This window comes from Macrotis lagotis, chromosome 5 (genome assembly GCF_037893015.1).
Source record: "Macrotis lagotis isolate mMagLag1 chromosome 5, bilby.v1.9.chrom.fasta, whole genome shotgun sequence".
Taxonomy (NCBI): Eukaryota; Metazoa; Chordata; class Mammalia; order Peramelemorphia; family Peramelidae; genus Macrotis; species Macrotis lagotis.
In genome coordinates this window covers 64050396-64113595 of record NC_133662.1, presented here as the reverse complement: position 1 = coordinate 64113595, position 63200 = coordinate 64050396, and the positions used below count along the sequence as shown (strand labels likewise).

General features: G+C 33.8%; 1 long non-coding RNA gene and 1 pseudogene across 1 annotated transcript; both read left to right on the top strand.

Annotated features, from left to right (window-relative positions):
• The first annotated feature begins 2639 nt into the window (after positions 1-2639).
• LOC141489720 (uncharacterized) lies at positions 2640-48674 on the top strand. The gene is made up of 5 exons (XR_012468970.1): positions 2640-2684; positions 6967-7050; positions 41875-41921; positions 45844-45919; positions 48507-48674. It is a non-coding gene; the product is annotated as an uncharacterized LOC141489720 (long non-coding RNA).
• An 8454-nt stretch (positions 48675-57128) lies between these two features.
• Positions 57129-57747, top strand: LOC141489719 (chromobox protein homolog 3 pseudogene; annotated as a pseudogene).
• Positions 57748-63200: the final 5453 nt, after the last annotated feature.

The following is a 63200-nucleotide window of genomic DNA, read 5'->3' as shown; positions in this document are numbered from 1 at the left end:
TAGTCCATGTGGTAAATACTTTAAACTTATGCATCTTACATTTCCTTTGAGCTGCTTCCCTGCCTTGCTCACAGAGCACATCACACACATTGAAAAAAGCACCCCATGGGTGAAACAAGGATGCCCATCATCACCACTACTATTCAATATCGTATTAGAAATGTTAGCTTCAGCAATAAGAGAAGAAAAAGAAATTGAAGGAATTAGAATTGGGAAGGAAGAGACAAAACTCTCACTCTTTGCAGATGACATGATGGTCATCTAGAGAATCCCAAGAAATCATCCAAAAAACTACTGGAAACAATTAGCAATTTAGCAAATTTGCAGTATATAAAATAAATCCTTATAAATCCTCAAGTTTTCTAAATACGACTAGCAAAATACAGCAGGAAGAGCTAGAAAGAGAAATCCCATCCAAAGAACCCTCAGACAATATAAAATACCTGGGAGTCTACCCACCAAGGCAGACTCAGAAACTTTTTGAAAACAATTACAAAACACGTCTGACACAAATAAAATCAGATTTAAATAACCTGGCAAACATCAACTGCTCATGGATAGGTCAAGATAATATAATAAAAATGATAATTCTACCAAAACTAAACTACTTGTTTAGTGCCATACCAATCAAAATTCCAAAAAATTACTTTAATGAGTTAGAAAAAGTTGTAAGTAAATTCATATGGAGAAATAAAAAGTCAAGAATTTCCAGGGATTCAATGAAAAAAAGTACAAAAGAAGGTGACTTATCCTTACCAGATCCAAAATTATATTATAAAGCATCAGTCATCAAAACTGTCTGGTATTGACTAATAAATAGAATGGTAGATCAGTGGAATAGATTAGGTGCAATAGCAGGAAATGATTACAGTAATCTGCTATTTGATAAACCCAAAGAGTCCAGCTATTGGGATTAAAAACTCTCTCTTTAATAAAAACTGTTGGGAAAACAGGAATTCAGTATAGACGAAACTTGGATTAGACCAAACCTCACACTCTATACCAAGATAAGATCAAAACAGGTACAGGATTTAGACATAAAAAACACTATTCTAAGCAAACTTGAAGATCAAAGAGTAGTTTACCTGTCAGATCTATGGAAAGGGAAATAGTTTATGACCAAGGAAGAGATGGAGAACATCATTAAAAACAAACTAGATGATTTTGATTACATTAAATTAAAAAGCTTCTGCACAGACAAAACCACTGTAACCAAGATCAAAAGAAATGTAGTAAACTGGGAAACAATCGTTACAACTAGTATTTCTGACAAAGGACTCATTTCTAAAATATACAGAGAACTGAGTCAAATTTTCAAAAAAAAGGCCATTCCCTAATTGACAAATGGTCAAAGGATATGCAAAGGCAATTTATAGATGAGGAAATCAAAGCAATCCATAGTCATATGAAAAATTGCTCTAAATCATTACTTATTACAGATGTGCAAATTAAATCATCTCTGAAGTACCCCCTCACACCTCTCAGACTGGCTAATATGACCAAGAAGAACAATGATAAATGTTGGAAGGGATGTGGGAAATCTGGGACATTAATACATTGTTGGTGGAGATGTGAACTCATCCAACCTTTCTGGAGAACAATTTGGAATTATGCCCAAAAGGCAACAAAAATGTGCATACCCTTTGATTCAGCAATACCACTACTGAGTCTGTACCCAGAAGAGATGATGTAAAAGGGTAAAAACATCACTTGTACAAAAATATTCATAGCAGCCCTGTTTGTGGTGGCAAAGAAATGGAAATCAAGTAAATATCCTTCATTTGGGGAATGGCTTAGCAAACTGCCATATATGCATGTCATGGAACACTATTGTTCTATTCTAAACCAGGAGGGATGGGAATTCAGGGAAGCCTGGAGGGATTAGCATGAACCGATGCTGAGTGAGATGGGAAGAACCAGAAAAAAAAATGTATACCCTAACAACAACATGGGAGTGATGATCAATCTTAATGGACTTGCTAATTCCATCAGTGCAAATATCAGGGAAAATTTTGGACTGTCTGTGATGGAGAATGCAATCTGTATCCAGAGAAAGAATGATAAAGTTTGAACAAAGACCAAGGACTATTACCTTTAATTTAGGAAAAAAATCTGATATCTTATTGTCTGATCTTGCTATCTCTTTTACTTTAGGTTTTTTCCTTAGGGATTTGATTTCTCTCTCATCACATTCAATTTGGATCAATGTATACCATGGAAACAATGTAAAGACTGGCAAATTGCCTTCTGGGGGGGGTCAGGGAGGGAAGTATGATTGGGGAAAAATTGTAAAACAAAATAAATAAAATCTTCAAAGTCAAAAAAAGAGCACCCCATGTTGGGAAGTCCTGTGCCAATGTCTGTTTTGGCTTTCTAGTGTGACATAAAACAATGGGACTGAATAGTTTGGTTCCAGATTCAAAATGAAATAGATGAAAATTAGAAGCAATGAATGAAAATGAGGCACAGGATGGATGCTTTGGGGTTGGGACAGTGGTTAGGAATTGGTAGAGGATGTTCATCAGATCATGGATTAAGAGTCAGAAGGAACCTAACAGGTCAGTCTTTTAGTCAAGGTCACTTATCTAGACCAACCTTCATGTTTTATAATTGATATTTTATTTTATTTTTCTGCTTACAGGTTATGGAAGTTTGTCAGTATTCATCCACTTGCCTGTTTGTAGGTAAAACACTTTTTTCACCATATTCTCTTCACAACCCCTTCCCATCAGCAACAAATAGCTGGTAAAAGTTGTACATATACTTCTGTGTTGAACATATTTATATATTAATCATTTTGTGTATGAGAAATAGGGATAGGAAGGAAAAACATAAGAGAAGTTTTTAAAAAATGAACATAGTATTTATTCAGATTCTGTATTTTCTTTCTTTTTTTGTTTTTCTTTTCCCTCTGGGAAAAATGTGGATGGCATTGTCCATCTCCCATGGTTGTCCTAGATCTCTGAACTGCAGAGACGAACTGCTTCCTTCAAAGATGATCAACTCACAAAGTTGTTGTTAATCTCTTGGCTCTGTTCCCTTTGCTCAGCATCAATTCATACAATTCTTTCCATGTTTTTCTAAAGTCCATAGTTTCTTATAGAACAACAGTACTCCATAACATTCATATGCTATAGACTGTTCAATCATTGCCCAGTTAATGGGCATCCCCTCAATTTTCAATTCTTCGCCACTACAAAAAGAGCTGCTATGAATATTTTGGAACATGTGGGATTTTTCTCATTTTTATGAGTTCTTTAGTATTGGTATTGTTGGTTCAAAGGGTATTATCAGTTTTTTTTGCTTTTTGGGTAAGTTCCATATTGCTTTCCATAACTCCACCAATAGTGCATTAATGTCCCAATCTTCCCACAGTCTCTCCAGCTTTGATCATTTTCCCTTTTTTCCATCTTAGCCAATCTAATAAGTGTGAGGTAGTACCTCATAGTTGTTTTAATTTATATTCCTCTAATCAATAATCATTTGGAGATTTTTCACATGACTATATATAGCTTTAATTTCTTCAATTGAAAATTGTCTGTTAATATCCTTTGATCATTTATCAATTGGGGAATGACTTGGAAGCTTATAAATTTGATTTAATTCTCTATATATTTTAGAAATGAGACTTTTATCAGAACCACTAGCTGTGAAAATTATTTTCTAGCTTTCCATGTTCCTTCTAATCTTGGGTGCCTTAGTTTTATTAGTGCAAAACCTTTTTAATTTAATATAATCAAAATCATCTATTTTGTAATTTATAAGGTATTCTATTTCTTGTATCATCATAAATGTCTCCTCTTTCCAAAGATCTGACAGATGAAGTATTTCTTGATCTGTTAATTGGTCTATGCTATCATGCTTTTTGTCTAAATCCCATATACATAGGTATGAGACATACTACTTTTTCCAGCAGTTTTTATAAAATAGCGTGTGTTCTGATCCCAGAAGCTAATGCCTTTGAGTGTGTCAAACAGTAGATTACTATATTCATTTACTGCCACTTCTTTAGTAACTAGTCTAATCCAGTGGTCCTATTCTATTTTTTTAACCAGTATCAGGCAGTTAAATTATAGTATAGTTGAAGATCTGGTACAGCTAGGCTACCTTTGAATTTTTTTTCATCAATTCCCATACTCTTCTTGATATTTTGTTGCTCCAGATGAATTTTGTTACTTTTTTAGAGTTTTGTAAAATAGTTTTTTTGATAATTTAATTAGTATGGCCCTGAGTAAGTAATTTAATTTGGGTAGAATAGTTATTTTTTTGTATATTAGTTCAACCTAACTGTGAACAATTGACACTTTCCAAATTGTTTAGAAGTGACATTATTTGTGTGAAAAATATTTTATAATTGTATGTATACCATCTCTGGGTTGGACGTGGAAGGTAGATTCCCAAGTTGTCCACAGATATTTTAAATGGAATTTCTCTTTCTATTTCTTGCCCTTGGACTTTGCTGTTCATCTGTAGAAATGCTGAAGATTTTTGTGGGTTATTTTATATCTTGCTACTTTGCTGAAATTGCTAATTGTTTCAACTAGTTTTTAGTTGATTTTCGAGGATTCTCTAAGTATAGCATCATTACATCAGCAAAGAATTTTGCCTCCTCATTGCCAATTCTAATTCCTTCAATTTCTTTTTCTTCTTTTTTTTTGTTAAAGCTAGCATTTCTAGTATTATATTGAATGGTAGTGTTAATAATAATGGGTATCTTTGTTTCAGCCCTGATCTTATTGAAAATGCTTCTGGGGGGCAGCTAGGTGGCAAAGTGGTTACAGCACTGACTCTGGAGTCAGGAGGACCTGAGTTCAAATCTAGCATCAGATATTTAATAATTACCTTAATGTGACCTTAGGCAAGTCACTTAACTCTAATTTTTATTTCATCATGATCTCAAAAAAAGCATGAATTTATTATTTCTGCCTTTCTGCATTTGATTGTAAGGTTTTTATGTTCTAGTACATGGTCAATTTTGGTATAAGTGCCATTTACTGCAGAGAAAAAGGTATATCTTTTCTATCTATATTCAGTTTCCCTAAAGATCTATCATATCAAAGTTTTCTAAGAATTTATTTACCTTTTTACCATTATTCTAAAATAAAATTAAATTAAAAAAATAAAAAACTTCCTTGGTGGTTAGATTTATCTAATTCTGAGAGAGGATAGTTGAGGTCCCCTACTATTATTGTTTTGATGTCTATGTGTCCTTGTAGTTTATTCAGCTTCTCCTCTAAGAATTTAGATATTATACCATTTGGTGTGTATACATACATACATATATATATTATATATATATATATATATTTAATAATGATAAAGTTTCATTGTTTATAGTTCCTTATCCCTTTTAATGTGAACTACTTTTGATTCTGTTTTGTTTGAGATGAAGATTACTACATTGGATTCTTTAACTTCTGCTGAAGCACAATATATCTTGCTCTAGCCTTTTGCTTTTACCCTGTGTATATCTCTCTGCATCAAATGTGTTTCTTGTAAACAACATATTGTAGAATTCTGGTTTTTAATCTATTCTGCTATCTGCTTCGATTTTAATGGGATAGTCATCCCATTCACATTTACAGTTAAGATTATTAATTATGTATTTCTGTCCATGCCAATTTTCCATTTATACTTTTTTCTTTCTTTCATCTTATCCCTCCTCACCAATGTTTTTCTCCCCCTTTTGCCTTTAACTAACTTTTCTTTTAAAATTTAACTATACTTTTACTTTTGACATTCCTTTTATCAGTCCCTTATTCCCCTTTCTTTTTCTCCCCCCCCACCCACCCCTGCTTCCCTGTAGGGGTGGGTAGATTCTTAAACCCAGTTGAGAATTATCTGTTGGGCCAAATTCATTGAGAGTAGGATTTACTCAGGGTTCACACCCTCCCATCTTTCCCATCTTTGTGTCACTTCACCTGGTGTTATTTATCCACTGCTGCCTAGGTTCTCCTAAATAGCCCTTCTTTTTGTGATTGTATTCTTTTAACCTTGTCTTGTACCTATAATTTCTTTGTCAACACTCTGCTTTTCTGTCCCATTAGAAATACACTTCTCAAGAGTCATAAATAACATCAAATTATAATCAAATTACTTTCAATGGACACACAATTTTTATGAACCAAAGCATCATGCAAAGCCAATTCATTTCATGAACCATTTGTACCTTCCCAAAGCATGCTTCCTCCAATTATAGCTAAAGCATCAAACAAAACAAAATCACTTCATGATCTTTTCATGCCCAGTCCCTCTAATTATACTTTCTCTCTTCTATATAGTTCAGGTCAAGTCTTCTTCACTTTCAAAAACGACTAAAATGACATCACATGTTTGAGACAAATAACAGTGTGTCTAACTGTGGCTGATTAGACCAATATAAGCACAGAATGCTTTAATACAGGTTGGGTGCAAATACTCCATGAGAATACCTGACTTGTTTACTCTAAACTCTTGTATCTCATAGTTCCTTTGAGCTGCTTCAAGTCTGCCTTCCTCATAGGGAGCAGCATCATATCTGATGAGGGAATGCCATAATGGGTGGTCCTGTGCAGTCTCTCCCATGTTGTACAATCAGCTCTAAAGTTCTTAAGAGAGATCTTCAGGGTATCATTTCTTCTGACTCCCTTGATAGCACTTACCCAGTGTGAGTTCTCCAAAAATTGTCTTTCTGGAAAGTATAAGTCTGGCATTGTACAACACGAGCAGTCCATTGTATTCATACTCTGTTTTAATGTTTGACAGTTTAGTTTGAGAACGGACCTCAGTGTCTGTTATCTTCTCCTGCCAGATTATCTTCAGAATCTTCCTAAGACAATTTAATGTAAGCGATTCAGTTTCCTGACATGGCACTGGTAGACTGTTCAGGCTTCACAGTCATACAGCAATGGGGTCAGCACAATGACTCTGAAGACCTTCAGTTTGAAAGTTAATATAATATCTCTTTTCTTCCACATTGTTTTTCAGTCTCCCGAATACCAAACAAGCTCTGGCAATGTGTGTGTTAACATCATTATCGATGCTTACCTCCCTGGAGAGGACACTGACAAGGTAAGTGAAGTTAGCCACAGTATTCAAAACTACTCCATTTGCTATAATCAATGGTTCCACATATGGTGGAGCTGGCTGATGGAGCAGCTGTGTTTTCTTGGTGTTAGTTATTAGGCCAAAATTATCACAAGCAATAGAGAATCAATCCATACTTTGTTGCATCTCAGCTTCAGAGGCTGCATTGAGTACACAATCATCTGCAAACAGAAGATCATGTGCCAACACTCCCTCCACTTTGGTCTTGGCTTATAGCCTAGTCAAGTTGAAGAGTTTACCCTCAGTGTGGTAGCCGACCTTGATGCCATGTTCATCCTAAATTGACATTTGGTAACATGACTAAAAGGCATAGGAGCAAGTATACATACTTGTTTCATTCCATTAATGACTGGGAAATCACAAGAGTATTGTCCACTATCCATAACCCAGGCAACCATGTTGTCCTGAAATTAAAATGAACTTTGCTGGGCAACCACATTTTGACATAAATTTTCATAAACCCTCATTACAGACAGTATCAAAACTCTTGGTCAGATCTATAAACATTGTATCTAGACCTCTGTTCTGCTCCTATCATTTTTCCTGGAGTTGTCGGGGGGGGGGGGGGGGGACATGGAGGCAAACACCATGTAGACTGTTCCTCAACCTTTTCTGAAGCCATACTGGCTCTCAGGGTGGTGACTATCTTTCAAATGAAGGATCAGTCTATTAAGAAGAATTCTGGCAAGAATCTTACCAGCAATTACTAAAAGAGAAACACATCTGTGATTGTCATAGGACAATTTCTTTTCTATACCTATGTAGAGATGGACAATGGAGTCATTCTTGATTTCTTGAGGGAATAACCTCTTCATACCATATAACCCTGAAAATTTCAGTCAGCTTTTGGATGAGCAATGGATACCCCCACCTTGCAGATCTCAGCTGGAATAGAATTAACACCAGGTGCTTTGCCACATGAAAAGAGTCTAATGGCACTCAAAACCTTTACTTCAGTTAAAACCTCATCTGGGGACAGATTGACTTCAACTGCAAATGGGCAATTACTTCTTCATTGATTGATGATGAACTGTTAGGAACACTATGGAAGTGTTCCACCCCTTCTATCCAGGAGAACTAGCCCTACAAACCACTCCAATCAGTATTGGATACACTCTCCCTCTGTTCTTAAAGCTTTCCAAACCTAACATTTCTACCCTCCACAACCCAAGTATCAGGTACACTCTCTCTCCCTCTGTCCCCTTAGTACTCCAACTATAGTACTGTAACCCACCTTAACTTAAATATTGGGCACATTCTCTCCTTTTGTTCCTGTAGTACTCTAACTTTAATACTATAACCCTTGTTAACTAAAGTGTGGAATAAAGCAAGATAACTTCCTGATCTATTTATGTACAGCCCTTCTAAGTACACTACCACCCTTTGATTCTATTGTACTACAATACTCTTTAACTAAAATTACTACTAAAGTAAGGTCATTTCATGAATTAATGATGTATAGACCTTCTAAGGATTCCCACTCCCTCTGTTTCAATAGGACATATCAACTTCATAATCAACATCTGATTCATGTCTCATTTACACCCATATCCCCTAAATACAATCCCTTCAACTATATTCAACTCTTTTGACTATTCTAATAGAAAAACAATTATCAAGAATTACAACTGTTATCTTCCCCTGTAGGAATGTATACAGTTTAATGTTCTTGACTAGTATTTTTCCATCCTTTCTCTTTACCTTTTTATGCATCTCTTGAGCCTTGAAGTTGAAGATCAAATTTTTTTTTGTCCAATTCTGGTCTTTTTATAAGAAAATTTTGCATGTCTTTTTTAATTGAAAATCCATCTTTTCCCTTGGCAGAATATGCTAAATTTTGCAGGGTAGTTAATTCTTGGTTGTAATCCAATTCCCTTCAAAATATCATACTCCAGACCCTCTGATCCTTTAATGTTGAAGCTAAGTCCTATGTGTTTCTGACTGTGCTTTCTTTGTATTCAAATAGCTTCTTTTTGATTGCTTGTATTATCTTCTCCTTTAATTGAGAATTCTGGAATTTAGCTATGATATTCCTTGGAGTTTTAATTCTGGGGTCTCTTTCTGGAGGTGTTCTTTGTATTCTTTCAGGGACTATTTTCTCTTCTTGATCTAGAATGTTAGGGCAATTTTCCATCTATGCTGATAGATATTTTCCAGGTTCTTTTTTTGATCTAGCTTTTCATGTAGAACAATAATTCATAAATTATCTCTCCTGGATCTATATTCCAGATCATCAGTTTTTCTTAAATGGTATTTTACATTTTCTTCATCTTTTAATTTTGTTTTTTTTTAAACTTTTTTTTTTAATTTAAGGCAATGGTGTTAAATGACTTGATCAAAATCACATAGCTAGGTCAGTATCTGAGGCCGGATTTGAACTCAGGTCCTCCTGAATCCAGGACTGGTGCTCTATCCATGACAACATTTTGCTGTCTTACCTTAGGATTTTGTTTGATGGAGTCTTGGTGTCTCATAGAGTCATTACTTTCTATTTATCTAATTCTAATTTTTAGGGTTCATTCTTCTTCAATAACTTTTCTTTCCTTTCCAGTTGGTTAATTTTATTTTTAGATAGTTATATTCTTTTTTCCAGTTGGTCATTTTTACTTTTATAATAGTTGATTTTTCAATTTTTCATAATGCTCCTGCACAGCTCTCATTTCTATTTTCCATTTTTCTTCTTCCTCTCTTCATTGGTTTTTAAAATCTTTTTAAAATTCTTCTTATGGGATTTTGGATTTGAATCTAAATCATAAATTTCTTTGAGACTTCTCATATAGGGAATTTGTCACAGTTTTATTTTTCTGAGATGGCATTTTTATCTTTTCTATCTGAATAGTAGTTTTCTGTGCTTGGCTTTCTTTTTGGTTTGGGGGGTTTTGTGGTTGTTGTTGTTCATTTTGATCTCCTCCTGGAGTATAGATAGAATAGTCCCAAACTTTTTATGCTGGGTCCAGGATCTGATCCCTGGTTTATCACTTGCCAAATTGTTACCTCTGCAGCCTAGACATTGCCTATGCAGATATTTGTTTCCTCCTTTATGCCCAGGTTTTGCCTATTCAATGGTTTGTTCCCTATCCAGTCATGTCTGTTGTTCCAGCATTCCCAGGACTCAGATGTTGTCTAAGTTTGGGACCTCACTTATGGCTGTCTAGCTGAGGGGACTGAGTTGTTATCTAGCTGCCAGGAACTGAGCTGCTATCTAGCTGCAGGGGCCTGGCCTGAACTGTGGCTTGAAGTCTCCTACTGACTCCTAGCTGAACTATATTTCCTTTTTCTCCTCAAAAAAGGCAAACTTTCACTGAAGATTCTATACAACGTTCTGAGTTGATAATTTGTTTTCCTTTTTTTTCTTTTGTGAAATCTGTAGCTTTAATGTCTGTGTGAAGGCTTCATTAAAGTTCTGTAAGGGAAAAACTTTGAGAGCATGCCAGCTTCACACCACCATCTTGGCTCTGTCCTAGAGGTCCTCCTTCTTATCTTAAAGGTGAGGAAACAGGGCTATTCAAGTGGCTTTCCTAAGGTAGTGACAGCGCCAGGATTTTAACCTGTATATTGTGACTAACTTCAGTACCCCTTTTCCCATACCACCCTAATTCTACTAACACAGAATCACAGATTAAGAATTTATAAGTCATTTAGTCCAACACCAGCTTTTAAAAGATGAGAAAACCAAAGCCAAAGGAGAGTAAATGGCTTATCCAAAGTCATGGAGGCAGTAAATAGCAGATATAGGATTTGAACCAGCATTTTTTCAACAGAATTATAAATCCCATTGTGCTTTATGAAAACTTAAGACACTAAAATCCAAATTAATCAAATGAATAGCTTTAGTAATTATTTTTCCACCATTATAAGAGGATCGCCCTACAAAAAGTTTCATTAAAATTATTTTAAATCATCAGACAGTCTAATAAGTGAAAATAATGTTCAATTTGAAAACAAAAAATGATTTCTATCTTTAGAATCTGCTGCTATGTAAATTTAAGTACAGTTACATTTTTGAAATGAGTATAAGAAATGTAAATACTCTACTTTGTTAATGACTAATAGCTAGCAGAACAATAGCTTAGTTAAGTCCTCCCTTTAGGAAAGGGTGATCAGACATTCAGAACAACAGGGTATCAAGAGAAATGATGATTAAAACCAATGATTTGGGGTGATCCAGAATTAACCTTTTTCTAAAATTGTGATTTTTAAAAGGTTAAATTCTTGATGGACATTACCTATGAGACTGGACTAACTTTCTTGTTCAAACCCCACCCAAGAGGAGAAGCAATTGTGCTCTTCTCAAGTTTGAATGAGGATAAATTTTTTGAATAGATTGCCCAAAGCTGGATGTAACTTAAAAGTAAATGAAATAATCAAAGTTCATTTCAAAAGGCTTAGTACTTCATTTTAATGTTCATTCTTTCATCAATGATTTGTCAATAATTGTTGATTGCCACCTTTGGGAATACCACTCTTCCAAAGGTCATAGAAACCATGAGCCTACCACTATAATTTTCTTTGGTCTAAAAGAGAGATTGTCAAATGACTGCCTTTTTATTATTAATTATGTCTTTTAATTTAATTTATGTCTTTTAAACTTTTTAAATGTTACAGTATCAGGAGTTTAAGCTAAGTCCCTCAAGATCGAGGGGTGACTATATAAATCATTCATAAGTCAATGGTCTGATCTGCTTACTGAACAATGAGAACCAATTGAATCACCTCATATTCTCTGATTCTATCTTCTAAGATTAAATAAATATCAAAAATGGGCATGAATAGGATATGGTTAAATAAGAAGATGATTATACTTCATCAAGTCCCAGAATCTGTATTTTTTAAAAGTTGGTTTCATCTTTTTCCACATTATATTTTCTTCCAAAGCAACTTTTTTCCTATAATAAAACTGAAAACAATAGCAGATAGGAATTTATTTGATAAAGTTTAGGGAAATTCTTACACGCTAAATGTAAAAGTCTTGGACTCTATAGTGCTGGCAAAAGAAAGTGGAAACTGTTGGGAAATTTCATTTGCTAAGTTTCCATCCTAAATCGCTGTGGCAGGAGAGATAATTAAAACCATTTGTTCTTTGTTGAAAATGACTCAATATACAATATTATCTTTTAGTAAAATATTTTGAAATAAAGAATTAGTGAAATAAAGGATACATTCTTCTTAAAATAATTCAAAAAGCATAAAAACATTTTAATAATTTCCTGAAGTCTTAGTTCACCCACCTGGATACCTTTTCAACAAGAAGTGATAAGTAAAACAGTAGTTTAGGTACCAAAAGAAAATGTCTAACAAAACCAAGGACATGTTTTATCTCCAAGTGAGTGAATTAGCTTAATTTTACTCCTCACCCAAAGAGCACACCCCTAGTTAGTTAACTATCTCAAAAATCTTAGGCAATTTGGTCTTGAGTTTAGAGATTAGCAATGATGGAGTACTACAAATCTATCTTTGCTACTAGAGAAGAAGAACAAGAACTATCCTTAGATAAATATCTTCACTTATAGAAAACTAATTAGTTTATGTACTAATGGCCTTGTTTCAAAGCTTCCTTTACCTGCCTGATGACATCATTCATAGATACAAAACATCCATATATATAAATGAAACACTGACTAAATGCACTGGAAGAATGTTTAATCTGTTCCTTTTATCTTTATACTATGGTTTAAAACTGAGAATCTAACTTCCATATGTACCCTTCATTCCAAATTGATAACATCTTTCAAAAATGATGCATGGCATATCATGATTTTCTCTAAGGAAACAAGAACAATGTGTATGTTAATTAGAGATATCCTGAATCCAAAATAATTTTAAAGTTACATACCATTTGTCTATTAAGAGCATTGATTTAGAGCTGGAAAAGACATTAAAGGTTATTTAGTGGGGCGGCTAGGTGACGAAGTAGATAGAGTACTAGCCTTGGAGTCAGGAGTACCTGAGTACAAATCCGGCCTCAGACACTTAATAATTACCTAGCTGTGTGGCCTTGGGCAAGCCACTTAACCCCATTTGCCTTGCAAAAAAAAACAACTAAAAAAAAGGTTATTTAGTTCAACTTCATCATTTTATAGATGATTTTATTTTATAGATCAATTAACACCAGAAGAACCAAGTATATCAATTGGCACAAACATTTTATTACAATTTTACTTTAAAACCAAAATTTTCACCCTAATTCATCTTCCTACGACATAAGAACTGAAACTAAGAAGAGTTAAATTATATCTTTAAATCATGGAGAGATTTGTTGATATCTTTGACTTGGAGGCTAAGAATTTCTTGCTGTTTTCAAAAGAATTGATGATGAAGTATTCTGTCTCCTAAAAAAAGATGTGATGAATTCAGTATACAACATAAAATATTTAATTATTCTGAACAGGTTCAGTGGTGAAATGTATTTTGCCTAACTACGTATTATTTTATTTTTCTCTAATTGGGTAACTAAAAGAGGGAAGAAATAGGTTTTTGTTAGTTTTTTTAATTTAGAAAATAATTCATAAGTATTTGTAAATTTTGCATCCTTGACTCAAAAGACTTTATGTTCAAACTCCAAAAAAAGCAATGGTTGTATAGATAATGACCTCTGCACAGAGATGGACTCTGAAATATAGAAACAAGGAATCTTTAAAATGCAGGCTTCATTCTATGAAAACAACTAGTTGCATTTAATACTAGCCTCTGACCACTTGAGCCCTACAAGGTAGGGATCTTAGAAGCATGGGGAAATTCTTAACAAATGTCAGCTTACATTCAGAACTGAGATTTCCTGTCTAAAAAGGAGAAGCATCTTTCTTTGTACTACTGTTCTCTTCATTAAACACTCACACTAGCTGTTAGCACTGGCACTAATATGAATAATCGGTTAGCAAAATACACTATTAATTGTAAGTCTCCATAAATCCTATCAATTGACCTGTTCATACCTTGCCATCAGACCAAGGATTACATGACTATGCTCCCAAAATTTCATCCGAATAAATCTGGCTTCAGACATACATCTTATTCATCAGGCATGTTTTTCCATTTCTCTGATGTGATTGCTAGTTTAACAGAAAACACTCATTCAGAAAGCATTTGTTGCTTGATGCAGAAAATAGACAGAAGAGGCCAATTATCTCCCTTGATTCCTATAAACCATAAAATCCCCAAATACAACTTAAATCAAGAAAATGTGGTAAATGCTAGGGATATGAGAGCAAAAATTAAACTGCTTCTATTTTCAAGTTCCTAAAGTTCTTCTAACAGGATACACTTATACTAGCAAGTAAATTCAAGATCATTTGAGTAAGGAAAGAACATTAACAATTGAGAATATTCAACTAAGAATTTTTCAGCTGCATGAAGAGAATAGCACACTATCAGGAAATAATGGTTCCTAATGAAGGGAGAAATCTCTTCCGAGACAGAACTAAAGACACAGAACTTACAAGTTACATTGGGTTGTTTTTTTTTTTTTGGTGTTATTATTATTTGTTGTTTGCTTGTTTGTTTGGTTCTTAAGACTCTCAAAGCAGGAACAGGTAGAGGAAACAAAGGCAGACCTTATGTTTGTGCCATACTTCACTTCCTCTGTCAGTTCCAGGCACATTCTACCATACTTGATCCATACAGGAAGAAGCAAAAAGACCATTTTCATTATTAAATGAGAATATATTTTGTAAAGAAATACGTACAGTGTCTAGAACATAGTAGACACTTAATGTTTATTCCTTTCCTTAAATACTAACAAAGAAAAGGAATTCTTGTTTCAAATGAGGCCTGAGGCATGAAGATGGGATAAGAAGGATAGTTTTATTTTTAAAAAAGATATTGTGATGCCAAGTATAATTGATTTTGAGATGCATAAAAACCTTTAGTTATTTGCTTTTTTATTTTCCCCCAACTTTTAATAACTTCTCTTACACATATTCTTATCTGATTGCTAAAGTACTGATTCCCAACATGTTTTGGAGGTAGTATCCTATTATTTGATTTTGTAACATTATTTCATATGTCCCCTTCATTCCCCAAATTGATTCCAACTTTCAGAAATGATGTATGGCTTATTATGATTTTCTCTAAGGAAACAAGGACAACCTGTGTGCTAATTGGAAATATCCTGAATCCAACATAATTTTAAAGTTATGTATCTTCTGTCTTTTAAAAGCATATATATATAGAATTAGAAAAGTCATTAAAGGTTATGTTCATCTTCATTTTATAGACAAGGAAACTGATCAATTAGCAACAGAAGAACCAAGTATATCAACTGACACAAGCATTTTATTATAATTTTACTTTGAAATTAAAATTTTCACCCCAACTAAACATACTATGACATAAGGATTGAAAAATTAATGCAATTTGGTACTTTGAATATCAGTTCTCTTCCAGTTAAATAACTTGCCCAAGGTCATACAGGTGAAAGTGGCAAAGTTAGCATTTGAACCAGATCCTTGAACTCCAAATACCTGCTTTCTCTTTAATGAAGTTCATCAGGCCCATTTGCTCCATAGAACTTTCAGGTGAGAAACAAGTCCAATTTAGGTTTCCAACTGTGCTTCTGTATCAGTCAATGAACAAGATAAAATTATCATCCTGAATCCAGACATTGTTGTATTGTTCAACAATGTCCCCTACTGGTTAGTGCAGGTAGCATCACCATGAGGGAGAGTCCTTTTTGTTTGAATGGACAAGATTCTGAGAAATTTCTTTTGTTTGAATGACAGAAGTAGTGAAATAATACATCATCATTGACAGTTACCATTTCAAGTATAGCCCAGGTGAAAAAAAGAAAGGACTCCATATCACCACCCCTGATAAAGTAGATTAAGAGGATGTTAGAAGGAGCAAAAGAAATTGTAAAAGATTAATTATGTCCAAAATAATGTTGTAGAAGAGGCATATTCACAGTGGAAGACTGTGGCTGGACAACTTAGGCTGGGAACATTTATACACTTGCACGCATACATATTGTATTTGTGTGATTCACCTACATGCACATAATTGTTTACATATCCATGTACACATAGACATCCTTCAGTTATGCCCATTCATCCACAACTAAATCATATTAGAAATATATATGAAATATATAGATATGTATTTCATATATATTTCTAATATATTTAAGAAATGTGTTCATTTGTAAGACTAATTAGGTGTCACTCTATCCTTCTCAGATACCTCCACTATTAAGCACTATTTAAGCACTATATTTTATGATCTTGAATTTGTAGCTTATCTCTTTATGATATTCTTCCATTCATCCTTGATCTCAGCTGACTTTTTTTTTCCCTCAAAGGAAAAGTCAGGTTTTCTATCCCATTGTGCATCTTCAGCAACACCTAGTAGCCCTCTATTCATTAGGCACTCAGAAAATGTTCAAAGAACAAAGGAACTCTTTTCCATTTAAAAATTAAAAGAATCATGCAATATCAAAAAGTGCTCACTTGCTGGAATATTTAAAAAGTGGTACTATTAATAAGATAAAATATTCCACAGATATTGCTTTATAAATCTTAATAAGCCAAAACTCAATGAGTTAGGGGGGAAATTTCTGGGTAAAAAGAAATGAAACTCAATGTAAACTCAATCATATTGCCTCTTTGGAGTTTGAAAATAAACGTAGTTTCTCAATAGAACGTAAGTTCCCTAAGAGCAAAATCTCTTTCCTTTTTGTCTTTGTATACTCAGATCCTAACTTGGCCCTTGACCTATAAAAGGTGATCAATAAAAGATTATTGTTTATAGATTGATTCTAAAAGGTCACACCAGAAAATACTATCCTAATAATCTGGGAAGGCTTCCAGTATAAACCTAGTTATGTATTATACATTTCCTGAGTAAGAGTCAATTTAGCTATGTTTCAGGAAGTTTCTCAACAATTTGGTTGCCTAGTAAGGTTTTTTTTGTCAACTACTTGATTACTATATGATTTTCATAGGATATTAAAACCATGGATTTTGAATCAGAAGGGTTCTAATCCTTTCATTTTACACATAAAGAAACTGGGATTAAGTGATGTTAAGTAATTTATTCACATTAGCATTGCTATTCATTATCAGAGGCATGGTTTTAATTTGGGTCTTCCTGGCTCCAAGCTCAAATCTCTATCTACTGTTAGCACCTTGCTGCCTCCACAAGGATTGGGACCTGTGGGTGTGTAGATGGAGCACTTTCAGAGATTGAATTAATGTAAAAGGGGAAAAAAATAGAGTGATATGTCTCTATGTGAATAACCACTCTCTTATAAACAAAACTGCATATTGTTAGCCTTGGGTTAAAAAAAGTTAAACTCATTCCTCCAAGACCCATTTCATCTCTCTATACTGTGCATTCTCATATTGGAAACATTTTGTAAAAGAAATAATACTTGCTTGTTGAAACTTACTTGCTAGAAAGCCAAAAGCACTGAGGTAATACATTTAACCAATGACAAGTGAGTTTCCATGCATTAGGGACTAATCTTAGTAAAATGACCACAGCAACTAATATTGTTACAAGAGTCATAACCATTTAGAGGGTTAGAGACAACATACATTTTTGAGACATCTAATCTCTTAATTGAAATTAACTGCTCCCACTATCTCAAACCCAAATTATTTTGGTTTTCTATATGCCAGAAAGACAGAGGGCCTTCACCTTTTTATTTCATGATTTCTTTTGGAGGTTTGGTCAAGTCTATTGACCTCTTTACAGAATGTTATCTATTTAGATAAAATAAAATATATATGACCACAAAGGAGATCAGTTATTCTGAAATAAGTTATCAAAATACATTTCTTTAAAAATTCATAGACCCTAGATAGTCGAATCATGAATTTAAAACTAATCATAGATTACTTAGAGATCATTTTATCCAACCCTGAAACTGAGGCCAAGAGAGTCACAGTAAGTGATTTTGGATTAGCCACACAAGTCTTTTGATTACAGATCTAGAAATCTTTTCATTGCATCATCTTCAGATATCAATGCTCCCACATATTACCCAATTATGAATCAAATGGAACTTTAACAAGTAAGAAAATAATGTTATTGCTTGAAAAAAGAATGGAAAATTATCCAAAAAAGTGGGGAAACACACTTCAGATAAAGTTTTATTCAGGAAACTTCAATAGATTTACATAAAAATTAAGAACAAGTGACAAATGTCAAAATGAAGTCTAATTTCAAAAGGAATGTCCATTAGTTGTCTAATAACTAAACAGACTATGGTATTGAATGTAATTAAATAGTATTGTGTAGTTAAAAAAAACAAATATATGGAATTCAAATAAACATGGGAATAATTCATGAACTGATGCAGAATGAATAAACAGAACCAAATGAAGATTATGCAAAAAAGGCTTCCAAAAGGGAAATTAAAATAAAACTAAATTAGTGGAAAAACATTAATAGTACAAAAATATAGGCAATGAAATATAGCTGTCATTTGCAATCACCACAGAGATGTTTTCACTTACCATTTTTCATGGTCTCAATTTATGATTCAGTCTAGAGGAGAGATTGAAATGACAATGATTTGCAGACAAAAGTATGAATATAATCAGAATAAAGACTCTAGGGTCTTTAGCAAAGAGAATTCCCAGGTGAGAAAACCTCCTCTTTCCTTGCAAATCAGCAACCTTTTAAAAAGTTAACCACAGTTACTGAGAAGTTAAGTGAATATCTCAAGCTTATCAAGACAAATCTGGAGTCAAAGTGTTTCTCCTGTCTCCAAGACTGTCATGCTACCTGTCACAAAAAGTATCAATACTTTTTTTTTTTATAAAGAAAAGTTTGTCGCAAGAAAATACAACAAGAGCAACAGAGAACTTATAGTTTCACTTCCAGCAAGTGAGAATAGTCTGGAGGAACTTTGTGATTCACCAAAAAACTATCTTTATGCCTTCTCAAGTACTGATTGACAACTGTGCAAAAAAATCAGTTTGAGAATTCTTCTACAAGAGAAAGCAAATGGATTAGAAGATAATTTCTTACTATCAGAGAATATGAAATGTTTCTTGAAAAAATAGGAAAAATACTTCAAAGTGAAAACAGGGGAATCTAAAAAAGAAACAGCAAATTATAAGTCATTTTGTTTGTTTTAAATCATTATGAAGGTGTGAGTCTACATCATCAAGAGAGGGTACAAAAAAAAGAGAGGGTATAAAGTATAAAGGAAGAAGAAAAAGACTAAAGGATCTTTGGAATTCCATAAGTAGTTTAAGGATCTTCCCATATATACAAGATACTGTTGATCTCTGTGGAAGAGGTAGCTTCTCATTCTCTGCATAACAGCAATGAGTATCTACAGGTAGCATCATAGAAGGAAGGATCATTCTGTGCTGGCTGGAGAAAGAAGAAAAGTACTGATGATAGCTTCCTACTATTTCACACACACACACACACACACACACACACACACACATACATATATATATATATATATATATATATATGTATATTACTAAGATAGCCACAGATCACACCAATAAAAACAATAGGGGAAGCAGCTAGGTGGCACAGTGAATAGAGTACCAGCCCTGGAGTCAGGAGGACCTGAGTTCAAATGTGACCTTAGACACTTAATAATTGTCTAGCTGTATGACCCTGGATAAGTCACTTAACCCCACTGCCTTAAATAAATAAAAATTTAAAAAATAGAGGGATATACTATTTTTTCTTGTGAATATATTTAATACATAGCAGAGAGCCCCTTGAAAGCCGATAAGCCTAATAACCACCATCTGCTTCTGATGATTGATATGGGGAGAAGTTATATTGTCAGAAGGAATCTAGAAAGCATTACTGGTGATTACGAAGTCCAAAGGAAAAAAAAAATAAAAGCTTTAGGAGAACAAGTAATATTTCATCACTGTCATCTATCAAAGCTAGAAGTTACCTCTACTTTTTCTCCATTCACTCTTCAACCCCTTGCAATCTGGCTCCCTGCCTCAGAGGTATCAAACTAGAAGTTCACTGATAAATTTTTCTTGCACAACTCCTGAGTAGCCAACTAGATTAAAATTATTAAAAGAATGTTTAACAAAAAAAAATGAAAAACATGGTAGAGATAATGTTAAAGTTTTCTAGGTCAATGTACCACTGGAGGGATACATTCAATTTAAGTTTGACACTACTACCCTACCTTTTTACAACAATGAAACTGTTCTCTTCAAAGTTATCAATGTGCTCTTTTTTATCTTAATCCCAGTCCTCCTTAAGGCATCTCCCACCATTGATATTAACTATCCTCTCCTCCTAGGTATTTAATTTTATTGTTAATTTATGGAATAAAACAAGCACTTTTATAACATAGTATAATAAAAAAAAAGATAATTGCATTCGAAACTAAATATATGAATAACTTTCTATTCCTTTCAAATATGTGACAGAATTTCATTTTTTCTTCCCTCCCCCCACCTTAGAGATGTTTATCATTAGACCTAAATAGGCATGTAGATATGTAAATTAATCTATGCATGCTTCTTTTTTATCATCTTTTTCTTCATACAGGTAGGATCTTTATATGTCCTTTATACTTAATTTTTTTTTTAAGTTTTTGCAAGGCAATGGGGTTAAGTGTCTTGCCCAAGGCCACACAGCTAGGTAATTATTAAGTGTGTAAGGTCAGATTTGAACTCAGGTACTCCTTACTCCAGGGCCTGTGCTCTATCCACTGTGCAACCTAGCCACCCCTTATACTTAATTTCAATATTTATAATAGGAAAAATATTATTCTCTTAAAGTCATTCTTAATACTACAACTACTGTATACAATGTTCTCTTGTTCTACTTATTCCACTCTTCATTGTTTCTTGCAAGTCTTTCCATGTTTTTCTAAAATCATTGAGCTCCTCATTTCTGATAACAGTAATATTTCAAAACAATCATGCTCCCATTGTTGGGCATCCTTTCAGTTTCTAGATCTTTGCCACTACCAAGAGGACTTCTATAAAGATTTAAGAACATATTGGTTCTTTTCCTTTTCCCTCAATTATCTTCAGAAATAGGACAAGTAGTGACATTGCTGGGTTACTCTTTGGACATAATTCCAGATTCCTCCCAAATGATTGGATTGACACATCCACCAACAATGAATTAGTGCTCCATCCTCTCTGCATTTTCATGACACTATTCTCTGCTGATTTGCCTTATATCTATCTGAACACTCCTCAGTCTACTTTGCTGAATCATTCTCCAAATCATACTGGGTAACTGTGGGTGGTTCCCAAGCTTCTGTTTTCTCCTCCTTTCACTCTGTTCTCTCACTTGATAATCTGTTACCTAAGCATATTTTCTCACACCATCAAACAAACAGTACAGTTACAGGATGATTATACTCCATTTATATTGAATATACATGTTGATAATATTTCTAAATAGCTTTAGCTGTTTGTCATTCATTTGTTCTACTTGAATGATCCCTTTGTAATGGAAAAAGAAGCATACAAAGCAGAGAGGAAAAAGTGTTGTGGATTACTTATACTAACCCCAAAATGCTCAAGAATTATACTGCTTATCAGAATTTAGGGAAATTCTAAAAAATGCCTATTGTCAAACCTGGACCACTGAGTTTGTTTGTTTTTTGTTTTTTTTGTTTTGTTTCTTTTGTTTTTAGATTTTGCAAGGCGGGGTTAAGTGGCTTGCCCAAGGCCACAGGGCTAGGTAATTATTAAGTGTCTGAGGTTGTATTTGAACCCAGGTACTCCTGACTCCAAGGCCTGTGCTCTATCCACTGCACCACCTAGCCACCCAGACCATTGAGTTTGAAAAAAAAAAATGACATTGGGACTTAACTTTTCCTTAAATATAATTCTTAAATTTGTTTGCAATAAGTTTTTTTTAATGACAAAAACAAGTACAAACTCAAATAAAAGTAGATCTGGGTCTGAATATTTCTTTTGAAACAACTTGACTTTTTTTTTTCTTTAGAAAGATTTTATTAATTTTGAGTTGTACAATTTTTCCCCCATTTTTGTTTCCTTTCCCCCCCACCGCACCCCCAGAAGTCATTCTGTTAGTCTTTACATTGTTTCCATGGTATACATTGATCTCAGTTGAATGTGATGATAGAGAAATCATACCCTTAAGGAAGAAAAATGAAGTACAAAAGATTGCAAAATTACATAATAAGATAATGGTTTTTATTTCTAAATTCAAGGTAAATAGTCTTTGTTCAAACTCCACAGTTCTTTCTCTGGATATAGATGGTATTCTCTGTTCAGATAGCCCAAAATTGTCCCTGATTGTTGCACTGGAAAGAATGAGCAAGTCCATTAAGGCTGATCATCACCCCCATATTGCTGTTAGGATGTACAATGTTTTTCTGGTTCTGCTCATCTCGCTCAGCATAAGTTCATGCAAATCCTCCCAGGCTTCCCTGAATTCCCATCCCTCCTGGTTTCTAATAGAACACTAGTGTTCTATGACATACATATACTACAGTTTTTTTTTAAGCCATTCCCTAGTTGAAGGACATTTACTTAATTTCCAATTCTTTACCACCACAAACAGGGCTGCTATGAATATTTTTGTACAAGTGATGAAGAACTTGACTTTTATAGAACCATTATTTCATCTCTAAGATCTGCCTAATTATCTGAAAGCCTTCCTATGATTCTCTTATAATTGGAAGAGCAACAGGTCAGCTGCAATCCACTTCTTTTTCCTAACATAGGAAAACTCAACAATATCTTTTATTAAAGTTTTATCAATAACTTATGGTTAGCTATCACAGTCATTTCTTAATATTTTTCTATCTCCCAAAAGCAGTCATACAGGCACACATTCTCTCTCTCTCTCTCTCTCTCTCTCTCCCTGATCTGCCTGGTATTCCGAATAGTAGGCTGCTGCTCCCAGGATAAGCTCAGCACTTCAAATATCATCATGTTACTAACAACCCTTTATTGGTAATACCTACCTCAGCCTCATCAACCCTCCACTAAAATTGGATGTTAGAGTACCAAACTCTTCCCAGTGCCTTCCTCTATAGGGGGAAGAACTTAAAATCTCAACTCCCTTCACTTTGGATCTTCTCTTTGGTCTGGTTTAAAGTCACAAAACAAAACTCCGCCCTGCCAGATTCCCCCTGAGGTCTCCACCTTGATGCCTCCTTTTGTATATTATCTTTCCCCATTAGATTATAAGCTCCTTTGGGGCAAAGATTACTTTGTTTATATTAATAATATTCACAGCATTAAGTAAAGTGCTTGGCAAATAATAAACCTTTAATAAAGATTCATTGGATTTATTTATGAAATTAAATTATCATAGCAAAGAAAAGCACAGAAACAAAAAATAATGGAGGCAATTATGATGCTTGACGATGTATGAACAATTTGCCCTCAATATTCCCCTTTTTTCTGGGAAGTATGAGGGATGCATCATTATTTGGTTCTCTAATATCATTACTGATTTTTTTAGTTGTTCAAGATTTGATATTTCTTTAGTGAACTTTTCCTTAATATGGTTATAGTCATTTTGTGTATTACTTTTCTTATACTTATTTTATTGATTATCAGTTTCTATAAATCTCTTCATAGTTCTATGAATTCTACCTATTTACTGTTAACCAAATCATGATAATATTAACTTTATTATTACATTTAGATTATTCAGCTATGCCTTAAATAGTAGATATTCATCTTGTTTCTAGTTCTGTGATAACCGTCAAAAAAAGTTACCGTGAATATTTTGACACAAATTAGTGTTTTCTTTCTCTTTGGCCTCCTTAGGGCACAAGATCAGTAGGAAGATGCCTGGGTGAAAGGATATAAATAGTCATTTTTCTTGTAATTCCATATTGCTTTCCAGAACAGTTGGATCACTTCATAATTCTGGCAATAGTGTGTTAGTATTTCTTTTTTTCTCATAACATATCAACCCCTGACTCTTTATAATTGTTGTTCTTTGATAATGTATACAGTATGGATAAAACTTCCAAGCTGTCTTTATTTTTTAATTTTCATGGATTTGAGTAACTAAGTTCCTGTTTATTGTTTTGTGATGTCTTGAAAACTGTTCATCTCCTTGAACACTAGGGAATAGATCTTGAACTGAATATTTCTGTCAATTCCACATGTACTTTGGACATCAGACTTTTTTAAGTAATATTTGCTGCAAATTTTTCTCATTTAGATATTTCTTTTCTTACTCTGTCTATATTGTGTTTATGCAAAAGGTTTTCTAAAAATTTCAGATAATTCAGATGATCAGTTTTGTCTTTTATGATCATCCCATCACAAGTGTTAAGAATTCTACCCTATATCTATGAAAAATATTTCTTTCCATTTTCCTCAATTTTTAATGTATCTATTGAGCTTATTGTCGTATATGGTATAGATTTCTGAGCTATACCTAATTCCTACTGAATTACTATCCAGTTTTTATAGTAGTTCTTATCAAAAGAAGAATCCTTCCCAGTTATTTAAAGAAATAAATTTATTAAACAAGATTTTACTGTACTTTGAGTGCCTCTGATTCCTGATTTCCTAGTCTTCCACAGGTCTAATTTTTTATTTTTTAAAGCAGAATTAATAATCTTTGGTGCCTATTTCATTACAATACATCTTGAGGTCTTTTTTGCTATATCATCTTCTGTATATAATTTTTCATTATTTCACTTGATATTTTAGGTCTCTTATTTCTCTCAATTAATTTTATTATTCTCTCCAGTTCTATAAAGTTTCCTTTAAGGGTTATTAATGTAAACTAAACCTGTACTTCAATTTAGATTCTATTATCATTTTTATTATACTGAAATGGATTAACCGGGAACACTAAAAAATTCTCCAGAAAATACTCATTTTCTTCTGTCTTTTTATAAAGTTAGATTTAGGTAAATCTTATAGATATCATAATAGATCAATGGTTTGTTACCTTTTACAGTTATTGAATAAAATATATCATCTTTTCCAAATTTCTGGTACTGATTAGAAATGTGCATATTTTCATAGATTTAGTTTGTGAAGCTATTTTCAATTGTTGGAGCTTTCTAAGTAAATCATTATGTTGTCTGCAGATAGGTATAATTGTCTTCTCTCTTTGCCAATGTTTTTGCCTTTAATTTCACTTTCTGAACTTATTGCTATATTTTTCTCCAAATAACAATGTCAAGAAGTAATCACTTTGCTTTATTCTCTGCAGTGGGAAAGCTTGCAAAATTTCTACTTTCCTCATTGCTAGTACTTGGTCTTAGCTGTAATATTTTTATTATAGTTAAGAAGGGCCCTTCTACATCTACATTGATATTTTTCATTGTTTTTGGTATAAATCAATGTTGTATTTCTCAAAGACTTTTAATGTATCTATTAAATAACAATGTGTTTTGTGGCTGGTTATATGAAAAAAATGTTATTTGCTATTCATTGAACTATATGTTTAGCTTTTGGTTCAATCCAAATTGACCATAATAAATTACCTTCTGGATATATGTCTAATATCTCATTTAGATTTTTTCATCAGTAATAGTGAAATAGTTCCATGGTTTTTGATATTAAAACAGATTAGTTCCATTTATAAGAATTGAAGAGTAATTGTATTATAAGGCAATGAGAAAGGAAGACTCAAGGATGAATCTGAATTTTTAAATCTTAATGACTAGAAAATTGGTCATGTCCTCAACAGAAACAAGAGTGTTTGAATGAGTTTAGCTTCAGTTTGGATATTTGAGGTTGTAATGTTCATGAGATATTCAAGAAAAGTATTCAACATGACTTTCACATAATGTGTAGGTGGAATTCAGCAAAAAAAGATTAAGCATGGGAAATAGAATTTGTTGTCATTTACATTTAGATCATGATTCAGCCCATGACAAGTGGTTCTTGCTCTTAAGTATGACTGCAGAGAGAAGAAGTAAGGATTTAGGACAGAACAATGAGAACACCCACATCAATGGGGTAAGAGATGAATGATGACAATTAGCAATCAAACAGGTAGAAATAAATTATATAGAATATAGTGTCATAGAAGACAAGAAAGAGAAAAATGTCCAGAAAGACAGAATGAGTCATTTTCAAAAAATTGAAGAAAAGTCGAGAAGGATTAGAATGGGGATGGGGGAACATCACAATTAACTAGTGGGATTATCTGCACCTTTGGAAACAATGGTTTTAATTAAATGGTGGAGTTAGAAGTTTGATTTTGAAGTTTTGAAAACAGAGTGGTGATGAAGTAGAAATAACAAACATTGAAAATTATTTTTGTGAGTTTAGAAATTAAAGGGAAGAGAGACATGAAATTATTACTTTAGAGGATGGTGAAGTCAAATGATTTGCTTTTTAAAATTGGTTTAACCTGAGGATTTTTATCAAAAAGTATCAGTCCACTGAAAATGAGGGACAGGAGTGGCTAGGTGGTGCAGTGGATAGAGCACTGGCCCTGGAGTCAGGAGTACCTGAGTTTAAATTTGACCTCAGACAATTAATAATTACCTAGCTGTGTGGCCTTGGGCAAGCCATTTAATCCCATTTGTTTTGTAAAAGCCTTAAAAAAATGAAGAATAGATTTAAGTGAGAAACAGTGGGAGAAATAAGATAAAAAACAATTATGGCCAGAGAGGAATTTAGAGCTCAAAATTGCAGAGGTGGCATGGTTATGAGTGATGATAAGATCTAAGGCATCCCTGTGAAGGACTAGAGTAGATTGAAACTGTAGGTGAAATTAGTTTAAGAGAATGATGAACTTGGAGCATATTCAAGTCCCCAAGTATGAGGAAAGGAATAAGGTTGAAAAGACATATTGTATTCCAGTTACTAAACTCCTTGGAAAAGGAGGGAAAGTGATTAGAAGAAGAATGATCCCAGCAACAAAGACCTGAATAGAATGATATCAAGTAATGCTGTGAAGCTCAAAGGACAAGATGTTAAGTGAGAGCAGTAGGAGGATCATCAAGAAGAAATGGTTATGGGGAATAAAGAGTATGCCAACTTCCTCTCCCTTACCCAGTATGCCAGGAGCCTCAGGAAAAGATCATCCAGGAGATTCTTTTGAGACATCAAATTTCAAGATTCTATTTAAAAAATGATTTCCAATGGGATGATAACTCAGTATCCATTACCTATCAAAAATAATATGAAGCATAAGAACCATAGGAGACTATGATAGCATTTTTAGAAATGGCTGCTACTTTATGCTTTGGAATATTTTAAAATTAAACTTATTCCTCTAAAACAAAACCTTTTGAGACATTGACCTTAATATTGATAGTTCCATCAAGTCCATCTTTGTTCTTTTCTCCAATTTTTTGGCATCATAATGTATTTTCTATTGATGTCAAAATCAGAGTTATTTCCTTCTGAATCTAATCCTTTTTTAAAAAAAAAATATTTTATTTGTTTTCCAATTATGTACAATAGTAGTTTCTATCATTTTTTGTAAGGCTTTGAATTTTACAATTTTTCCCCCACCCTCCCTTCTCACCCCCACCCCCACAAAAGGCAGTCTGATAATCTTTTTTTTTTAGGTTTTTGCAAGGCAAATGGGGTTAAGTGGCTTGCCCAAGGCCACACAGCTAGGTAATTATTAAGTGTTTGAGACCTTATTTGAACCCAGGTACTCCTGACTCCAAGGCCAGTGCTTTATCCACTGTGCCACCTAGCTGCCCCCAGTCTGATAATCTTTACGTTGTTTCCATGCTATACAGTGATCAAAATTGAATGTGTTAGAAGAAACAACATATCCTTGAGGAAAAAATAAAATATTAGAGATAGCAAAATTATATAATACATAAGACAACTTTTTTTAATTGAAAGTAGCAGTCTTTTGAGTTTGTTTTACGTTCACAGTTCTTTCTCTGGATACAGATGGTATTTTCTATAACAGATACCCTAAGATTGTCCCTGATTATTGCCCTGATGGAATGAGCAAGTCCATTGAGTTTGATCATTACCCCCATGTTGTTGTTAGGATGTACAATGTTCTTCTAGTTTTGCTCATCTTGAATAGTTGATACTTTAGAAAGGCCTATTTGATTGGCATTTACTGCATAGGGGCAGTTACAGTGGATAGAGTGCAGGATAGTCTCATCTTCCTGAGTTCAAATCATGTCTCAAAATCATACTAGTTGTGTGACCCTGGGCAAGTCATTTAACCCTGTTTGCTTCCATTTCCTCATCTGTAAGATGAGCTAGAGAAGGAACTGGCAAACCATTCCAGTATCTTTAACAAGGAAACCCTAAATGGAATCAGATATGAATAAAACAACTGAACAACAATAATAGCAACAGTCCGAATTAGAATGTGAGATGCTTGATATTAGGAACTATCCTACTTGTCTATTTGAATCCCAAGCAATTAGTTCAATGCTTTGCATATAGTATACATTTAATAAATGCCTTTTCCATTCATTTCAAAGAGCAAAGGAGATACTGAAATCTCAGTCCCTTGATCTCAATGAGATTCTCCATTTCACTTGGTCATATATTGCTCTGGTGATTTGCACAAGAAGCTTAATCCTTCCATTCCAGCTCTTTAAAATAGAAGAGCACACTGGGAGGAAGTACTCACCTAGAGTCTAAAGAAAATGAAGTCAATTCAGTCTTCTAAATACTAACCATGGCTGATTATAGAATCTCTCTGCTGCTAAAAGCTATCTTATTATTAATAGTAACAGCAACAGTAATAGCTAATATGAAGATAGTTCTTACCCTGTATCAGACATTATGCTAATTGATCCACACAACATCTCTGGGAGGTAGGTGCTCTTATTACCTCCTTTTTATGGATGAGGAAACCATGGCAGAACTTATGTGACTTGCCCAGGATCACATAACTAAAAAGTGTCTGAGGTTAGGTCTTCCTCATTGCTAGCCCAGCATTCAAGTTGATCAACTGTCCTATAAAGAAAGAATGGAGAAAACCTGTAGGTACATTCCAGCCAACTGACCAGGATGATCAAGATGGCGAACTGATTTCAAGAAAAATTTTGAATCACAAGACATCAAAAGAAGATCACAATTTTCCAAAGAGTAGAGTAATAAGAAGCAAATTCACCAAATGAAGACAAAATCATTGCCTCATAGAAGATTAAAAAGCAAACAAAAAACCTTGTGAATCAACGCTGAAAAAAAAGTTGAGTTACTTAGAGTTCATTGTAGTCAACACAAAAAAAAACTTATAGATTTAGGACTTAAGGTAAAGTCAATGACTTTGCCCAAACCCCTCTCAATCCCTCAAGAAGTAGTAGATATTTGTTCTTTCAAGCCAAATGAAAGAGATAAATGGGGGTACAATAATCAGTCAGGGAAAAAGACTTGTCACACAATTTGCTCAGACTCAAGAATTAGAAGGTAACAGAGCACTGGTCTTGAAAGAAAGAATACTAAAAACTCATATCATTCAATTGAAGGAAGCTGAGCTACCCAGCAGGTCAGCCATTGGCAGTCTGTGTAATAGTAGAAAGAGAAGCAAATAAAAAGTGAAGATGATTCCCAGTGGTTAATGATGCAAAATAAAAGAGAAAAACTGAAATATTAAAAGATAAAGTATGAATAAAAATCTAGCCCACAGGTTGATAAACCAACAACAAAATCATAAAAACAGAATGAAACCTTGGGAAAAAACCAACAGACACTAAAGAAATATTATCATATAAAGGAAAACAAATTCCTTTGGAAGAGAGAGAACTCTGTCATCTCTCCAGGGGTCATAGAACAACAAGAAATTACAAAATAGGTCAAAAGAGACATAAAACTCTTAAAAGTAGGAAAACTTGAATCTCTTTTTGAGAGTCTCTCAAGAAGAAACTATAAGAGAAGAGGAGAAAGAGGAAGGGGGAGATGGTAACATAAAGGCAGGCAAAGACAGACAAAGAGGGAGAGAGAGAGAGAGAGAAAAGCTCTTGAGAGGAAATAAAAGAGGAAAATGGAAATAGGAAGAGAGGGAGGGAGAGAGAGAGAGAGAGAGAGAGAGAGAGAGAGAGAGAGAGAGAGAGAGAGAGAGAGAGAAAATAGGGCCAGAGATATGAAAAGATACATTTTGAACACAAAAATAATTGTAGAGGATAATTTGGCAGAAGAAAAACAAAAATAAATAGATAGATAAATAAATTTGAATTCTAAATAAACCGAAAGAACTAAATTTAAAGACAAAATACACAGAAAAAACTTGAGGCCTCAGGAGAACATGACAAATCAGAAAGCCTGAACTTCATAATGTAAGAAATGATGAAATAAAATTATGAGAATTTCTTAATACAGATAACAAAGCATGGAATGAGAGAATTCACAGACTGCTACAAGTTGAAAAAAGTATATACCTCAATATTCAAGGAATATAATGGTTTAACTTAACATTGAGAAATTATAAATAAACATTTATAGAAAGGAGAAATGGAAAACATATCTTTTATAGATAATATGATAAAAATAATTTACAAAGGGAATACAAAGATAAAAAGAAAAAGACCTAAGTGGGGTCAATAAGGACATTCCAAATAGTGAATGAGTTTGAGAACAAATCATAGAAACTGTAATTATGAGAGAAAAGGATAATACTGACACTACATAGCCTAATTTCTATAATACAGCTAATATCCCTCAACAGAAAAATTATATCTCTTAAAATATGCTTTAACAAAAATAAAAGATAGAATTAGGAAATCTGCAAATAAACCAACAGAAAAAAGCACAAATAATAAGTATAGTAAGTTAAAAGATAAATTAATAAATTGGAAAAGATTATAAAATTGGTCAACAAAGCCCAAAGCTTATTCTTTGAAAAGAACAATGTATATCCCTTTAGCTAAACCAATTAAAAATTAGAGGAAAGAAAAGCAAACAAAAAACCCAAAAATGAACAAGGATAAAACATACAAATAAATAAACAATGTTCAGAATCAACTCTGTTTGTTTGGATGCCAGGAAAACTGAATTTAAAAGTAATGGAATATCACTGACAAAAATTATAAAATATTCTCTTTAAACAATTCATTTTTTAAATGGAACTGAACTAGGTGAAAAAGAATTAGGGGGATCAAAGTGTGAATAAAATAAATTTGAAGATAAATTCTAATATCAAATATCTGAAGAAAAATTACTATTAAAAGTAACACACTTCATAATATCAAAGAATTAGAAATAACTAGAAATCCATTAATTAGAATACAAATTAAAATAGATAACTATAACAGAACTCTATTATTTTTAAAAAGAATTCAGAGAAGCGTGGGAAAACATGAGTCGATAAAGAATAAAATAGAAAAATATACACATAAATGACATAATAGACATAATGACCCATTAAAAGCAGTTGAATGCTTTATAATTATGACCAAGTTTTTCACCAAAAAAAATAAGAAAATGCAATTTATTCCTTCTATTAGATTATCAGGAGAAGCCAAAACTACAGGTGTGGAACACTATATATATACTTTCAGACTGGATTGTAGTATTGGTTGGTTCTCCTGAACTGCTCTTTTTCTAAGTTTTTTTTTTAAATAAAAGGATGGCTTTATGAAAAAAAAATGGATCAAGGAGATTTGGGGAAATTTACTATTCATCAAACTTGGCATTCCAAACTTGACATTTCAAACCACCCTTTCACACTGTCCTGTCTCTTAAGGCTATAGCCATTACCTCTTCATGTCTCTTAGGTTCCTTGGCTTCCTTCAAGTGTCCTTTTCTATGAGCAGCCTTTATGATCCCCTCCCCTCAACTGATATTCTCTAATTCCTCTAATTTCTTCATAACATTTCATAGTATTACAAATTAGAGCTAGAAGAAGTTTATTCTAATCCCTAATTTTACAGTTTAAAAAAAAAACAGGCACAGAGTTGTTTAATGACTTGCCTAAGTTACACAGGTAAGAAAGTGCAGAACTGGAATGTGAGCCTAGATTCCTTGACTCCAAAACCATTGTTCTTTCCATTATGCCACTCATTTGCCCAATATCTAAATTCTTTGAAGACAGTTACTATCTCTCCTTTATATAACTGTCAAACCATGTTCATAGTAAGTGTTTGTTAAATCTTATGTTGTATTAGATTACAATTACAGAATCCATATAAGCAGAAATCGTATTACATTCAAGTCATGGGGTTTACTAGCATGAAACTGAGCGGTGCCTCTTCTCAACTAGTAACATGATACAGCAAGAGTAACCATCTTGGATCCCTTTAATAGTTCCTGTCACAATCAAAATTACTTGATAAAGCAGAATATAAAGTTTATTCTTGCATAATGAATACTGTTTTTCTTTGACTCCCATTACAAAATTTGCAGACATATTCCCAGTAGCTGTATTGAAAGTTTCTGATGAAGAAGGAATGATTATAGCTCTGAATCCAATGGCTTTCTGAATGCTCTAATTTCCAATACTAGTACACTGTGATTGGGTAAGGCATTTCTTCTCTTGGTTTCTACCAAATCTTGTGATCACATGACCCAACACTAATACTTCCTCTCTCCTTTTTAGCTGGCTGTTTACAATAGATTAATGAAACTGAATTGTCAATAACATACTTCATTAAACACAAGCTAACATTCAGTCTAAAAATAGTTCTATGTTAGATTTCCATGGTAGACAATTATAGGAAAAGAAGGACTTCAAGTGAATAAGAATAAGTAAATTGAAAAGGTCATTGAGAGGATGTTGACTTTCTAAGGAAGGCCAGAGTTTTTATTAGGAGAAATCAAGAAAATTAGAAGAAATATAATCTGTGGGTGGAGATTCTTCTCCTAATTTCAATGGAAGAGGGTTGTGGAAGAAATAGAAGGAGCAAAGAGAAGAACTTGAGTTGCATAAGAAGGGAAAGGAAAGTATCAGCTATTTGAGGACTATGAAGTTACTTGTGAAGAAGGGTTGAGGCTGAATTTAGAGAGGAATAATTTGAAGACATTTAGAAGAAGTAAAGACAGTTTTACAGGACATAATAAGGACTGAAAGACAAAGAATATTCAAAAGTAGAAAATGATTGAAGAAAAGATACTGGAAGGACAAGGAGGGAAGCTCAAAAAGAAAGAAAATTCAGTAGCAAGATAAGGGAAGCAAAACAAATTATAAGGAGAGGTAAGAATTTAGTGAAAGGGGGGAAAAAGTTGAGTGTGGCTGCCAAGTTGTTAAAAGTAAATAGGAAAAAATATAACATCATGAAATAGCAAAGAGACCAATAGTTCTAATTAATGGGGTCACATCCTATCACCATGCCAGCTACCTGTATGGTGTTGCTAAAACACTTGACCATACTGGAATTCATTTTACTTTTCTGTTAAATGAGATAGTTGGACTTTGTTTTCTAAAAACCCTTCTAGCTATGGTTCTCTGAAAGATAGTAAGAGAGAGTAAGCCTATAAGAAAGTAAAATACTATAGACTCTAAAGGAATAAAATTGTAAAAGGAATAATACAAGGTAGTAAAGATATACATAGGTGATGAGATTATAGTCATAATCTCCAATCTGTAAAATGAGGGTATCAACCTTCTGTAGCCTCTTCTGTCTATGAAGCTTTTAATCATAAGAGAAACTACAGAAATTAGTAACATAGTCATGAGAATTCTTGAATTTAATGAGGATTACATCTAAGATTCCATATAAGAGAAGACCAATTTGAAAATAATTTATGTGTCCTGTCTTCCAAATCTCCCATTCCACACCTACCAAATAATTTCCCTCAGAAGCCCTTTCTCCATAATCAATCAATAAGCACTTATTGTTCTATTATTATATGTGAGGTACTATAGATGCAATTGCAAAGAATTAAATAATTCCTACTCTCCAGAAATTTACATTCTAATAAGATAAACAAAATATACATACCTATCAACAAAATCAATAACAACAAAGGAAGTATATTATAAAATCAATATCAATACAAAATAGTTAAATACAATGAATTCTGGGGAAAAAAGATATTGAGAAAGAAGAAAAAGTTCATCCTAATTCATAATAAATTTGTATTTTGAATGAAAAGAAAGATTCTATGAAGAAAATAGGAGTAGGTAATGGAAGATAATCTCAAAATGAAGGCATTTAGCAGTGGAGGGAAATCAAAATAGACCAGAAATGACCTGCTCCAGAAGGTGGACTTGAATTAAATCTAGAAGAAAAGAAGGGATGCTAAAAGTAAAGGTGAGGAAAGCATTCCTATCAGGGGATATAGCCAGGGCCAAGGCTCAGAGATGCGTGTGAAGAACAGGGAGAAATCAGCCCTTGAGGAGAATCATGCCCAATGAGATTGGAAAGATAAGCTGGGGCTCAGGTTCTTAAGAGTTAGTCATAAATGCATTCTTTGTAATATAACCTTTAATCTATTTCCTGGAACTAAAAAAAATGGCATCTTTTCCAATGATGTCTCAATTTTTGAATATATGATATTAAACAAAAGAATATAATAGTGTTTTCCAGCCCAGCACAATGTATCACACACACACACACACACACACACACACACACACACACACAGCACTTTAAAAAAAATGTTTGTTGTGGGGTGGCTAGGTGGCGTAGTGGATAAAGCACCGGCCTTGGAGTCAGGAGTACCTGGGTTCAAATCTGGTCTCAGACACCTAATCATTACCTAGCTGTGTGGCCTTGGGCAAGCCACTTAACCCCATTTGCCTTGCAAAAACCTAAAAAAAAAGTTTGTTGAATTTAATTTAATAGAATTCCAGCCCTATAAAAATTTCTTATGTCTAGTAAAATTATTGTAAGTCAGAGCATGGCAAGCAACCTGGCCCTCTTTAGCCTAGAAATATTAATTATATATTTTATGACCCAATGGAAATAAACTTGAGACTAAGAAAATCAAGTGAAAGGAGGAGAGGGGGAAATGTTGAGAAAATTTAAAACCACATATCCCAGAGTTTATTCATTCCTTTGAGTTAATTTTACTTATCTTTCCATTAGCTTTATTGTTACTAAAACTTTGCCTAAAATTTTTTCATAGTTTTTGTTGAGGAAAGAATTTTGTTGGCCAATAAATTTTTTTCCCACCTGGGCTTCTATTATAACATATAGCATACTGTGCTCTTGAAAAAAATGAAACATGGCAGTCTAAAGAAGAAAATTATGACAATATAGGAGAAAAATAATCTAACAGTTGAAAAAGGTTTATTAATAAAATTTCAATTCTCCTTTCATCTCATTGTTTTCCATGTCACTTAACCAAGAACTTCATGATAGAATTATTAATATTCAGACTCATAAATCTAATTTAAAAATCCTGGTTTTGTTTCATTTTTCAGTTTTCTTGTTATTGCATCCCTCCCATTCAAGACCCCCCCCCCCGTCAGTTAGATATATTTTTCCTTCTTTTTCCTTAAACATAGCTTTTTTGCTTCACTGAAAATTCGTTTGCCCTGGATATTAACAGTCACACAAAATCAATGACTGTCTCTTTCTCTCCTTTTCTCTCACTGTATATCATTTTCTCAATTCACACTGAGACATAAACCAGGTTACAGACTCTTCTTCCCCAGGAGACTTAGCTTATATTCATCCTGAATTTCTAACTGTGCTCTAGCTGTTTGAAAATATGCTTTTCTTACCCCATCAAGTTGTTTGGGACTGCAGATCTTTTGCATTATTACAGAAATAAGAAAGCTAGAATAGGAAATAGGCAAAGTATGCTTGACACTGACATCTCTTGGTGTGAGAGCTCAGTTCCACCCCATGCAACCTGAATTTCAGAATTCTCTGATTCAAAATGTTTGCAAACAGGGCAAATTGATGGATGCAGAAATCATTTTTACAAAAGGCTGTTTAAAGGGACTCTACTATTCAAATTCAGTGACTTGAAATAATCTTAGTGTAGTTAAAAAAAGAAATGTAAAATACTCCTAGGCCACTTGGGGTATGAAATAAGCCATCAGAGAACTGTGGGAGAGTATGACAGGCATTCCACCAGAAGTATATTGGGCTGTACATTAAAAAGAAGATAGTTGGGTACTGCCTGCTGAGGGTTGAAGAAAAATACCAGCTGGAAGAAACAACACTGTTAAAAAGAAACACAATAACTTCAAAAGAAGATGTGTGCTATATATGGAATCCCCTTCCATTATATTCTATGACTGCTTAAGTTTATATAGCATTGGAAAAAGGAATTCCTAGTAGTTGGTACAGTTACTTCCTTTGAGCTCACTCACAAGGTTATTTGCTTTCCCCTTCTTGTAATAAACTTGCTTATTCTTTTAATGCTATTGAATCCAGTTCATTAAGCACCTGTTCTGTACCAATCTTTAGGGACATAATGATAGTACAAAATGGTACCTTCCCCAATTGATTATACATATTACTAGAAGAAAACAACAAATACCCAGAGAAACATACAAAAATAATAATACTAGGCAATTTGAGAGTCAAACATTTGTTATGGTTATTGTTCAATTGATTTCATTTGTGTCCAATTCTTTGTGACCCCATTTGGGGTTATCTTGGCAAAGATACTAGAGTGGTTTGCCATTTCCTTCTCCAGCTCATTTTCCAGATGAAAAAACCAGGATTAAGCAACTTGCCCAATTATACAGCTTGTATTCTTTCTGACCACAGGCATGGCACTCTATCCACTGTGCCACCTAGGTACCTTGATTCAAACATTAACAACTGGTAAAATCAGAAAAGACCTCTTATAGGAGATGACAGGTAAGTCAGCTTCAACAGAGCCAGAGCTGAATAGGAAATTCAGTCCAAGCATCAGACACAGCTATGCAAAGACAAAGAGAAGATTAAAAAGTTGGGTATGGTAGACATCAGTTATGCTAATTGGACTAGAATATAGAGTACATGAGGAGAATTCTATGAAATAAATTCAGAAATATAATATAAGTTAGAGATAAACTGTAAAAAGCATTAAATGTCAGAGCTATTTTTATATTTATCTGAAAAGCAATAGAGAGCCACTGAAGCTTCATGAGCAGGTGGATGAAGTCAAAGGCATGTACTTCAAGAATAACACTTTTAGCTTCTGTGTAGAATGAATTAGAGAAGGGAGAGGGAAAGAATCAAACTAGGAGTCTACTACAATTGTCCTAGTCAGAGGTGCTGAGGGCAGGACCCAAGATAGTGTTCATGCAAACAGAGAAAAGGAGAAAAATGTGAGATACAATTTATTGAATGTGAAAGGTAAGAAAGATGAAGAATCAAAAATGATTTCAAGGTTTCAGACTTGGGTGTCTTGAAAGATGGTGATTCTCTCAATAGAAATAAAGAAATTAAGAAAAGGATTTGATGTAGATAGGAAAATGACATTTCAGACAAGTCAAATTTAAGATGCCTATGGGAAATAAAGATTGAGATGTCCAGTAGGCAATTAGTGAAATTGGAAGAAAGTACATGAGAAATATGAGATCTGGATAGGGACATTTAAGAATCATCTGCTTAGAGATAATAATTAAACCCATAGAAACCTATGAGATATCAAGGATGAACATAAATAGAAAAAACCCTTCAAGATATACTCATACCTAATAGGTAGAAATTAATAATAATCCTATGAAAGACACTGAGGAGTGATCAGACAGGTAGGAAGAAAACTAAAGGAGACCACTAACACCAAAACCCAGAGCTCAAGAAGAATAAGCACTAAGAAAATATAATTTGATTTACTGTTTTTTTAAAAAGCGCTATGAATATTTTAGATTCTAGTTCCCTCTGAAAAATTATGGGATTAAAAAAGATAACATTCAGCCTATTCAATGGGGCAGCTAGATGGCATAACAGATAGAATGCAAGGCTTGAAGTCCAGAAGATTCATCTTCCTGCATTCAAACTTGTTTTTAGATATTTATTGTATAATCCTAGACAAATCTCTTAACCCAGTTTGCCTCAGTTGCTCATTGTGGAATGAACTGTAAATGGAAATGGCATATCACTCCAATATCTTTACCAAGAAATACCCAAATAGGATCGCAGAGATTTGGATGCAGATGAACAACAATAATTTACCTAATCTAACACTGGAAGCTCCCTACACCAGGGAAATCTCAGATTCAGTCTGAAAAAAAGTGCTCGGTGGAACTGTGCTTTCATAGAATTGATATCCTTTCCTATTATGTAGATTGAAACCTACCTGTGCTTGCTTTTCCTGTCCATCTCTTCTTATCATTAAGGAGTATACACAATGTTCTGAAGATCTCCATTAAGCTCTCTGGAAGTCAAAAATATACCATTGTCCACCTATCAGCTCTCACATTTGCCATCTAAACAACCTATTTTCCTACCATATATTTCCTAGATAATAATATTTTGTTTCTCTTCTTCTATATTCCTCTCTGGTTACATGCAATATTTTGTCCACATTTGCATTGACATCTGTGTAAAATTATTTTTCTACCAATGTATTATAGTAGCAATAATAACGATGAAAACAATAATAACAACCCTTCTCAAAAACCCAACCCATTCTCCATATCCATAGATTGGGAATGATAGTCTGCTTAATATCCTGTAGGGACTTTCTATCTGCTAAGATCATTATAGTATCTAGGTAAATCTGGCAGCAGTGCTTAAATGTTGCCAAATTTGGTTCTAGAGATATCCTAAATTTGATTATGAGCACTGATGGTATGATATAACTACTCCTAAGAATCAAAGAAAGAGATAGAACAAAATAGGACTATAGTATGCCCTACCATTATAGTGATATTTAACATGGGAGCCAATGGAGTGAGTGTTTCCCCTTCATGCTCTGGAATTAAAGGAAAGCAAGATAAAATGGAATAAAACAGAAATTAAAATGCTTCACCTGTAAAAAAATGCTCTTGTGCAAATTGTACTTAGTTCAAGTTGTAGGAAAGTCAGGAATACTCATGAAATGGACTGAACATGAGAAGGCTTTTAAAGTGAGTCAGGGGGCAGCTAGGTGGCATAGTGGATAAAGCACCAGTCCTGGAGTCAGGAGTACCTGGGTTCAAATCCAGCCTCAGACACTTAATAATTACCTAGCTGTGTGGCCTTGGGCAAGCCACTTAACCCCATTTGCCTTGCAAAAACCTAAAAAAAAAAAAATTAAAGTGAGTCAGTTCTAAATCCTAAGTTTGGAAACAGATTTTACTAGTTAAAAGCAAGAGTTTCATCTGATTTTTGTCAACAATGCCCTCAGATTCAAATTATATATTAACATTATTTAAATGAAGAAAAAATAGTTATGGATTTCATCAATAAGCCCAGATGAGATAAAAATAAGAGTATTGAGATATTATTTAAATCTGAAGAAGCAAATGATAAAAAATAAAACCGAAGTCATTGAAAATCTTCCCTTAAACATGAAATTCAGAAGTTGTACCAAATAATAAAAATAATATTTATGTCTCTTAAGATTTTTTGAGGAAGAGTTGTGGATTCCCAGATTTTTGAAAAGCCTTTTTTGGCATTTGATGGCATAAACCTAATCATTCCAAGCACAATGACTTTTTGAAAAGATAGAATTTGTTGTGAACTTCAAAAATGAATTCATTCTTCCACAAATTTTAAAAACATTTGTAAACACATTTCAGCTATAACTATAGATATAATGATTGCTATATTAAAGGTAACAGGGAAAAAATGGGGGCGGCTAGGTGGTGAAGTAGATAGAGCACCTGGAGTCAGGGAGACCTGAGTTCAAATTCAGCCTCAGACAATAATTACCTAACTGTCTGGCCTTGGATAAGCCACTTAACCCCATTTGCCTTGCAAAAAAAAAAAAAAAAAAAAACCTAGAAAAAATGTAGAGCTGCCAAGGAATACTACTAAGGAAAAGCTTTAAAGTCAACATAGCATAAGAGACATAAGGAAGCTACCACTCACATGCAGGAAGGGAAGAGGAGAAGAGGGGAGGGGAAGGGAGGGAGGGAAAAAGATGGGAGGGGGAGGAAGGAAGGGAGGGAGGGTGGGGAGGGGAAGGCAATAGCATTCCTCCATCTACATTCAAACCACATCAGTTCTTTCCATGGAGGCAGATAACTTGCCACATCATGAGTCTTTTGGAATTTCTTGAATTGCTGAGCATAATGGAGCCTATGAAGTAGCCAAAATAAAGAATAGAATGAAAAAGCCTCCACATGCAACATCCATATGGATTTAACCAACAAATGTCAACAAGGAAACATAAAGTCTACAAATTTAATCAGAGGGATTTGTGATGGCAATTTAGGACTGGGGAATCAATAATAGAAGTTGCAGTTGATTCAGTCTTCAGTTGTTGATTAGTATATTAATCAAAGCAAATTTTTCAAGGAAATAGAACTTGTGCAACAAGTCAATGTAGGTGGCAAAAATTTAGCACCAAAAAATATCTATAACCTAGGGACTAGACTTCTATATCAGAAGCTTGCTGTCATTCATAAAATAACAGGTGACAAATCTCTGTATTATTCTTTATATTCTTTATAATTTAAGAATTAAATTATAGTCTTTATATATCTTCTTTATAATTTAAGAAATAAACTACATTGGAACTTAGAATGAATCATAAAATTTTGAATTTTTTTCTGTTATCTTGCCAAATATCCATAATCAATATATAAAGACAAAAGAAAAATCAAAATTATGTGGAAATAGTTTGAGTAACATATTATTTTAGTCAATTACTGAAGCTGTTCTTAAAATCATTCCAAAGTGGGACAGATAGGTGTATCAGAGGATAGAGAGCACTAGTCCTAAAGTTAGAAGGACCTCGGTTTGAATTCAGATTCAATTAGTAGATGTCATTTAGCAGCAAATCACTTAACCCAAATTAGCTCCCCTCCAAAAGAAACAATGAAAAAGTATATAATTATTCTTATTTTAATGATGAAAATGAGGCTCAAAAAGCTATAAAATGATTTGACCAAAGTCACAGAGGAAGTAAGTGGTAGTTAGAATTTGAATCTCATTCAGTATGTGAAGGTTTATTGAAATACAGACCCTGAATTTCAAATCCAGAATAATTTTTTTTGTTTTACCACAGCAACTATTTTTCTGGAAAACTCTCTTAATATAGTTAATCCAATCTTAGAAAACCAACCCCTTCCTCCCACACCTCAGTGTTTTTTTTCCCTTTCCTATCTAAAATGCTTAAGGTGATCAAATGTAGCCATATAATAGAAAAGAAGTTAATTCCACATCCTGTCATGACTGTTAAAAGGAAGAGACAAGAGGCAAATTCATCTACAATGTGAGGTTCAATTATTTCAATTACCACCTCTTTTCCAAATGAAGTTTCTTTTCCACTAAAGACATGTGCAATTTAGCTTTCATTTGCTCTCAAAATAGCATTGATTATAACACTTTAACTGAAAATGATAAAAATAATGCAAGTACAAATTATTTGACTATATTCATACATATAAAAGTTATTTTCATATTTAATTTGTAAAGTGGCTACCTGCAATGATTAAACCTATGATTTTCAGGACAAATCTACATAAATGTATAACTTGTTTTAAGACTAGACATCTATTTATATAGATTACTTGAAACCTCCCAATACTAGAAATATTCAGGAAAACAGGGTAAACATTTCAGTAAGATTTTAAGATTTGGGGCAAAGGATATAGAGTACCAGCAGTGGATAGAGCACCAGCCCTGGAGTCAGAAGGACCTGAGTTCAAATTTGACCTCAGGCACTTAATAATTACCTAGCTATGTGAACTTGGGCAAGTCAATTATCCTCATTGCCTTGCAAAAACCAAAAAAATAATAATAATAAAAGATTCTTAAGACTTAAATTTTTGGAGTATCTGGGCTTAAGAAAATCTCAAAACAATAATAACTTATCCTTCTGAGTTTCTAACCTATATTCCTTAGGTCCTTGCAGGTACTATCTAATCAAAGATTCAAATAAGAAAAATGTCAGCTCTTTAATACATGTATACATGATAATTTCTCTCTCTGAAAGTATTTTTAATTCCCAAATCTAGATGCCATGACAGTCTTCAGAGGCCAAAGAAGATCAATGTGACTTGAAGTAAGTCTCCCTTTCCTGTTTTTTCTTCCTATTCTTTATTTTCTTTCTCACACATTTAAATTCCTATCATGCTCACCAACATTGGGATTACTTCTTCATTCTAAATCTGTGGAATTCGTGGGCAAAGGGGATTGGGGTAGGGTTGCAGCACAACCTGGCCAAAGCCCATTTCAAAAAGACATCAAGAAAATAGAGATTGACTAGTAGAGAAGACCCTTGAATTCTTACCATTTGAACATTGGTTGAAGAAATATGAAATGCTTCACCTGGCAAGGAGAAAACTTAAGGAGATCATAATAGCACTGTTGATGACTGACTTATAAGTCAATACAGAATTGATTTGATGATCAGTTTCTGGCTGAGCAAGCAATGTCAACAAAAACAAAGTGTTTATGAAGACTCACTCTTATACTATCTTTGTAGGGGTTTAAGGGACACTCATTTTCTAATATTTTCTTGACCACTGCATTGCTTACCCCAATCCCTAAATTATTTTTTCAAATGCACCAAAGCTTCAGATTCCTGATATTAATACTAATTGAAGAGAGAGAGCATGGCTTAGTTGACAGAGAGCTGGTTTTGGAGTCTGAAAGACCAGAATTCAAGTCACACATAACTCTAACACTTAGATCTTTGTAACACTAAGAAGTCACTTGATCTCTTGCTGACCTTAGGCTACTCCTTAATTCTTGAAGATCAAGTTGCAGAATAAACAGTGATCTGTATTCATTGAAAGAGTTTACTCATTTAGAAGTTTCTTGAACCTATACAAACTCCCCCTCCAAAAAAAAGTATTTCTACTATATTCATGTGAATAATTAATTTATAGAACTCTGCCTTACTCCTCAGATTTGTATTCAATCCATAAATATTCAGTGGTATATCTAACATATTTAATGTTTAAAAAGGAATAGAACTTTTTTAATATCCCTCTCTTCTAAAAGAAAAACTTATTTTCAGTAATAATAAGAAAATGAAACAAATAGTGACTGACAAATACAGACATTTAAAAAAATTAGAGTACTTCAAATATAAAATCATACCCATTAAAAATAAATTTCTTTCTGTCCAACTCTTTGTAACACCATTTGAGGTTTTCTTGTCAAAGATACTGGAGTGCTTTACCATTTCCTTCTCCAGCTCATTTTATAGATGAGGGAACTGAGGCAACCAGGGTTATGTGGCTTGCTCAGGGTCACACAGCTAGTTAAGTGTAGATTTGAACTCAAGATGAGTGTTTCTAACATTCATTCTCTCCACTGCACCACCTAGCTAGCTGCCCTTAAAAAATAAATATTACATTACAGAGAAAGAGAAGAGAGAAAGGTAATGTACTTTTTAATTAAAAGAGGTGTTTCCTCCAACAAAGAAATTTCTCTTCAGCCGAAGGGAGTTGCCTATTATCAGGTCCCACAAATTCATGCAGTAGAATCTTGGGATCCAGCCCTACTCCTGAACAGAACAGCTTGAATTCTTTTTCTTTACCCTAATCTGGGAAACTCATTCCTGTTGCTGACCCTTTGATTCACTTTCCTCAATTAATCAATCAATAAACATTTATTAAGTGCCTATGTAACAGATACTCTGCTTAATTTCTGTGTATATAAAGGAGGCCAAAGAAAGCTCTTATTCTGAAGAAGCTCAGAATATAATGGGATACTCTCCCCAATATACTCTTTCATTGCCCATTCTTTGGATGGGCCACCTCAACTGCCACACCCTTGGTATACTATTGAAAACAGCTAAACCCCAACTTTCTTGAAGGTTTCTATATCCAAATTTCATAGTGTCTTGTTTATAATATGACATAAAATCTGGGTTTCCAAACCATACCTTTTATTTTACTTCCATCCTTATTGTACATGACAAGGAAAGGACACAGCTAAAATGAAAGACACTTTCAGGAAATGATTCCTAGATATTTCAGGAGAATCACCATCATTGCCATTGACAGGGAAATACAGTTTACTTTCTGAAACTGGCTTTAGTTTGATCGTGTCTGGTTTGTTGAGCCATGTCTTGTAAAGGTTAGTGGAACTTGAACCCAGGGGAGATGCTGAAAATACAACCTCCTCTAATAATCATACTCTGGAAAGAGATGGGTCCTTAGAGGCTCTGGAGGACTGGGTACAAATGAGAGATTTAAAGACCTAGTTGAACATATTGTTGAAATTTTGAACACTTATTGTTTCACTTGAATTCTATGATTTCTTGAAATTAAAGCTCTAATATTTTAAATTATTTCCTAAAAGAGAATAATGTAGGATATATTAAAAGAAAATGATAAGGAATTTTGAAGGGTGCTTTTCTGATTTCTTACTTTTTTTTGCCATTCTTAATTTAACCTTCAACAAAAACAGAAACAGAATTTAACATCTCAAGTGTCACTATGAAATAATTACTTTTCTCAGATACACATAGAAGCCTATATTAAAAACTCAATTACCTTGCTCATTTGAAATGATCTCCCTTGGTACAACAATGCATTAGCAAAAGTGCAAAAAAATTTCTATTTCAATCAAAAATCTTTGAAATGCTATTTTAGAAAATATTTTTATTTCATTAACAAGGAAAAGAATCTGAGCATTCAAGATGTCCACTCAGATCTGTTCTTAATTTTTCTGGTAACAGCTTATGGTTCTAATGTTGTATGATATCTCTCAAATATTAAAACAGGTGTGAAGTAGCTAAGGAATCATTCTGCTTCTTGTATTGAGATTTGTACTGTTTAACAATATATATTGCAGGGGGTGGCTAGGTGGTGCAGTGGATAGAGCATCGGCCATGGAGTCAGGAGTACCTGAGATCAAGTCTGGCCTCAGGCACTTAATAATTGACTAGTTGTGTGGCCTTGAGCAAGCCACTTAACCCCATTGCCTTGCAAAAACCTAAGAATATATATTGCCACATTTATGCTGCCTTATTGAATAAAAGAGAGAGTATAGTATAGAGGATAGATTGCCAGACTTGAAGTCAAGATCTGGGTTCAAGCTCTATCTCTGATGTACTAGATGTGTATTCATGCATGATGTTGTTGTCATGTCTGACTTTTCAAATCCCCATTTGGAGTTTTTTCTCAAAGATACTGGAGTTGTTTGATATTTCATTCTCCAGCTCACTTTTCAAATGAAGAAACTGAGGTAAATGGGGTTGAGTAAATTGCCCAAGGTGATGCAGCTAGTAAGTGTCTGAGGCCAGATTTTAACTCAGGAAATTAAAACTTCTTGACTCCAGACCCATCACTCTATCCTTTGCAAACACGGAGGCACAATATAAATTCTAAGGCATTGTTATCATTTATAGTCAATCAAAGATATGATACAGTCTACATTAGTGCAAGAAACTTTCTCTGACAAAATCCCAAATCTTTCCCTTAGCCCATAGTAAACACAAATAACAGTATTATTATTTTTTTAGGTTTTTGCAAGGCAAATGGGGTTAAGTGGCTTGCCCAAGGCCACACAGCTAGGTAATTATAAAGTGTCTGAAGCTGGATTTAAACCGAGGTACTCCTGACTCCTTGGCCAGTGCTCTATCCACTGCACCACCTAGCCACCCCAAAACAGTATTATTTAAAAAAAAAAAGAAAAAAGGAAAGAATACTAGGAACAAACTCAGAAGTTATGATTCTGGTCCCAACTTTGCTTTTTAATTTCAAGACTATCTATCATTTCACTAATCTGAATACCTCATCTATAAGATGGAGATAATAGAATCAAAAAACCTATATCATCTAATCCAATGATTTTCCAAGTGTGACTAGTGACGACACAAGGTGCAGTGGGTGACCTTAACCTTTCTAAATTAAGATCTTTTCCAGGTCTGTTTGTCTGAAACAATGTACATTTAAAGACTAAAAGCTAGCTTAAAATTGAGATGAAAGATAGTCTAATTTACCATCACAAAAATTTCAATCTTAGAGGGGAAACCTTCAAAATTTTTGGCCAGAACAGAAAACGATTGCTATTTACATTCATCTTAAGCCATCAAAATTTAAGGTAATTGTTTTTGGAAATCATGAAAAGTAAGAAGGGCAGAGTAAAAAGGGAAAGCTTACTATAAGGGTAGTCATTGCAAAGGTATTCAGATATGAGAAGTGACATGTGCAAGGAAGAACAAGTAGGCCAATGGAACCAGATAATTGAATGCATAGAGGAGAATAATATGCAAGACACCTTGAAAGGTAGGAATGGACTAAAAGTTTTAAATGCCATATTTAATTCTAGAGGTAATAGAGAGTCCCTGAAATCTAATGGAGTAGGAAAGATAGCATGATCAGTCTTGTTCTTTAGGGAAAAATCACTTGGGTAGTTGAGGGGAAGGTGGATTGGGGTGAGGGAAGATTTGAGGCAAGGATATAAATTAGCAGGACATTGTAATAGTCCAAGTGAGAAGCTATGAAGAATGGAACTAGGGTGGTGGCTTTGTGAGTGTAATGAAGAAGATATATACATGTAAGTAGATCTGATATCAATGTTTTGGATATGTGGAGTGAGTACAAATGGGGAGCCAAGGATGATACTAAAGTCACAAGTCTAGGTACCTGGAGAGATAGTTGATAGATAGTTCTCAGTATTTATAGGAATTTTAAGAAGATGGGGAGGATTTGATGGAAAAGATCATAAATTCTGTCTTGGAGATTTTGAGTTTGAAATGCCGCTGGAATACCTAATTCAATCCAAGAAGCAGTTGATGATACAAAGGTAGAGGTTGGGAGAAAGGTTGGAGTTGAACATACTGATCTGAGAATCATCTATAGATAATTATTGTACCTGTGAGAACTAATGAGATCACTAAGAGAGAGAATATAGAGGGAAGTGAGAAGACAGCCCAGGTCAAAGACTTGGAGAACATTCATGCTTAGTTTGCATGACTAGAAACAGGATACAACAAAAGAGAATGAAAAGGAACTATCAGACATGGAAAAGGACAACCAGAAAACAATGATGCAATGAAAACCTAGAGAAGAGAGAGCATTCAGGAGATTAACAAAGTCAAATTCAGCAAAGTTGAGTGTCTTGCCCAAACTGGGTCACATAGATATGTTTCCAAAAGAGAATATGAACACAGGTCTTCCTGACTCTGAAGCAACCTCTCTCTACTTGAAATGATACACTGTCTCTTTAAATCAAACTTAGAAAGCAATGGAATTTGTAAGTTCAACCAATATTAGATAGTATTAGGGAAAATAAAGGAAACTATATATGGGTTATATGATTGGAAAGTTTGTCTAGTTTTGACAGCATAAAAATGATTGTATATATGTATTATATATATATTACATTGATCAATTGATAGATAGATACAATTCCATAGAAAGATATGATTCTATATACAAGTATACATATATGATACAAAAAAAAAACAGAGCTAGCATTCCTTTATTGTGAATAACAAGAAAATTAGTACTTGACCCGTTCTTATCTTTTTTTCACCATTCATTTAAATATAAAACATAAATTGAGCCATAGTATGTTGTGTCTACTAAGCACAGGCGATCAAAAATGTCTTATGTTCAATGATAAATTAATTAGAAATTTGCCATTTACTGCCATCAACTAATCATTTTGTAAAAACCTGACTTAGCAATCAGAACATTTTTCTTGGATTACTTTTTTTCCTTCTGCCTCTGGCTTTAAGAATTATACCTTAAAATCTCAAGTTTAGGGTGAATAGTACAGTTCCATGAAATATTTAAATATATAAAGCTGTTTACAATTAAATGTTAAGATAAATGCTACATTCAATAAGTTGGGCCAGTGGTTCAGAAAAGGGAAAGATTACTGTAGGCTGAATAGTCAAATAATAAATCATGTTAAAAGTAGAATGTAAATTAAAATATGATGGAGACACCCTTTGGGGTGGTAGGGGAAAAAAAGAGAGCATGCTAGGAAGAGAGAGGACTGCAAGCAAAACTGAAGTAGAATAAATGCTGTGTTTGACAGATACAGAGTGTTTTGATTAAAGTGGTAAAATAAGGCTGAGCATAATTAAAGTAAATATTGGAAAGGTAAGTCAGACTCCAATCACTGATGTTGATATTTTAGTCAAAAAATTGGGAACCTTAATCTAAAAAAGGATTTTTGACTTACTACATTTATATGAAAGTCATTTAATTATTGCAAATTAAATCATAATTATTCATTTGTCAAGTAGTTTTTATTAACAGGAATAACATTATAAGAAAAATACTAAGTTCCTAAATATAGATTTCAATTATATAATATCTATGTTTTTATTTTTATTCTTTATATTTGAAGTTAATATCATGTGTGTGAAAAAAACTCAGCTTGCATAGGAATTACTTTTGAAAAACATTTTTCACACCTCTCAACAAGCATCTGAATATTTAATTTAGTTTACAGAGACTATTCAGTTTTAGTGTTCATCAATGTTTTTTTCCAATTCTCCTAGTTATTCTTCAGTAAAAATTACCTTTCAATTGAACCATTTAGACTGAGCAATGAAAGGAAAAATGCTTACATTTACTTCTCTTTAGAATACTAATGATATACAAATGAAAATTATTAAACATATCCAACTATCTCTAACAGTAAAATATTTTTTTCTTTTCTCATTGACTAGGACGTTCTGATTAATATACTCTTTATGGGAGAAAAAAAACCTTTTGCACCAGCAAAATCAATGCAACCAGAATATTAAGGGAAAGAATTGAATGGGTAAAAGAAGATATCAAATATATCTAAAAAAGGTCTTATCTTTAAGATATAAAGGAAATTAATACAAGTTTATGAGATCAAGAATCATTTATAAATAAATGACATAAAACAGTTTTCATGAGAACTGAAAATTATTAATGGCCATACGAAAGAATGCTACAAACCACTGATAAGTCAAAGTAGTTCTGAGTTTTCATCTTACAAACCCCAAATTGGAAATGATGGAATTAGTATAAGAGAACCTGCAGAAAGATAAGAACAGTAATAAACTGTTAGTGGAGCTATTGATGGAACCAAACTAAAAAAAAATTGGAAATTTGTTTTGTAAAAAGTGACTGAGGCAGTTACTATCCACCTGGCAAATGCCTATTATCTGATGTTAATTAAACTTTTTATTTTCTATGAATGAATGAATGAAGTAACTAACATGACTAAAGTGACCTTACTCATATACCATACCTCTAGGTATATCCTTCAAATTGAACAAGACCAGCAGGGAAGTTCCTTTATACACCAAAATATTCATTGCAGGTGTTTTGGGGTAATAAAGGCCTAGAAATAAAGTACATGTCCAAAACCTGGGGAATAGCTAAACAAACTAGTATATGTGAATGTAATGGACAATACTCTGCCATCAGATAGACATAATAAAAATGAAGAATTAAGTGAAGCATGAGAAGACATAAAAACTAATGGGAAACAATATGACTTTGCAACAGAAACAACAACCAAAAATAAACTGAATACTATTATAACCAAATAACCTCTCCATAGAGGTAAGTTGAGAAAATGCACCTATAGAAAGAGATATTTGTTTTTTATGGAATTCTTGTATTTTTGTTTTTATTAATATTTGTTACAATTTGTTATTATGAGAGGAAATTGTATTTACACACACACACACACACACACACACACACACACACACACACATATATATATGAATTAATGAATGAAAAGCATTTATTAAGCACCATGTATAAAATATAGTGTTAGGATCTTGAGATACAAACATGAAAGACCATCCTTTCTTTCAGGAGCTCATGCTCTTTTTTTAATGTTATTTTAATTTTTTTTCAATTACATGTAAAGATAGTTTTCAACATTCATCTTCTTGTAAGTTTTAGAGTTCCACATTTTTCTAACTTTCTCCCTTCCCTTCACCCTACCCATGGAACTCATGTTCTAATGAGGAAAACAACACTGATTAGTTTCAAATGAGATGAAAAAGCCCAGTGGCCCTTAAGGCAGCAACAAAGAAGATAGTAATCCAAATTTTAATGTCATTTCCCATTGATGAAAATATGTCTTTGGTGTAAAAAAGTATCTAATTCAGGCAAACAGAAGCTGTGACTAGATTGAAAAACTAGTTATAATGATATAAATTTCATTTAGGAGGTCATCCAATAAGCAAAACCTTTAGAAAAAAGACGGCAAGTATTTTGTAGGTCCCCCCAACTCAAAACTTTCACCTAAATCCAGAATATTTGATAATTTTCATCAAAACTTGCCTTTGAAAGCTCTATTCAGAATATTCAGCACAGGACTACCACATCAGACTCTAATCACAATCAAAATAATAACTGTTTTCTTCAACTTTTTTTAATCTAAAAGATTTTGCCTAAAATTCTAATCTAAGCAAAATATTGAAATAATGTTCCAAGGGGGGACATAGGGTCTCCTGTATTTCAGAAAATTCCACATTGAAACTAATGATAAATTGACTCTTTTATTTAATCTTTCAAAGTAGGTATGCTCTACCAGGAATGGGACTTTTGGAAGTTTTGTCTTTGTTCTCTCAGTGTACCTAAGTACAGAGAAAATTCTTAATAAATATATGTAGGAAAAGAAACATAGTGTCAACAATATATAAAATAATATAAATATATATAAAATATATAAAAACAAGAATTAAAATTCTAAATTGGAATTTAAAAAATTTTTAAAGGTACATTTAAACTGATTTATATTTATATTTAAAACCTTATTAACCTTTTTTTTCCCCAAGAGCTGATACCATTCCCAGAAAACTTGTTGAAGGGACAAAATTTGCCCACACTCCAATTCAGTAAAATCACAAACTTGTATCTCTTTTCTGTCATGTGAAAAAGTTGGAATATTTTAATGATGATTTCTAATTCCCACTAAAACCCACTAAAGGCATTTTTAAAACAATTGTTGCAAATATTATAGGTCTGAGTCACACTGTGTTCTGTTGAAGTTTTTCAAAGTTATCCAGAAGAGTTTTCCTTTTCTGAAGTTTCTAGCAAGGGGACATGGTCAACTTGCTGGGTTTTATGAAAATGATCACTTCTTTGGTCACTTGTCTCAAGAGTCAGAATGTGAAATTCAAGGACTTTTTCCATCTATTCCAGTACTTTCATTCAAACATTTAACTGAAGAATCAAGTTTTGATCATTGTAGGTTAATGAATCTGTACCAAGATAGACAAAAAATTTTGCCAAGTTTCACTATAAAACTCTGGAATATTTTTCATATTTCCTTTGCCTTTTGTTCAAGTTGATGAAAACTGAGGTTCAGCAGAGGAGGAAATTAGCTTAGAGGTGCGATGTAAAGATCTCAAACTGTGATTGTGCATTGCAGTGTTGTATACAATTACCACTTCCCTCAAGCTCCCTTTAACAGAATCATCTTTTAGAAGAAATCTCTTTGTTCAAACACTGGAAGCTATAGTACTGACAGCTTAACTGATGCTTATTTGATTGAATATGTGAAATGATGTCAGATTACCTTCCCTGAGCAATATTTATTTCACTTTTCCAATACATGCAAAATGTTATGCATAGATTGTCACAATTCTTTAAAAAGAAATATTCCTTTTGTAAAACCTTATTAAAAAGTTCTTTCTCAGTCTAAAAAGCTAATGGGATTTGAATTGCCTTGAGAGCACAGATTTTAGGAATAAGCAGGTATTAGTCTCATTGAACTCTGCCCTACTAGGACAATTTATATTCAATCTCAGTGCCACTTTTGAGGAAGATTATAAACTAGAGAATAACCATAGAAGGGCAGACAGATAAGTAATGGGCCTCAAGTTCATGCCAAAGGAGGATCAATTGAAGGAACTGAGAAGGTTTAACTAGACAAAGAAATGTATCAGAAAAGACATAATAGCTGCCTTCGAGTATCTGGTAGTTTCCATGGAAAAGAGAAATAAAGGTAGTTCTATTTGACCCCTAATGGGAAAAGGTAGCAAAGAGGAAAATTTAGACTCTATTGCTATGTGCATGGATATCCTAACAATTAGAACTGTTCAATGTTGTATGATATGGTTTGGAAATCACATGGCACTGAAAGTCTTAAAGCAAAAACTGGGTGAGCTCTTGTCAGCTTTGCTGCATAAGGATTCCTCTTTAGGTATGGGCTGAATGTATCAGTGTTGTCAGACTCAAATGGGAATCTATTCCTGAGAATATCACAAATTAACATTTACATTTTACTATATTTTTATTTAGTTTGCTAAACATTTCTTTCAATTACATTTTAATGTAGTTCAGGCTATACTTTGTAGCATTTCAGTCTATATGAGTTTGATAGATATGATCTAAATATCCATTGAAGTCCATTCCAAAGCTAAAACTCATATTTTTATTTTTTCCTCATTTTTTGCATTCATTTTAGCATAAAAGTAAAATTTTGTGATTCAATCATTTTAAATAGGTCTGAACTTCAGGCAAAATCATTTCGAAGAATAATCAAGATAATTCACCATCATTTTAAATGAAGCAAAACTGATACTCCCACTGACTGTTATGGCATGAGACACTTCATGGGACTAAACATGAGATTTAATTGTTGCCACCTAAACAGTACTATCTTTATCATACATTATATTTACATGTAATCTATATAACCATAGATTATGGGTTAAAAAGTATTAATAAAAGAACTTGAGTCCCAAAAGATCCTCATGTCTGAAAAGGGACCTGAAATGAAACATTGTGATCACAAATTATAAAAGCATTTATTGTCTGAGAAGAGCTTACATAAGTGGAGCAGAAAGTAGAAAGATCTCAGTAGCTCCAAAGAGAGTGGAAAAGGATGAAATATTTAAGGTTTCTAGAGATTTTTGGTCAGGGAGTAGAGGTTAAAAGGAGAAGGGGATATTTGAAGGCATAATGAGTCAGGGAATAAAATGTTTGAAGAGTCTATGTTTTAAGATTCTCTAGTCTGCAAGCTACTATTCAAGGTTGCTTTTGAGTCATTCAAGGTTGGTCTGGTCATTGTAGGCCATCTCCAATTTTGTCTAGTATTTACCAGCAAAGAATTCACTGGTATGTCAAGCAGCCCTAGGCTTCAAAAGTAAATGCTTAATAAATGCTTCCTTCACTCTTCAGAGATAGAATTCAAATCTAGGACTTTTTGGACTCCAAGTCTAGCACCTTTTTGTCCTTTAATAGTCTCTTCAGTGACTTTCTTTCTCTTTTTTATTAAATTTATTGATTTTCATCCATATGCACATGTATATTTTTAAGTTACAAAATTTCCTTCCTTCCACCCTCCTTTCCCACCCCCCTCCCCTCAGCAGCAAATAGTCAGGTTAGCAATGTATATACATGTTTTGATAAACATGTTTATAGATTAGTAATTCTGAGCATGAGGAATTAGGATTAAGGGAAAGAGATATATAAGAAATAAGTTTTATAAAGTGTTCATCAGATTCTGAACGGGTCATTTTTTTGTGTGTATTTTGTTTGTTTTGTTTGTTTTTCTCCCTCTGGATGGGCTCTTCCGTGACTTTGAAACTTCTGTAATTTCTGCATGTTTTATTATAGTGCTTACTCTCTTCATTCAGCTATTATCAGAGTATTCAAATTTGTGAAACATTTCTTTGTTTTCTAAGAGATAATGGAACAGATTATTTAAAATTGGGATTTTTATTTTGAATTTGTAATATCTAGGATATATGTTCAATATATTTATCCAATGTAATCTAGATAGAGAGATAGATAGAAAGATAGATAGATGATAGATAGATAGATGATAGATAGATAGATAAAGATAGATATAGATGATGTAGATGTAGATGTAGATGATGTAGATGTAGATGTAGATGATGTAGATGTAGATGTAGATGTAGATGTAGATGATGTAGATGTAGATGTAGATGATGTAGATGTAGATGTAGATGTAGATTAGATGTAGATGTAGATGTAGATGTAGATGATGTAGATGTAGATGTAGATGATGTAGAGGTAGATGTAGATGTAGATGTAGATGTAGATGATGTAGATGATGTAGATGTAGATGTAGATGTAGATTAGATGTAGATGTAGATGTAGATGTAGATGTAGATGTAGATGTAGATGTAGATGTGTGTGATTAGATGTTTGGAGTCTCCTTTCAGGAAAACTATTTTAGGACCCCAAACTGATATCATTCAATCTGCCTCCTTCATTGTCAAATTCTTTAAAAACTTAACTACAACTAGCATCTCCCCTTTCTCAGCAAACCCCTCACACACTCTCTTTGTCTGGCTTCTAATCTCATGACTTCCCTGAAACTGCTCTCAATAGTTATTATTTTTGACTTGATAATCACCAGCTCCATTAACTAGATTTCATTCCACTGCCTCTTTATCTGATGATATCTAACAACATTGACCCCTTATTCTCCATTTCCATTCTCTAGTCCCTTTGTTTCAAACACACTAAGGACTTCTGGTTCTCCTCAGACTTCAATTCCCTCCACTCTTGACTTCTTGTCTTCTTCCAGACAATTAAACATGTACTAAGAATTGAACCCTGAGGTTGTTTTGTTTGCATTTTCTTCCTCTCAACACTGTCTTTTTTGCTAATTCTATTTATTGTTACTGCTTCAACTATAACTATCATCATGATGATTCCTAAAATATGTATCTCTAGTTATATCTGTGTTCACCAGAACTATATCTCCAAAAACCTGTGATCCAAATCAAGAAATAGAGTGGAAAAGGAGCAAATAAAAAAAAGAATCTAACCATCAAAAACTACTATGGTCAAGACACAAAGTCAGAAGAAAAATCACAGAGTCAAAGCAGTTACAAGCAAAGCCTCAAAGGCAAAAAAAGTGAATTGGACACAAGCCCAAAAAGAATTCCTGGAAGAACTAAACATTATTTCAAAAGTCAAAATTAAAAGTTTTAAAAGGAATAAAATAATGAATACAATAGCTCAATAAAAGAGGTACAAACAAAACTAAGCAGCCAAAATTTGGAGGAAAAATGGGTAAACGTGTGTGTGTGTGGGGGGGTGATTTTGCAACAAGTTTCTCTGATAAAGGCATTATTTCTTAATTATATAGGGAACTGAACCAAATTTACAAAAGAGCTATACCCAAGTTGATAAATGGTCAAAAGATGTGAATAGACAATTTTCAGAAGAAAGCTGTCAATAATCACATGAAAAAAAATGCCCTAAATCATTACTGATGGGATAAAAGCAAATTAAAATTACTTTGAGATAACACCTAATTCCTATGGACTTACTAACATGACAGAAAAGGAAGATGACAAATGCTAGTGGGGATGTGGAAAAACTAACTCATTGTTGGTAAAATCGTAAACTATTGTGAATTCTGCAGAATAATCTGGAACTACTAGTTCTGTATCCCAAATAGGTTAAAGAAAAGGACAAAGGACCTGTTTTTACTACTGATCTTAGAAATTTAGGAGATAACTATCAATTGGGGAATTACTGAACAACTTGTGGTATATTATGATGAAATATAATTGTGCAGTAAGAAATGATAAGAAGAATGCTTTCATAAAATCAGGGAGACTTCTAAAAACTCATGCAAAAGGAAGCAAGCAGAACCAGAAAAACATGGTACACAGTAACACAATTGAAAGACAGCTGCTCTGAGCACTATAACAATACAAGACACTTTCAAAACATTTATAAAGAAAAATGTTATACCCATTCAGTCAGAACTGATAAACTTTGAATACAGATTGAAGTCTACTTTTTTACTTTACTTTTATTCTGTATTTTGCTTGTGCTTGATTTGCAATGTGGATAATATGAAAATGTTTTACACATTCATATAGGTATAATGAAAATCAAATTATTTGTCTTCTCCAGAGGAGTTGGGGGGGGGGGGGAAGGGGAAAGGGGAAAGAGAGAGAATTTGGAACACAAATTTTTTAAATGATTAAAAAATTTACATGTAATTGGGAAATATTTAACCTAATGGCTTAATTTTAAAAATAAAAAATACAAACTTTTTTAATGAAATGGAAATTTCACAAAAGAACATGCGAATACTTAAGTAAGTCATTAAAAACTTAACTCTGAACTGAAATTCCTATATCTGTCATACTCTATATCAGGTGTTTCCTTTAGAATTCCTTCTAATTCTAAAATTAAAAACTAGTGACAATATATTTTTGTTTAGATTTTATACCTTGCAGTGAAAAAGGTTCATTGTTTTAAAATGTTTTTCATGATTAAGAATGTGAGAACATCAAAATAATAAATCTGTTGTTTGTTTATTTTCTATTTTTTAACTTAACTAACAAATCATCAAATACAACACCTAATAGATGCAAAATCCTATGCTAAAAGTTCTGTCATTGCTTTATTCTAGTAAGTTTACTAGCTACTAAAACAGGAGAGGGGACAGGACTAAATATTGTGCCCTCCCTCTACACAGTCAGATAAAGTAGTGATTGATCTACTTCTCATGAAAAAGAAGGGTATAAGAATATATGGTAGATTTTCTTTCCTTAATTGCGAATCTCTTATCAATAAAATACTTAGATTGAATATTGATTCAGAAATTAAAGTTTCAAGTATAGGTATAAAGACAGACTATAACTTTTCCTCAAACATCGGTCTAAATTCCAATAGGATTATCAAGAAAAATTTATTCTCCAGATGATAAAGAAGAAAAAGATTCTTCCCTTCATCCTGTATCACTATAAGTTATAATTCAGAAAGAAAATATTATGTACGAGTCACTGTTAAGTTCAATGGAAAGATGCATGGTAGGCATGAATAGATTTGCCATGAAACCAATTGTTAGAAGTGTTAGAAGAGATATCAAAATGATGTATAGTTGGAAAAAGAGTTGCATGGGTCATATAACCAGAGTGAGGAAAGAACAGATTTATATTTCACATATTCCATTTGTATCCCTACTTCTATTTATCAGTTTTATCTCTTGATGTAAGTAGTGTTTTCCTTTATAAATCCATTGTAGCTGATCTGAATTTTTAAAATAGTCAAAATGCCTTATTCGCTCGAAGTTATTCTTAAAACAAAATGGTGGTTACAACTAAGCATTTTTTTAAAAAATATTAGCTCATACACTATATACAGTAACAACAATTGTGTAATGATCAACTATGATAAATTTAGTTCTTCTCAGTAATACAGTAATCCAAGACAATTAAGAAAAGGCTTGTGGGGCGGCAACTGTAGCGACGGCGGCCCCTCTCCGGCTCCATCCTCCGCGGCGGCGGCGGCAGCGGCAGCGGCGGCCCCGCTGGTCCCGGCCCGGCCCCGGGGCCCGTGCCCCTCGGTGGCGGCGGCCCGGACGCGGAGCGGCGGCCGAAGCTCCTGGGTCTGCAGGGAAGATGGCCTCCAACAAGACGACGCTGCAAAAGATGGGAAAGAAACAGAATGGCAAGAGCAAGAAAGTAGAGGAAGCAGAGCCTGAGGAGTTTGTAGTGGAGAAGGTCTTGGACCGACGCGTGCTGAATGGGAAAGTGGAATATTTCTTAAAGTGGAAAGGATTTACAGATGCCGATAATACGTGGGAACCCGAAGAAAACTTAGATTGTCCAGAGTTAATTGAAGCCTTTCTGAATTCTCAGAAGGCTGGTAAAGAAAAAGATGGCACCAAGAGAAAGTCTTTATCCGATAGTGAGTCAGAGGATAGCAAGTCCAAGAAGAAGCGCGAGTCTGCTGACAAACCAAGGGGTTTTGCTCGGGGCCTTGATCCAGAACGAATCATTGGTGCCACAGACAGCAGCGGAGAGCTGAAGATTCCGATGAGGCTGACTTGGTGCTGGCCAAAGAAGCAAACATGAAATGTCCCCAGATAGTCATTGCCTTTTATGAGGAGCGGCTGACCTGGCACTCCTGTCCTGAAGATAAAGCACAATAATCAATCATTTGTGTGGCTATTTTAAGTATGTATGTATGTGTGTGTGCATATATACATACATACATACATACATATCTATTATAAAGTCCTGATCTCGATTCCATTCTTTGATTTGTTAGCAGTGTAAGCACCATCTCCAGCTAATGAGAACTAAGTTGGGTAGGTTTTTAAGTAGATTTTGTTTTTCGTTTGGTTTTTCGTTTGGGCTGGTTTTTATTTTGCATCAACAGCACTGGTAACTGAACAAGTAAATACAAGCTTTCTGCATTTACTTTAACATTTATCACAGAAGAGAGCATTTGATACTATGGAATTATTAACTTCCTCCATCATAGAGAAAAACTTTTATAAATATTGATTAATACCTTCTCTAGTCACTACTCTGAATCCTAAGAAATGTTTAGCCCCCATGTATGCCTAAGGTTAGCTGTCCAAGAAAATGTTGTGTCTGTGTAGATTTCTGGTATTCATTTGAATGAAACCCTTAGCTTTTAAAAGCTTGCGTTTTACACCTAGAGATAAATCTAATGAAAGTTTGCTTCAGGCAGCCTTTTCCCATGTTTGCTCAGTTCTAGGGAAGGGAGCCCAAGAGCCCATTCCTCCTGACAACAGAAAACACTAAACTGTTTTGGAACAGAACAGAATGATTTCGCAGGTAACCTTGCAGGTAACACAGCATCTAGGCCCTGTGAAGGTGGTAGTGAGCATCTTCACTGTGCATGAAAAGGTGGCCCCTATACACCAGGAGATGAAAGCTCCACATTGATCCAGAAGGGAGTCTCTCCTCATTGATTAGAACTGGACAGGTGAGAATCCCATCTGCCCAGATTGGTGACCAGGCTTGCTTGCAGCCTCTTCACATGTCTAACATCTCAGCTGTGAATATTTGCCCAAACCCCATACCTGGGTAAAGGCTGCCGGAACTTGTTTAAACATTACCTAAAGTGTTAAAATAGAACCATTTTGGCCTTGATTTTCAAAGGAAAACCTTGGACTTCCCTGCTTTAGAAAGTAGGGGTGTCCCATCTTATTTTACTAACCAAAGGGTCCTCTCTTAATCATGTAGTAACATCCTCATCTGATGGAACTTATATATTCTGCCCAAAGGGCAGGCATTGGGGGAGGCATTATGTTTTCCTAACTATGGGCATAAATGAGGAAGCAAACGTACCCATGTTATGTAGTCTTCTATACTCTTGATGTGCATGTTTTTCCTTCTTTATCCCAACTTATCCCTTCAACATGTAGGACCAGCCTTTTTGAGTATTTGAGTCACTTGACTCCTCTGGAGTCAGGAAAAACAACAAAAAAGAAAAAAAAGAAAAAGCTTTGTAGTCATTGGAATGTTATACAACTGTATATTGTTTACTTTATTGTAAATACTGGTGAACAGTAGTCAATAAATAGTTTTATATTCTTCCTTTACATGCAAAAAAAAAAGGCTTGTGATGGAAAATGTCATCCACATTCAGAGAAAGAACTATGGAGTTTGGATAAAGATTGAAGCACACTATTTTCACTTTTTTAAATATGCTTTTTGTTTTTTCCTTCTCATGTTTTTTTTCTCTTTTGTTCTGATTCTTCTTTCACAACATGACTACTATGTAAATATGTTTAACATAATTGTACATGTATAATCTATGTCAGAGGGAGGGAAAGAAGGGAAAGAAGAGAAGAGAAGGAAGGGAGAGAGGAAAAGAAAGGAGGAAGAAAAATTTGGGTTTCAAAATCTTACAAAAATGAATGTTGAAGGGGGCAGCTAGCAGACAAGAATCAGTTTAAACTCATGTATTCCTAAATCCAGGCTGGGTACCATCACCTACCTCTAGTTCTCTTGGTGTTGTATGACATATAATAATAGATACAGAAATATTTATTCTCTTCCTTTCCCTGGAAGAAGGTCCATAGCATATTGGGTGGGTAAACTTCTATCAAAGAATGCATGAAAAGAATCACACAGGATGAGAACATGCCCCTGAAGAAGAGATGTTAGACTGCATTTCACTCTTTTATTTGAAGATGTGACAATTATAAAGTTCAATAGAAGCATAATTTCTGGATAATCATTTTATTAGTTTTGCCAGCATTTTCCTAAAAGGATAGTCATTTAGCCATCTCTTAGACCAAAGACCTCTCACGGCAGTAGGCTTGTTTATGTCCTTTGAAGAATATGTATTGCTCAGGGTAGTAATTGACTCTGATTAGTTAATAATTAATGAATATTGTAGTGAGATGGCAGATTTTATTACCAGGAGAATCTTGAAATGTGTGACTTGGATCGCCCAAATTCTTGGTAAATTTCCATGTAAACTGTTTGACAAAAGGCAAGAACCACATTTTCCCAGATCTCTCTGAACAAACATAATGAACAGTAATGCATCCATTAGCCTACACTTAGAATTTTTTTTTACTGTCTAATTAGCCTGGGTACATCTTTAAGAGGAAAGTTGCATACTGGTTGGTTTCTGAATGAGGAGGTAAAAAATGGGAAAAAACTTGGACCAATACAATAATCAGTTATTAAATACAAGAGAGAAATAGTCATTTCTCATAAAATTGGAGAATTAGGTATATGGAACATGGAATATATTGCCAAAACACAATTAATATATTTACTCACTGTGCTTAACTACTTGGCATATTCTTTTTTTTTAAATAAAGTGCAGTTAGTGATAGTTCTCTGGATGGAGGGAAGATAAAAGGGTATATTGGGTTTATTTGTTATTTTTTTTCAAGAAACTGGTCCCAACAAGAGGTAATAAAAAAAATCATATTTAAAAAGAACAATGTGGGGTTTTTTAAACATACAATTATAATTTCAAAAGAGCACAATAATGCTCAAACAAGTCTCAAAAATATAATCCTGATAACTATAATTTATATATTTTGCAGCCTTGAAGAGATTACTCATGTCACTAAGGTTACAAATCCAGTGAAGCACATATGTACTTATGATACATTAGCCTTTGAATTCTACTCCAAAGATCAAGTTATCTTTATTTCATTTTCCAGGAAGGTAGAGTGGGAGAGGAATTCATTAGGGAGTTACTAATAGAGTCAATAAATGTTATTCACCTTTGTTTCAAAGAGGACCAATGACAGCATGGGGTAATGTCTTGACTTACTAACGAATTGGACTGAAACAAAGCAGAGTTATACTTCCCTCTCTCCCAGAGTCATCAAAGCCCAGTGGTAACACAAAAGTCAAAAATGACTGGAAATGGCTCAGGATGCAGTAGACGACTGATGTTTTTGATAACCAATTTTCTAATGTTTCACAGTGCTTGTTTCAGTTGCCTTCAAGGCATAGGAGAAAAATAATTGTTCTTGTCCACCCCTTCCACAGGGGAAAGTCTTCATATACTTGGGTTAGACATGCAACACCAACAGTCAACAAATATTTACTAATAAAGGAAAGAAGCTGATCGCCCTGTCTCTTCCTCTCCTTATAAGAAGAGCCTATCTACCCCATATATGCATAGCCCCAGGATCAAACTTTCAAATAGGATTGGCAGCTCCATCTTTCCACAAAAAGAGACTTTTAATTGAGCTGTGATGTCTTTACATCTAACAATATTAGGCTCTTTGAGCCCTCTCTCAACAGGAGGCAAATTCAATTTGACAAATGTAGAACATCTCCTATGATGTCTAAAATTGCAATGAAGGTGACCCTAGATACTTATTATTTCATGTTCTGTAAAAGTGAAAGTGTCAAGTATAGTCTTGGATATGGACCAAGTCACTATTGGATTAGCCTCAGGTCATAGAGGCTAATGATCATAATGACTTTTAGTTGTTTGGTCACCAACTGATAGTTTTTGGTCACAGGAAGTTGTTAAATTATATTCTCTTGGATGTTATCTTTCCTGAATTCCCCAAATGCCCTTATTTATCTTTCCTAACCAGATTGTATTAATTCTGAATATGCTTATATTCACATATTCTATTTTCCTCAAATTATTGTGATTTCTATAACAGCAAAAACTATTTCATCTTTTGTCTAGCAATGTCTTAGAAAATAGGAAGTGCTTAATAATTATTTGATTAATTCACCTCCAGAGAAAATATAATTTGTATCAGCAAAGATGGGTACTACTACCTTAATGAAATTATAGATCCTTAAAGTATATGAAAGATGCATGTGTTGCAGGTATTTGGGAACCCAATCTTTCATTCAGTCTAATTAAAAAGGTCAGAAAAGATTTTTTCCCGTTCATTTTGAGTGAAAAACATTTCCCCAAACACTGCCATTGATCCAAATTGGGCAATACAGATTCAGAGGAGTTTTCATGAAAATAACACCTGAATTAAACCTTAAAGGAATATAAGGATTCTGAGAAATGGATAATAGAAGAGAATTCATTTCAGTTTTATTATATGGTTTTGTGAAAGTAGTGAGAGACAGGAAACCAAAACTCAAATTCAGGAAAAAGGTAGTATAAACCCTCATGAGACATTTCACCCAACCCATACCACCACCAATTGGTTGGATTTAAGTCATTCCATAGTTCAGTGCGGTTACCTAGTATTCATATCTTCCCTGGCCAGGTCAAACTGCTACTGGAATGGATCAATCAGGTCACTGGTTGGTTGTGCTTGCCGGCTAGTCACCATGCTCCACTACTGCTGAATGGAGCCAAGCAGGCCATACTGCTGCTACTGAAAGTGGGCCACCAAATAGTACTGGACAATGGAGTTGCTCAGCCCGTGGATTCTTTCTTGAGGCTTGACACCTTGGAGAGGTCATCCACTGGTCTCCTGGACTCACTGGATAGACAACTGCAGTCTTTTCCCACCTTCCAATACTGGTTAAGTTAATGAATACTGTACTTTTTTCAGTTAGTGTTATGAAGTATTTTCAGTTAGAGAAAAGACTCTTAGGTTAAGATCAGCAGAAGCTTTTGGCTTTGTCATCCTTTAGAGTCTTAGCTCTGCCATTATTTGTCACCTCCAAGCAGGAGATGAGAGAAAGCCTTCCTCTCACTCCATATTGCTTTGGGGTAATTAGTTTCCATTCATTAATTTTTTACCACCCAAATTTTTTAGGAAGCTTATGCAAAGGCACCTGAAGGTACTCTGCAAAACCTTGTTGACCTTTTCAGAGCCAATTAAGATATTCATTACTCTCTCCCATTTTAGGGTGGGAAATGTCTTTTTCATCTGAAAACTTTTACCTTTATCTTTCAATATCTCTGACTTTGGGCTTCTATAGCCCTTCAACTTTTCCTGAAATCTCACATGGGTACCCACCTTGTATTAGTATTCTTGCTAAGTTAGAACATAGATTCTATGCAGGGGCATAATACAAAATAAAAGAAAGCTAGGTGGAAGTCAGATTTTGGAGGGCATTTGATACCTTAGACATCTCTAGATTAGATAATGATTTTGTTGCTGATAGGAGTTGGTTTTGGTTTTGGTTTTGGGGAATTGGGGTTTGGGAAGTATACTGTGTTTTGTTTTGGGTTTTGGTACTAGAAGCCATAGAGGG